The following is a 61,641-nucleotide window of genomic DNA, read 5'->3' as shown; positions in this document are numbered from 1 at the left end:
GCGCTAAAAGCCTTAGTAGCAACGGTTATCGTAAGCCTACTCGAAGATCTCGCCTATTAAGGCTCGAGAGATATAGAGTCGCTCGCGCCCTAAAGATTAGTTACGGAAATATAAGAGGCCGTCCCTCTCGAAGAATCGAATGCCTAGCGGACTATTAAACTTATTATCTGCGAATAGGTCCGGATTTTTGCCACCCTTATACCGAACTAGCGTTTTCGTTACTAAAGGCATATTAGCTCCCTCCGAATAGAGACGCTCTAAAGCATTCCGCGCCTACGCTTATCGAACTAGTCGCAAAACCCTAGACTAATGTTCGTCGTTATCGTACGCTCGGTTTAACCGACGTCGGAAATCCGGATCTAGCTCTACTAATATCGTATAGAAGTAGGCCACTTCCTCTAGATCGGCCGAGGAGGGCGTAGCGTCGGCATAGTAAAAGAGCGGGTCTAAGTTCTCCTCGTCCGGCGTTAGCTTAGGCGACTCCGTATCCCCTAGAAGTCGACTAAGGGCGTCCGGAACTAGGTATATCCGCCCTAGACGGTAAACTATATTAACTCGATATTAGGAAAGGAACATCGATGCTCTTACTAATTTTAGGTTCTGCTTGCCTATATCGGTAGTCGTAGTTATCGATACCGAGTTAGTAAGACCGACCGCGGTATAGTAGTCTATAAAGATAGTTGTCGGCCTCGATAAAGCATGCATTAAATAGCCTACCTTCTTTACTATCTATACGATTCCCGAGTACTCGAGCTCTGTCGGCTAATATCGTATCTCCGCCTAAGTTAGGCCTCGGCTTAAGAACAAAATAGGCTAAACCTTGTAGTAAGGAAACAACTGCGCCTTTCCCTTAGATAGAATAGGGTCTAGGTCCCTATCGATATAGTAGAGCACCGCGCTATAGCTAAACTCTTTTAAGGAATCTATATTAGCGTATAAGCGACGGTTAGGGTCGAAATAGTATAGGAAGGAGGGCTCGTAGAACATCGATTGCAATAAGCGAAACGCTTTTACTAGCTCGTTACGGTGCTAATCGTTCTTACCTAGCGTCGTAACGGCGACGTGCCGGCGACGACTATTACCGGTAACTAGCGCCCCTTTTAGCAAGCGTGTTTTCTCCGCCTATAGAGGCGCCGCTATCTACGCGTAGTATAGGATATATTGCCGCAACCAATTAGTTAGACCGAGATAATGCTCTAGCTTCTATACGTTCTCCGGGAACTAAAGTAAGGTAATCGCTGCGATTTTCTCCTTACTCGTAGCTAGACCGAGGCCGCTAACGTACTAACCTAAAAGGGTCGCAAAGGGGAAGCCTAAGAAAGTCTTCTTCGGACTAATACTAATCCTTACGGCGTCTAATCTCTAGAAGACCGCTTCTAGATAATCGAGATACTTAGGCAACGTCCTCGAAAACACTACGATATCGTCGATATAAGCCCGCGCAAAGCTGCGACAGTCGCGAAGGATCTAATCTAGCTTCCGCTATACGAATTAGACACTGTTCGAATATCCTATAATAGCGACCTTATACTATTCCTAGCTACGATAAGTATTAATCGTTAATTTATAACAATCCTCCGGCTTTACGCCCTATTAGTAGAAGAAGGTTAGGCAGTCTATAGTGCTAATATACTAGCACCCTACTAACTGTGCGAAGAGGTCCGCCTAGAGCGGTATCTAATAGCTATCGGGGATCGTTACCTTATTTAAGGCGCGTATATCGACTACCGCCCGCGGCTTATTAATTATGCTACCTTTACCGTTAGCAACGCGCTTCTATACGACAAACACTAGGAAGCCGAAAGGCGTAGGCTCGGTTGTGTACTGTATCTTCCCCTAGCGGTATAGGTCGTTATATATCTTGTCTACTACTTTACGATCCCTCTTACCTAGGTTAATTATACGGGGGGGCGGTAGCAGATCTAGGTAATTTGGCACGGTTGGGATAGGCATATAATCGTGCTCAGGAATATCAACGACCGTCTAGCGATTAGTAAAGAGCTCCGGGTACCGCTCGACTGTAGTAGCAATTTAGTCTGCTTAGTTATCGTCACCGTAGATCGTTACGCCTAACGCGTACCGGTGTTCCCGCTATGCATTTAGCATATCCCGCGTAGCCGTAAAAGCGTTAGGACTCAATCCTACTAGTCCGTAGTCGGCTACGTCGATATAGTAGGCCCTAGTAATAGTCCTATTACTTAACGAACCGAGCAGCTATCCGGCTCGAATCGTTACTAGAGTAGTCGCATCGTTACGAATATATATATAAGAAAAATTAGCGTCTACGACCTAATTATACGCCGTTACTAAAGGCGGAGCTTGTAACGACAATCCCTATATATTGCTAGTTAGCTAGACTAAGAAACCGGCGTTAAGAATGAAATCCCGGCCCTTAGGGAGGTTACCGCCGTACTTGACTAGCGCGAGGGCGACCGTACGCGGCGCTAATATTACATCCTCCGCTAGCCTTACGGGGCGCTAAACCGACTTCCCTTTCTTGCGCTTAACGGCTACTTTAAAGCGGGCGTTGTCCTAACTAGCTACGGTAACCGTCTATACGGGAACATCGATCTTTATTCCCTCTAGAGCAATCGTATCTATACCGACTAGGATTTTTGCCTTTAGTTTAGGAACCAGGTAAACCTTACGAGTTATTCGCACTAGGGAGACTGCACCGTCCGTTTTCGCTACCGGGACAAACATATCTAATACAACGTATTCCCTAGAGCGATACGCGCTAGCGATGCCGCCGATTTCGATCGGTTCGCGTAGCTTGCGTACCTCTACGTCCGGGCGATAGCTTAAAACGAAGTCTTTTTCCGCAATAGTAAGCGTATAGCTAGTATCTAGGCAGACCTATATAGATGTACCGGATAGTAACAACCGAAGGGGGAAAGTTATATATTGCCAATTCCGGAACGCGTAATCTTACTAAGCTAACGGAGGCGCCTTCGACTGAATTACTTCCGGGTTTGCCGATACGCGTTCGATAATAGTAGAAGGCGTCGTCGCCCCTGCGTACTCCTTGCGAACATACTAGTATAGAAGGTTACCTAACTTAAATCGCCGCCTATAGACCTTGCAAGCGTGCTTCGTAGAGGCAAATAGTTAGATCGCCGCTAGCAGGGACGCTTTAGCCTATAGTACCGAGTTTAACGCTAATAGCGAGCGATTGCCTACGCCCGCAAAGTAAGCTCCTAAGCCCGGATCGGAGTCGTAAGGGTCGGTAAAGTAGTCGGCGTCTTCTCTAGCGTTACTAAAATAGCTATAATTATCCGCGTCGGTCCTCCTATTATCCTCCTAACTATCCTCCCGATAGCCGTCGTCGGCTTAGTTAGTATTATTTACGGTATCGCCTGCTCTCTTACTATTATCGGCAAAGTTAGCCTACTTACGAGCTCGATCGTTACGCTTTCTATCCTATCGATTAAATAGGCGCGAATCGACTCGCTTTAGGTCTTTTAGGAGGAAGGTAGAGCTACTGCCCTTCGGCGGTCCTTTACTATTTCCTGCCGGCGGCAGGCGATTCTGCTAAGAGGCGTTAGGTAGGCGATTCTGCTAATAGGCGTTAGTAAGGCGTAGTAGGTTCGGTCGGTCGATATCGCGGTTCCGGTAGTTAGGGGACGCTCTTACTAGAGCGAAGCTCGCTAGGGCATAAGAGGCGTTCCCTTCGTATCGGTTCTACTAGGCAGCCTTACTAGCGCGGCTATTGTTCCTAGTCGTAGCGTCTAGGCGACGATTAGACGAGGACGAAAGTATATGCTCTTAGATTAATGCCTGCTTCTCGTAGTACGTAACCTACTTATCGACCTTTGTACGACGATTTAGCTCGTCTATATTTAATTAGAGGCGCGGGTCTATTCGACGGTAAGCTTCTAAGAGCCGGTTCGATTTCCGTACGCCGGCATCCTTAGCGAGTCGCACCGTCTTAACAATAAAGTCCGTTACTAAACGCCCTAAAGCGATATCCTACCGGTCGTAGCGTTACTTATTAAGGAGATCTATCGCCTTTATCGGAGGGACCTTCTATTTCTTACTAAGACAACGTTCCTAGCGCTTTAGACCGTATCCGCCGCGGAGCTTTACTCGGTTGCGGCTAGAAAGGTAACTATAATACTAACTAAGCGCTACCCCTCGAAAGCAAAGGGAGAGGTTAAGACGAACCGTCTCTCGCCCTACAATATAAGTATAATCCTTAGCCGCTTCGATAAAAGTATATACCGAACGGTATATTATCTTGTTCCCGACTAAGGCGTAGTCTCCCTCGCCGTAATCCGTAACGCTAAGTAGAGGATCGAAGAACCTAAGATATACTAGATCGAACCGTAGCCGCTAGGGGCGGGCATAGTGCCTCTAGACATAACTCGCTTTAGAAACTAGCGCTTCCGCGACGTAGTCCCGATAATGCTAACGGTGTCTACGACGGCGGGCGTGTCTATAATAACTAGTATCTAAGGAGCTATTGTTATCCGACGAGGATTAATCGGAGTCGTCCGAATCCTTACTATTAGATAAAGATCTATCCTCGCTCGGATTATCCCTATAGCGACGGTGTTTCCGGCGTTGCTTCTTGCCTTCCTATAGTAGACCCTATAAGTCTAATAGCGGAAAGGGCAAAGGCTAACCCTACGTCGGCTTACGAGAGGAATTACCCGGATCGAAGTTACTAGGTAGCAGTAGTAGAGGATCGTTAGGAGGATTTCTAAGTAGATTGCTAGGAGGATTACTAGGCGGATTGCTAGGCGGATCGCCTAGCGCAAACCCGCCCCGACGCAAGCGGCTATACCTACGGGCATTTATATATACGTCTGCCCTCTACTAGTAATCGTATTAACCCGGGTTCGGCTAGGGCGGACTTAGCTTACGCGTAGCCGATAGCGGTGAAATCGCCTGTTCTATTAGAAAGTTTAATACGACTTCGTTAAGATAGACTCCTCTCCGTCTAGCTAATTCGCGAAGATAATTACGACGCTAACGGTTTTGCTATACGGCGATGTTCGCCCTATCGATCTCCTCGGTTATCTACGAGGCATCTACTAGGGTACGATATTAGAAACGACTACGCGGCTCGTTAGCCTACGGGTCGGCGAGGCCGTCGTTTATTAGAGGCAATTAGCCGCGACCGATATCCTAGAACGGCGACGTCGACAGATCGGAAGGCCCGGTTAACGGTTCCTTAGAGGAAGTCTTAGGCAGAGGCCCCCTTAGCTTCTAAGGATTCTCGTCCGCCGGGTATCGTAGCTTAAGTAGCCTCCGTAAGAAAACCGATTCAAGCGAGCTATTAGGCGAACCGGGACGCTATTCCGGCGGTACGGTTGTTTCTACCGTAGTAATAGGCGAAACCGTAGGCCGCGGTAGGACTTGAGGCGGTCGGGCTAGTAGGCGCTGCTCTGCTATAGGTAGTAGATAGATCTCTAGGTAGAATTAACGGTAATAGCGTAAATCGCGCACCGTTAGGAGCGCGGTTTTAAGCTCCTTAACCGATTTAGTTAGGATTCCTTTATCTACTACCTACTGTCCTAGGAAGTTATAACCGTTAAGGGCGTCTAGGTAGAGTTCCTCGATTTTGGCCTATAGAGGCGGCGGATTTCCTACGAGCGGGTAATAATATAGAACGTATAAGGCAAGCAAGTCGATTCGGCCGTACTTTGCCCTAAGCTAGGTCGCGAAGTTCTCGCTATAATCGACGTAGTTCTAAATATAGGAATAGATGCGTAGGATATAGGGCTCTATATCTAGTAATCCGAGATTATAGTACTAGGGCAGCGGTTAAACCGCTAGCTTAGCTGATTTCGAGGCTTCTACCGGAGTTAGAAGCGAGTCCGAAGGAGCTACGGCAAGCGGGTAAACTATTAGTAAGAGGGTAGAGGCGAGATAGTCTCTAAACGGAGGACAACAATAGAGAACCGACTAAAGGTAGAGGAGCGTAGCTTATCGGGCAGGTCCCTCTAGGGAAAGCGGCTACCCCTAGACCTAGGTATAGTAGGCAATTGCTACTAAAGGTAGAAACTACTACTACTGTCTCCTCGGGGTACTAACAGGATCGCCGATAAGGCGCTCGCGCGTCGGTAGGGTATAGTGCAGAAGGGTAGTAAATCGAATAGGTACCGTCGTAACGGGTAGGAGTTAAATCGTAGTAATCGGCGGAAGATCGGTAGGACCCGTAGCTAATCGCGTCGATTCTCGTCGTAGCCGTAACGACCGGGGTCGATTCGGGTAGAGGACTAGTAGTTAGTATAGAAGCTAACTAAGTATTAAGCGAAGCTACTAAGTTGCTAGGTATACGGTTATAGTACGAAGGTATCGTAACGGTTGTGCGGTACAAAAGTTAATGCCTTCTCTAAGGTGCCGCGAGGCAAGCTATCTATATAATAGTCCTACTATTAGTAGCAATAGCGACCGCAGCGGTCGATAGTAACCGCTGCCTGCTATCGTACATGCAATAGTGTTATATCGTAACACTTCTCGTCGTTCTCGATAACTACCTACTATGTTTTACGTTAAGGCTAAGAATGTTAGGACTAAAGAGGTTATACGTAATTAGTATATAACCGGGCTCGAGTGAAGCTAGGGTCTTGATGCCTTAGGTAGGGCTTAGCGCTTAGCAATAGGCTAACTTGCCTACCTTCCTCCCTCTCCTCCTAGCTCCTTATCGAATACTACTTCTACCTACTACTACCCTATCTACCTGCTAATATAACCCTTCTTATACAGTATTCGATCTACCCTTTAAGGGTAGCAGCTAGATAGTCCTTATTTTAAGCTTTTAGCGGTGTAGCTACGAACAAGACTAATCTAACTATATTACGCCCGAAGAACGGGACCTATACGTACTTTTCTATCGAAACAACCGTACCAATTATTAAGCAAGGCCTTCTATACGGCCTATTACACTAAGTTAATCGTACTAGACTAATATCTACTAATTCCGCTATATCCGCATCTTAGGGGCTAACAATACATTATTAGTGTTACCCCCTATTACAATAGCCGGCTTATTACGAAGCAATAACAACCGTGCTGCCGCTAGCAGCGCTAGCAACGACAACGCTAGTAGCATAGTGCCTACTAAAGTGCCTACTAGAGCACCTACTAAAGTGCCTCCTACTAAGGAGCCTACCGGAGAACCTGCTAAAGAAGAACCTGTAATTCTAGGTAATAATCCGGAATTGCCTGTTAGCGACATTCTTAATAACATTGTTAATCGACGATATAGCTAACTAGCCTTTAGCCCTCAACTATTAGGGAGACTTTAAGAAGCTACTTAAAACAGGCTTACTGCCCTACGTTAAGAATAACAGCTAAGAGATAACCTTCTCGAGCTCCGTCGCCTTTAGGAAGCCCTAACAACTACTGCTAAACTAATAGTAGGACCTTCCTTATTATTAGTCTAGAAGAAGGATGCTAAACTCAAGGACTATACCGTATTTAATAGCTCTAGTCGGAAGCAATATAACGACTATATTCGCGACTATAAGCTTAACTAGCGAAACGTACTAAGGGCTCTTCTAGACGACTATTTATTGGTTGTCTACGCTATACAGTACATTAATAGCGACCTAAAGCGTACCTAGGATAACTATTTCGATTCCCTCGATAATTAAACCGCTGTTTAGTAGCAGACCTACAAAACTATTATGCTAGATACCCTTAGAAACCCTATACTAAGGCAACAACATGCTTAGGACCTATATCTTCGAGCTAAACAGAAGACTAATTAATCGGCTCGCTTATTCGAGGCCTATTTAAAAACCCTTAAAGACGACCTTCCGCCTAAGACTAATTCTATATAGATCTCCGAGATACGCCTAAAACTCAGATAGGAGCTTATCCTCGAATTAGACCGTCGCCGTGTGTTTGAATAAGCTAATCTAATACGTATTCAATTCATAGTCGAAGTAGAGACAGCCGAACGGGCTGTTTAGCTCTAATAACGACTAGAATCGAGGATCCGACTAACTAGTACTAACCGTAGCAACCGTAGTAGCCGCGGAGGAAACCAAGGTTCCTACTATAACAACAATGCTAACAATAGGAACAGTAACGACCGTAGAAGAGGCCGTAGCCGACGGCTATATAGAGGAGGCCGCGATAGGGGCCGTAGAAGGGGCTCGTATCCCTATAATACTAACCGCTCGGCTAATAATAGCAACAACAGCTACGGCAGTCTACTAACCGGATTAAAGTACTTTAATTGTAATAGCACTAGCTATCTACTAGGCCAATACGACAAACCTAAGGATTAGGCCCGAATTGACCGTGCTTCCGCTAAACACCGAAAGCACCTCTTAGCGGCTAACGCTACCCCTATAGGCCAATCTTCGAAAAAAGAATAAGCGCCGCACTAACTGTTAGCCTTGTGCGGCGTAAGACTATCGACATTATACTAGCTATAACACGCTCCTACCTTATATAGGATACGAAGGGCACTAGCTATTAAACTAAGGTTATGCTAGATCTAGGAAATTCAGTTAGTGCCCTTATTAGCTATCGCCTAGCTAAGCAATTAGACCTTCGACAACTGCCTAGGACTGACCTACTAACCCTTGCTTGGTTTAATGACGCTCGGCACTTAACCTATAGGGCCTACTATGTCCCTATAGCTCTAAAGGACGACCTCGGAAATAAACGCCTACTAGACTTCACTGCCTACGTAGTAGATATAGACAACCTACATAGGGGAGCTACTATTGTTATTAGCAACCCTGTTCTCAAACACTATGCTATAGTTATAGACTTAGGTAGTCAACAATAGCGATTTAGAATCGCTAGGAGAGAGGACATTAAACACATCGATATTAGCGAGTGTCCTAATAATATTAGGGTCCTGTTTATTAGCAACCTAACACTAGCCTCCGCCTTAGCTAATCTAACTGCCGACCTGCTCGGTAGTAATAACGATAAGCCTATGCCCCCTAATAGCATAGACCCTAATTAGCTTACTCGTATACTAGAGCCTATTCGAGAGACCTACATTAATGTGTTCAAACACTACTTAGCATCGACATTGCCTATGTTTAAAGAGACGGATTATAAGATTAATATTATAGAGGGCAAAGAGGTTCCTTTTGGTCCCCTCTACAACCTTAGTAAACGAGAGCTTGCTATGTTGCGTAAGTATCTAGAGGAAAACCTAGCTAATAGTCGCATTCGATATAGTAACAGCCCTGCTAGTGTACCAATCCTGTTTGTTCTAAAGAAGGATAGTAGCCTGCGGTTATGCGTTAATTACCGTAGACTTAATGCTGTTACTATTAAAGACCGCTATCTACTTCCGCTTATTAATAAGACCCTCGATCGCCTTTCTAGGGCCTACTTCTATACTATACTAGACATTAAGGATGCGTACTATCGTATCTGTATTCGCAAGGGCGATAAGTAGAAGACAGCCTTTCGCACTCGTTATAGCTATTTCGAGTACTTAGTTATACTATTTAGGCTAGCTAATGCCCCTACTACATTCTAGTCCTGTATTAATCGGGCCCTTTCGGGCCTATTAGACTATCTCTGTATAGTTTACCTAGATAACATCCTAGTCTATACACATTTACCTAATATTGCAGAACACTAGGCCGTAGTACGTAAGGTCCTCGACCGCCTACAAGCCTATAGACTATATTGCAAACCTTCTAAATGCACCTTTGCTGCTAAAGAGGTGTTATTCCTTAGCTTCCTCGTATTAACCGAGGGTGTTAAGGCTAATCCTAATCGGATCAAAACAATTACTAAATAGCCTGTTCCTACGTCTATTAAGGAGCTTTAATCGTTCCTCGGCTTCGCTAATTTCTACCGCCGCTTTATTAAGGGCTATTCACGGCATGTAATGCCCCTAACTAAGCTTACTAAAACCAAGGCTAACCCGTCTAGAGAATTCAAATAGACTAACAAGACACAAGCCGCTTTTGACGGTCTAAAGAAGCGATTTACTAAAGTCCCCTTACTATACTATTTTGTACTAAGCAAGCAGATCCGTATTAAGACTAACGCTTTATAGTTCGCTATATCGGCTATTATGTTATAGCAATCAGATGAGGACTATTACTAGCACCTAATTGCCTTCTTTTTACGAAAGATAATCGATATAGAGCGTCGCTACGAGACCTACGAGCAAGAGCTCCTAGCTATTGTCGAGGCCTTTAAGTATTAGAGGCACTATCTCGATAGTGTATAGCACACTATTTAGGTCTATACAGACTATAACAACCTCCGTAGCATCACTAAGGTTACTAGGGTTATAGGTCGATAGGCTAGATAGGCCGTCTACCTCGCTAGGTTTGATTTTAATATATTATATCGGCTAGGCGTAAGCAACCCTGCTAATAGCCTATCGAGGCGACCTAATTACGACAGCGAGACCTAACACATTAATTCTTTGTTTCTAACCCTGTAGCATAAGATTACTATAGCCCGTATTGTTAATAAGCAAGCGTAGGATAAGCGGACTTCCGGACCCCGCGGCGGCAACAAATACTATAGCGGAGTTGTCGTTCTTCTAGTGTACGTTAAGAAGGACGTAGATCGCTCGAGCTACGATAACTCGATTAAAGATATTGCTATCTATAGCGACAGTACTATAGAAGAGGTTGTAGTAGTTCCGGCTACTAGTACTATTAGATACATATAATGCGTACCTCGTTTAATAGCGAGGGTGCTATTAAATAACCTTATAAATAGGGATAGTTAATCGTTTATAGATAAGCTGTTACGTGCTTAGCAGAGGGACGCCTTTGCTATCGAGCGTATTAATAGGCTTGTAAGTAGGCGAACGACTCGATCTAGTAAGAGTAATTAGTCGATCGACGACAAAGGTTACTTAAAGTTTAAGGGCAGATACTATGTCCCCGCTAAACAATCGATTAGACAAGAGCTTTTAAAGAGGCACTATAATAGTAAGCTCGCTAGTTACTATAGCATAGAGAGGTCGCACGAGCTACTATCGCGCACATACTACTAGCTAAATAGTAAACGGCATATAAAGGAGTATATACAGACCTATGTAGTATACTAGCGAGTTAAAGCACCGAAGCACTTGCTATTCGGCGAGTTATCTTCGCTCCCTGTTCTAAAGAAGCCATTTACTAAGCTAATAATAGACTTTATTATAGGCCTTCTACCTACTAGGCGCAGGGGCAGCAAGGACGTATATAATACTATCCTTATTATAGTAGATCGATTTACTAAAGGCGCTCGATACATCCTAGCGCGGAAAGACTAGACTACTATTAATATAGTAGAGGCGCTATAGAGTAACATCTTCTATACCTATTAGGGAACCCCTAAGGGGATAGTCTCCGATAGGGGCTCGACATTTACATCTTACTATTAGAGCGAGATTTGCTTACAGCTAAGACTAAAGCATCGGCTATTAATAGCCTTCTATCTATAGACTAACGGTTAAACAGAGAGGCAGAATGCTACCCTATAGCAGTACCTACGTAGTTACATTAACGAGAACCCTAACGACTAGGTTAACCTCCTATAACTAGCTAAATTCGTATACAATAATAGTGTCCACTTATCGACTAAGGTGTTACTATACATAGCTATAATAGGCTAGAACGCTGCTATACTACAAGACCTACTATCGCTCGAGGCCGAGCGTAAGGAAAGGGAAGCGCGTTAAGTACTAGAGACACTAGCGGCGATAGAACGTGTCTAGAAGATACGAGAAATCTATGCTAAGATAGCTAAGAAGCTGACAAAGGCTTAAGAGTATTAAAAGGTCTACTACGATAAGCGCTATATACCGATAACCTTCAAACAAGGCGATATAGTTATACTTAGTACGAAAAACCTCCGTATCCGCAAATACCTATTACCTAATAGCAAAACAAGGCCTAAGCTCGCACTAAGATACATTAGCCTATTCCGCATTCGAGAGGCTAAGGGCATACAGGCCTATTAGTTGTAGCTTCTACCTTATTACACCATCTATAATACCTTCTATATATCCCTCCTTAAACTATACTACTAGCGCGAAGGCGATGAAGCGCCTGCTAAGTTAGAAGAAGTCTTAGCTAATAGTGAAGAACTATAGTCTATAGAGCGCATACTAAAGCATCGGACTAGATAAGGCAAGAAGGAGTACCTCCTAAGATAGTAAGGCTATTTACTAGAATAGGACTTATAGGAGGCTGAAGACTCTTTTAAGGATATAACTGAGTTGTTAGACGAGTATTAGACTAGTATAAAGGACAAGAAGAAGGCTAAGAGGCTATAATGTTACTATTAGGGCCTAGGAATAATGCTACCCCCGGGGTGCTATTAGCTAACTAATTAGAGGCGAGCAGTTGTTAGTAACAAAGGATAATAAGACTATACTAGGCGCGCTACGACGCGTAAACTAATTGCCTACTCTTTTAAGAACTCTACCTCTTTACTAACGCGCCCTATAGGTCCCCCTCTTATTCCCTTATTCTATCGAGGCCTCGCGGCCTAGACAATCGGCGAGGACGGCGCGGCCGACGCGGCTATATTAGTAACAGTGTTACGGAGTGTATACTGTTTAAGAAAGGAAGGATACCGCTATATTAGTAACGGTATTGCCGAGTTGTTATTAGTTAAAGAAGGAAATTGAAAGAAGGTAAAGTTAGCGCTAAGACGACTAGCGCCGCTATTGTTAACATTACTTGCTATTATCGCTACGCCTATAGACACAACCTTACCTACACTACGAGCCTAAGGCACCTTTAATTAAAACTTTAATCAAAACTTTGAGGCTAAGTCAAAATATTAAGGCTTAAAAGGATTAAGTGGCTTAATAGACTAACTAACTAAGGGCAAAACTATAGAGCTAAGCTAGCCGGGGTCGATCTTGCGGACAATAGGTTACTCCTCGATCTATCTAACCCTTTAAGCGAGGCGAACCTCTACTACTATACTTATAATAGCCTTCACCTATAGAAACTAGAAGAACTAAGTTTTTTGAAAAGATATGATTAGTTAACACTTAAAGGCTGCTAAACCTGACTAATTAGGGCTAGTAAAACCACGATAGTAAATAATAGTCCTCGTAATAACAAGAATAGTAACCCTCGGAAGCGGACAAACCCTCGGAAGCGGACATTGCTAGGTCTTTTAGGAGTAGACGCAAAGAACTCGGTACGACATTACTTAGAACGGAGGTAGGGCTACAATACCTCGTACGTCTACCTGTTATAGCAGGGAAGACGCGCTCGTATTGTAATTAGTCGAAGGCCCTTAATTCTTATAGATATATATTACTTTATAGTTTATTATATATAGAGATATGTTACGGTTACTCGCGACAGATCGTTAAGTGACTTCTTATTACGTGCAAGCCGAGGCTTCTTTAGAGAGGCTAATATAAGCGGGAGGCAGAGACAGAATAATTAGTACAAAGGTAATTCTAATTAGTAAGTAGGTAACATAAGTTGAACGCCTCGAGCTATAAGGGCATTCCGGCGTTCCTAAATACAAAGGAGATATCTTGTCTATAGTCGTAAGCGACGTAAGCGACGCTATCGCTCTCGACCGCTCCTATCGCTCCTAGTAAGATAGAGCGACAGCTTAGCCTACTAGTCTTAGCGTCGCTCTAAGATTATATAAGGACTCTAACCAATTAGATCCGTAACACTATCCCCCTCCTTAAGCGGAATAGTCCCTTATTCCGGGACTTTCTAATTCCAACTTCTTTATTATACTAAAGTCATCTAAGGATTTGTCTTCTCGCTAGCGTAAGGAAAATATCGCAAATAATATCCTCGCCGACTGCCTCGAAATGCCGATCCGCTACTTTTATTACGAATAGGCCGGTAAACCCTACAAAGTCGATCTTCGTTCCGGTCGCTGCTCCGAGTACGCCCTATACGGCTAGTCCTATAATATACAAGTTACTCGTATAGAGCATAAAAAAATTCGGAAGGCGCGCCTAAAGATAGCTAAAGATCTCGAAGCGGCCGAAGAGGAGGAGGACCTCCTTACGTAGAAGCTTTTCGAGCATCGCGTAAAGGTCCGTCGCTTACGTAAGTCGCTGCGTATAAAGGAGGATCGGGAGATACAAGCTCTTAAGGTAGAGGAAGCCTCTATTTAATAGGCGGAGGAGCTCGAAAGAGAGCTAGGCTCTTCGCCTATAGAGCCGATAATATTCTCGTTACCTACTAACGAGCCGTTTCCCCTAGATAGCCGATTATAGATGTCGCCTTATAACTAGAGTCGTCTAGATAGGATATCCTAGCCTGTCTCTAAAATCCCTAGTAGGAGTGCCGAGAATCTAGTGTCCTAAAGGTATATATTTTCAATGTTTCCTATCTATTTTATCTTCTAGCTAGTTAGTCTAGTAGTATAATTCTTAGCTATAAAAGACATAGTTACTAGGTACGCTATTAGAGTCCCCGCTCCTCGAGCTACACTACCCTAGGTCGTTAAGAACTCTAAGGCGCTATAATCGATAGGGTCTAAGAGGTCGTAGGTTTAATTCCTATACTAGTTATTTCTTTTTTGTCCGGTTTTGATATTTTTTAATTATCTACTAACAGTTCTGCAGGTTTTCTTTTATTTCCTAGGTGTTTTCTAAATGTAGGTATCCTTTCCATTTAATAAGGTATTTCTAACCTTGCTAATCTAGGATTTCCTCGACTTCAAACTCATTTTCTTCCTTAGGTTAGAAGTGAAATGTTTCTTAATACGGTGTTTCGGCGTCTACAGGTTCTAGTGTAGAAATATAGAATACTAGGTGGATTTTCGCGTCGTCCGGTAGTTTGAGTCGGTAATTAACTAGTCCTTTAGGCTTATTAATCAAAAATGGCCCGACTTTAACGTAGTCTAGTTTCTTAGTCGATCTCCGGGTTTTTAGATTCTTTGTTAGGAGGTAGACCTTATCCCCCTTTTTTAGCTAAGGTGCTATTTTTCGTTTAGCATTATATAGTCCCGTAATCTTTTCTTAAGACTCGGCAATTGCCCTTTACAATTCTTTATATACCTGCTTTAAGTCTTCTAAAGCGACTATCGCTTTATCCGCGTATAGATGCTATAAATACTGTTCCCCGAACAGCTATAGATGTTTCCTAAAATTAGCGAAGAATAGTATCTCTTTCGTAGTCTCAGATTGTTAGTTGTTTAGTGCAAGTTGTGCTATAGGTAATAGCGATACCTAATTGTTTTATGCGTAATTAACGTAGTGCCGTAAGTATACCTCTAAGGCCTGATTCTTAACTTCCGTTTAGCCGTCTATCTATAGATAGTATGCCGTTAATAGCTTGTACTTAATTCTAAGTGTCGCTATAAGCGTCTTCTAGTAGTTTGAGGTAAAGAGCTTGTCTCTATCCGTAATATAGGTCTTTGGAAATCCGTAGTATCGTACAAGTCTATCTAGTACAAGGTATCCGAGTTGCTCTACCGTACTTGCTTCGTTAGTAGGAATAAAGTGTGCATATTTCGTAAGCCTATCGACTATAACAAGTATTATATCGTAGCTATATCCTATAACCGGATCCTTAGACTTCGGTAGTTTCGTAATAAAGTCTATTGTAACTTCGTCCTATAGTTTATCTAGTAGCGTCCTAAATTGGATATGTCTATATCTAGCGTATCTATTAGCCTTGTTACGCTAATATTGTAGACATTTCTTAATATATTCTAGAACTCGTTGTCGCATATATAGGAATCCGAAGCTTCGCTTAACTAGTTCTATTGTTTTTGAAACTCTAGGGTGTCTATTTTCTGGTCCGTCGTAGTGTTGTCGTATACACTCCGTAACTCGTTCCTTAGGTACTTAGTATTTCCTATATTCGATTAGAAACTGTTCTTCTATATCCTAAAGAACTCGTATAATATAGTTGAATTCTTTTGTATTAGTACTAAGGCTTCCGTCTTAGTTTGCTTTTAATATCTGCTGCTATACTAGTTCGTAACCCTCTATATAGTCGCTACGGCGGCTTAGTGCGTCGGCTCGTCCGTTCTCGCGTCCTAGGGTATAGCGGATTTCGAACTTGTACTGTCCTAGTAGCTCCGACTAGCGGGCCTATCTTCGGGTTAGTACTTTAGTCGTAGTGAAGTAAGTTAGATTCTTATAATTAGAAAGAATCGTAAGACTTGGTACTCCTTCCGCGTATACTCGCTAGTATTGTAGTAATACAACTATTGCAAGTAGCTCCTTATTATAGATATCGTAGTTCTGTTCCGCGGGTAACATCTTTCTCGAGTAATAGGCTACCGGGTATCGCTTCCCGTTATGCTCCTATATAAGGTATGCTCCTATAGCCCTATCCGACGCGTCTGTTTCTATCTAGACCGCCTTACTCCTATCGAATAATCGTAGCGTTAGCGTAGAAACGCATTGCTTCTTTAGCTGCCTAAACGCTTCGTCTTCCTTCGTACTCTAGTTCTATTTCTTGTCTTTCTTTATAAGCTCCGTAAGGGGTGCCGCTGTCTTAGAGTAGCCCTCGATGAATTTTCTATTATAGTTAGCTAATCCTAGGAATGATTGCACGTCTTTAACGCATATAGGCGTTAGCTATTCCTATATTGACTTAGTTTTTTCTAGATCGATCCTAATTCCTATAGTGCTAATAATAAATCCTAGGAATTTGACTTCCTTCTTATAGAATTCGCATTTCTTAGGTGCAGTCTTAAATCCTACTTAGGTAAATCGTTTAAAGACGTCCTACACTATTCGTATATAGTCCGCGAGAGCTCCCTTAGTATAGACTAAGATATCGTCTATATATGCGATAACGTATACGTCTAGAAGGTCTCGGAGGACTTCGTTTACAAGGTCTTAATATAACGCTAGGGCATTTATAAGTCCTATAGGCATAACTAAGAATTCGTAAAGCCTATATCTTGTTCGGAATACTATTATCTATTCGTATCTAGCTACTATACGTATTGCGTAAAACGCATCGCGTAGGTTAATCTTCGTATACTAGTCTAATCTAGTTAATCGGTCTTGCATTTCTTCGATGTTCGGTAGTAGGTACCGATTCTTAATTGTAATGTCGTTAAGTCGTCTAAAATCGACTACTAGCCGTCCTTCGTCTAATCCGGCTTTCGGAACGAACATTACTAGTAAGGCTGCCGAGGATATCGACTTCCGTATCTAGCCTTTTTCTAATTTCTCTTTTAGCTACTTGTCTAGGGTTTTAAGCTCTTTCTTAGACATTGCGTATAAGGGTCCCTATAGAGGCTCTTTCCTAGGCTGTAAGTGTATCTTATAATCCTATAGTTGATGTTTAGGTAAGGCTACCTTACCTCTCTCCTCTTTAAAGAGTCGCTTCTACTTACTATACTCTTTAGGAATGTCTAGGTCCGAGATTCTAGTTTTATTCTTCGATAGCGTATAACTTCTATCCTTCCCGTAATTATTATTATAACCCTCCTAACCTAACGGTAGTGTCGATCCGGGTTGAATACGGTTCTCCGTAATTCCTATCGACGCAAACGTCTTACGAGTCGCCCTACGTTTATTAATCTCATCTGCCTACGAACGCTGCCGCTATATAGGTTAAATGCCGATTATATAGTCGCATTCCTTAAATGTAAGTACTCCTTTTCTCTAGTCTACGACTAGGTTATACTTTCTTAACTAAGGTATGCCTAATATAATGTTATAACTAGCTATATTAGTAATATCTAAGACAATCTCCTCGAAGTGCTATTAGATAGCTAGTAGTAACGGTATCGTTTCTCGTTCTATACTAGGTAGCGGTAACCTATCTACTGCTATAAGTTTATACGCTCCTTCTCTTCTGCTTTAGGTTGCGATCCCTCGGCTTTTAACGAATAATTCGGAGGCAAAGTTCCCGCTCGCTCCGGAATCTATTAATATACTCGTCGGGTACCCGTTAACGATAACTTTTGTACGGAAGACTACTATTAATGCTTAAGCGCTTTCGGTATTAAGGAACTCTCTTAGAACGCTCTAATCTAGAGAGTTAGTCCGTTTCCCGACTAATTAGTAGCCTAACGTTGTTCTAACTAGTTACGGATCCGTAGTCCTGTCGTTCGTGCTTCTTCGGTATATAATTTTTCCTCGAGGGTATCGTTGTATACATCCCGTCCCTACGCTACTATAGCCTTTCGGTATTGCTAATTTAATCGCTAGACCGTCTAACGTATATCTTAAGTAATAATCGTCCTTTCGTCGGGTAGGACGTATCCGTAGGGCGTAATTATACTTCCTATCGGTACTCGCTCCGTAATGAAGTTATAGTACGTATAGTCTATAGGTATCCGGGGGTAATTCTAGAATTTTGCCCGTAAGCTTATCTAGAAATAATTAAATTAGATAGGATCGACCTTCCGTTATCCGTTAACCTTTAGAAACATTTCCTCGTATTTGCGTACTAGATATAAGGCGATTGTTCGCGCTGCTATAGGTATATCTATTGTAAACGTAAGGATCGTATCGTCGTTAATCCCGAATTCGTCTTTACTTTCTTTATTTATAGTTTCTTCCTCGGTATCTAGACTTCCTTCTAAATCTTCTTACTGTTCCTCCTCTTGCTAAGAGGACTCCGGTACTTCTAGGATAGCTCCTAACTCCTCCCCGGGAGGGAATAAAGCTTCCGGATCTCGGTTTTCTTTATCGTCGGTATCTAAGCAAGATTTATTAATCGTTTCTTCTTCTAACTAGGATTTCGCATCTTCTCGTACGAGTCGCCTAATCTAAGGGAAGAATCCTACTTCTACTTTAGTAGAATAATGAATTTAGTATTAGTCGTTATAACAGAATCTCTAGTAAAGGGTTCTATATATAGGTTCTTATCGTCGTACTATTATATAGATTTGTCGTAGCTCTTTCTTTACGACCTCTATATAGGTCCTCGGCGCGTTATTAATAGAGTATAGCTCTACTACTATTCGGTAGCCTTCTCTACCCGAGTCCTTTCGTTGTATTATATTAAACTGTTCGCGTCGCACTATATTCTTGCCGCGGTAGTTCTGTGCTATATAGCCTTCCTTGCTATACGTATAGCAAGTCAATCTTCCTACTTTCTTAGGCGAACTCTTGCCTTTTCTTCCTTTAATTGCTCGACCCTTCTAGGTAGCGTCTAGCTCTATTAGTTACGTACCGTAGTAGTTGTTCCCCTTTAGTTTATCGTAGGTACTATAGTTTCGTCTATTATCGTATCTAGGAGTATAACTAGCTTTTCTAGAAGTCTTAGAATCGTAACGTCGTTCTAAAGCTCGTTCGTAGAGCCTATCGTCGAGATCGATCGTAACCTTAACTAATGTTCCTATATTATCTATTTTTCTACCGTCGCGTATAAGCTCGTCTTTAACGTTATCCTTAAGACCTCGCCGATACATTATTATAAGAGCTTCGTCGTCCTAATCCGTAAGTTAGGCGTATTCCTAAAATTTAGCGGCGTAATCGGCATATAACCCCTTCTAAGTTAAATGTTAGATAACCCTAACTACGGTAGCAACTTCGTTAGAAGATCTAAAGACCTTCTTTATCGTACGCTTGAGATTTTCGTAGCTTGCGAAGATTCTATCCGAATTATCGGTCCCGTTGCTATCTAGATAGGTCCTAAGAAATAGTTTAATCTAATGCTAAGCCCTACCTCGCATAAACGTCGTTGCGAAGACTAGCTTTAAGTTATCTTAAACCTAGTTAAATATGAAATACATATCTATCTAGCTAACCTAGGTATCGAACTTGTCTCGGTCGCTGTAATAAAAGTCTAGCTTTCCGATCTTAAGAGAATCGTTTCCGGTATAGGTTCCTAGTGCATTGCTAGCACTAGAGGTAGTACGTCGAGTACTGCCTATCTCGCTAGGGGCGGGAGTTCCCCTTCCGACTTGTAATAAGGCACTTATCCTAAGGGCGTTTAAAGTGTTACGGTTACTCGCGACAGATCGTTAAGTGACTTCTTATTACGTGCAAGCCGAGGCTTCTTTAGAGAGGCTAATATAAGCGGGAGGCAGAGACAGAATAATTAGTACAAAGGTAATTCCAATTAGTAAGTAGGTAATATAAGTTAAACGCCTCGAGCTATAAGGGCATTCCGGCGTTCCTAAATACAAAGGAGATATCTTGTCTGTAGTCGTAAGCGACGTGAGCGACGCTATCGCTCTCGACCGCTCCTATCGCTCCTAGTAAGATAGAGCGATAGCTTAGCCTACTAGTCTTAGCGTCGCTCTAAGATTATATAAGGACTCTAACTAATTAGATCCGTAACAAGATAGCGTAGTTAGAGTTGTACATTGTATTGTTTAGAGGTGAGGTTTGATATAGTTATATAATCGGTGGTTGTGCGTTTAATTTAGCGCGGACTAAGCGGCTTATTAGACCTACTAAGTTAGTAGTAATAGAGGTTGAGACTAGAACAAAGACCGGCTACGAGGGCGCGGCCTTTAGAAGGGAAGCGTATATTAGGACCAAAGAGGTTATACGTAATTAGCATATAACCGGGCTCGAGTAAAGCTAGGGTCTTAATGCCTTAGGTAGGGCTTGGCGCTTAGCAATAGGCTAACTTGCCTGCCTTCCTCCCTCTCCTCCTAGCTCCTTATCGAATACTACTTGTACCTACTACCACCCTATCTACCTGCTAATATAACCCTTCTTATAAAGAATGCTAAGACCTCTCGATCTTTATACGATCTCTAAAAAATACTTCCTCGATAGCGTAATAGTAATTTTCTCGATCTTTTCTCCTATCTTCTACCTGTCTTTTATTTATCTTTTATTTATCTTTTATTTACCTTTTATTTATCTTTTATTTATCTTTTATTTATCTTTTATTTATCTTTTATTTATCTTTTATTTATCTTTTATTTATCTTTTATTTATCTTTTATTTATCTTTTATTTATCTTTTATTTATCTTTTATTTATCTTTTGCTTATCTTTTATTTATCTTTTGCTTATCTTTTATTTATCTTTTACTTATTTTTTGTTTATCTTTTATTTATCTTTTGTTTATCTTTTATTTATCTTCTATTTATCTTTTACTTATCTTTTATTTATCTTTTATTAATTTTCTATTTATTTTCTATTTATCTTTTATTTACTTTTTATTTATCTTCGATATATCTTCTACTTATCTTCTACTTATCTTCTACTTATCTTCTACTTATCTTCTACTTATCTTCTACTTATCTTCTACTTATCTTCTACTTATCTTCTACTTATCTTCTACTTATCTTCTACTTATCTTCTACTTATCTTCTACTTATCTTCTACTTATCTTCTACTTATCTTCTACTTATCTTCTACTTATCTTCTACTTATCCTTTCTTTAACTTTTAGTTAACTTTTAGTTAACTTTTAGTTAACTTTTATTTATCTTTTGCCTATCTCCTAGCTATCTTTTCTTTATCTTGTCTTTGTTTTGTATTTGTCTTTTCTTTATCCTTCTTCCCCCTTATCTTGCGACTTATGGTCCTAGCAGAACATTCATGGATGAATCCGGTATGGAGAGGAGATCAGGAGTCATGGCTAGCGACAGAGGCAGTTGTGGGCAAATGCTACTTCATCCATGCAGCTGCCTATCATCATCCCCGCGACGGGACTCGCTCCATCATGCGCTTCACTGCCGTAGTGAGCTCCTTGAAGCCAATTCTGTCACCAGATCCAAATCCGCCAATGTTGTGCTTCTTCGTCAAATTCCCAGCAAGATTCTGATGCTGAGGGCCCAATCCTCTCAGGAACAAAAAGCACAGTACATCTTCCGGAAACGTCCCATTTCCCCCCATCTTGCGCTTGTACGCCTCCGCATTCGACTGATTCAGAGCAGCCGCAGGCCTCCTACTCTCATGCGAATGCGCCAGCGCATTGTACTCGTCGACTTTGAGTTGCAGCGTGAAAATATAATTATCCAGGTTGTTATTGCAGCTGGCCAGCGTTATGCCGCTGATTTCGTTGAAGCGGACGTAGGCTTGATCACTACCTCTCGGCATGCACATGTCCTCCAGCGCTGTCCATATCTCGTGGGCGGTGTGCAATAGGCGGACCCGATTCCAGAGACCAGGACTGAGCGTTTCGCGGAAGCCAAGCTTGAGCATGTCATTGCGGCGTCTGAAGATGGCCAGCTGCTTGACATACTCATTGTGCTCCTCAACAGGAATTTCGCTGGCGTCAGGAGGCGATGCGATTTTCGTGGGCTCCTTCAGATCACCTCGCAGCACATCCGCGCAGTTCTCCTTGATTGCAGCAGATTCAAATGCATCCCGATACATGCGCCAATCATTACCGATGACAAATTGTCGTGGTATTGAAGCCTTGTAGCTTTCACCGCTGCCGCACGTAGATGAGGCAAGGCTTTGCACAGAGCTGTGCTCGAGTGTCAGCCGCTGAGGCTTGACGTGTTCCTGCTGGAAGGCTGCTAATGCCGCAAAGACCTGCTGCGCCTGCGACGCTGAAGCTGCATTCTGCGACTGATTCAATGGCGTATTGCCCAGGTCAATCATGGTAGGCTGCTCACTGTCGATCTGCATCGAATCTGCGCCAGCGCTCGTCTGTTGGTGATTGTTGTTGTTATTCCGTGGCGCATTGTTCTGCACGGGCTGCGGCACTCGAGGATGAGGGTCGTGGTCGTAATGACATGCAGTCTTAGTTCGTGCGCATGTGCCACAGACCGGGCGCACGCTGTCGCATCTCGATTTCTTCGAACGGCAAGACGAGCATGCTGACGGAAAACCAGTCTTGCCGGGCGTGATGGGAATCTGAGGGGGCTGCTTTTCCGTGCTGTCACCGTGGTGTGCGCAAGTACCATATTTGAGCCACTTCTGCTTCATATTGGCAACATCCGTCCTCTGAAATAATCCCTCCGGATTCGTGCGCTGCAGAAACTTGAGCACATCTGTAGTCTTGGTGCCAATCGCAAATAAACCATCCACAGCCTTTTCTACTCCTCCCGCACGCGCCCTCCGCCTGTGCCCGGCCAGCTGCATGGCGTCGACAGCTGGGTGATTGTGATGTGTCTTCCTGTGACGGATCTGCCAGTTCCCCGAAGGGTCGTGCGGGTTCACAGATACGGCAGCGAGGGACATGGGACACCCAATACGATTGCTTTTGCGGTTGATGCGTACACGATCCTTCTGAGGCGTCTTGGAGCTGCTGACCTTGCCGTGCTTGCTGCAATGGAAGTAGCGCTTGTACAGCTGACCCTTGGCGTTCTTTTTGCTGGCGCGCCGCACAAGCTCGTAGCCATGCTCTTTGCTCCACGCGTGAATGGCATCCTCGAGCTCTACTTCATTCCGATACTCTGCTTCTGGCGGGGGCGGAAGCTGAAAGACCGGCTCATCCGGGTCAACATCGCCATCATCGTCGTCGTCGTCATCGTCGTTATCATTCGCGTCGCCGTTCGCGTTGCCGTTCGCATTTGATTGACTCTCGTTTTCTGGCCGTAACACGTTCATGAGATTCTCTTCATAGTGGATTGGCGGCGAGTTGGGCTCGGGCGGGGGAGCGCCAGGCCCATTGCCTGGTGTTTCGGGGACAGGCGAGGGAGCATCGCCGAAGATGCCGTTGTGCTGCTGTCGCTGCTGCTGCGCGGTGGATCTCGAGTTTCCGGTGTGGCCCTGCGGCAGGCTTTGAAAGTACTGTGGTTGCTGCTGCTGTTGTTGCTGCAGCTGCTGCGGAACCTGGTTGGCGTATGGATACGGCGCGGTCTGGTAGCCGAAGGGCTGTTGGTGCGGCGGGAAGGGAGGATCTGGGCGCTGCGGTCAGAAGACTCGAGATGGCGGAGGCGGAAGAGTTGAGTTCACTTCACTCACAAGGCTGATTGTGCCGGTTCATCCTGGCTCGAATTCGATCTGGCGCGTCGAGCCAGAGTCTAATAATGCTTGGTGGTCTGGCTGGTGTGGTCGTTATACGCGTCTATCGGGAAACCTTGAAGGAGGTGCATCGTCCCGTCATGTCATCGCCTTGAATATTTTGAAGAGACGTCCGTCAAACATTACGGGGCACCTTGATCATCCATCTCACCTCACCTCACCTCACCTCACCTCACCTCACCTCACCTCACCTCACCTCACCTCACCTCACCTCGCCTCACCTCACGGCTGATTGTTATCGTCATCCAGAGACTTTTTGTCATCTTCAGTCTCTCGATACTCCCTGTCGACTGCGAGGATCGCCACTGCCACACGCCAGACGGATCCCTGAGAAGGTCTGGAGAGCACGCATCAACCTCCTGCTCCAAGTGTCGCTCAGATAATCCAAAATTGCAAGACCCACGGTCGGATGCCGCTGGTGGTCGACTACGACACCTGCCAGCTCCCATGCCGTCAGGTATGCGAGGACAACAGCCCGGCAGACGCCATTGCAACCCTTCCTTGGGGGCAGTAGTCTTTTAGATGAGCTGAAGAGAAGTGGAATTACTTAAGCAGATATCAATCAACAGCGCTTACTCTTCAGCGCATTCCAAGCTGAGAGAGCAATAAGAACCCCACAATCTCCTAATGCCGCCTTTATATCAATTCTACGTCAACAAAGCCGAAGCATGGTCGAATCATGACAATGGAACGACAAAAAAGGGCTGGCACTGAGTCTGGTTCGGCTGTGGGGACCTGATTCACACTTGAGCAACAACCAGATCTGGCCAGCACCACTGCTCAGAGGCCGCGGGCCCACAACACACCGACCACGATGTCGAACTCATTCAGCAAATGATCGACAGCAAGCTCATCAGCCTTCAAGATGTCTTACGTCAACATGCGCTCTTCCATGAAGCTACTGCCGGCTCTGGTGCTCCTCCTGCGTCTGACCATCTGGTCTCAGCCGATTGTGGTGTCGATGCGCCTTCACGAACTTCAAATATGGCTGGTCGATCCACGGTCAATGCTGAGCACCATGCTGCACCAGCCGATCACCACGAAGCCATGACTGAGCATGCGGCCACGGCCGATCACCAAGAAGCCATGACTGAGCATGCGGCCACGGCCGATCACCAAGAAGCCATGACTGAGCAGGCGGCCACGGCCGATCACCAAGAAGCCATGACTGAGCATGCGGCCACGGCCGATCACCACGAAGCCATGACTGAGCATGCGGCCACGGCCGATCACCACGAAGCCATGACTGAACATGCGGCCACGGCCGATCATCACGAAGCCAGGACTGAGCATGCGGCCACGGCCGATCAAGGCAATGCACACCCAAGCAGCCTTCGGTCACCTGTCTCCAGGCAAAAGGAGAACCTCCCTGTCGTCGGTCGCCGCTTGAAGGCTAACGCGCTCATTACTCGGTATGAACAACGTGGCAACAATCGCTCTCTGGCGCCAACCTTCAAACAGCCGACACTTTTCCATTACGGCGCGCATCGGATGCCAGGAAGCTCTTCGTTCCAAGAGATCACATCTCTGTCACCAAGTCTTGGTCACCATGCTGCATCAGCAGATCCTCCTCCAGGCCCACCAAATTTTGGTCACCATGCTGCACCAGCAGACATGTCGCCGTACCGTGGACCATTCACGATCTCGACGCTGGTTGCACATTTTGCCCCACCACCACGTCCGATCATCGACAGTGTCTGGACTCCTGCGATATTCCCAGCCAATCCTGGTAACTCTAATGATCGGAATGTTGTCCTTGATGGAGGTTGGAGAGATGAACTGCGTACCTTCTTGGATTTCAACAACCATGGCAGTACTACCGAAATCTTGCCTACGTTGAGCGATTGGTTCCTACAGGCACGCCGCCGCCGCAACGTTAAGGATATTGCCAATCTCCCTGTTCGACAACAAGCTGAACTCCTAGTGCCTATGTCTGATCTCCGGGACACCTGGATCATATGGGAGGCGCATTCAAGAGACCCAAATCGCCTTAGTTGGGGCAACGCCAACAATGGTCCAAGACCCGATACACTCTGCCATGATGCCGTCTTGCGTTTCGGATGCAGCTCCTTCCACCGCGCTCCATTGCATCCTATCAGGAATGTCACAAAATTCGCTCGTGCCTTCACCAAGGGAGGTGTCATGTACCCACGACCTAAGCCTCTTCGAGATGGATACATCCCTTGCGGCTTGGCCCATCCGTTCTCTGGCTCCCCAGAGCCATGCTCAGATCCATCTTGCGGCTCAGCCGATCCATCCAGCTCCCAACTTCCATATTGCGGCTCGGCCGATCATGCTGTCACGCCTGGCGACTGGTATGATGTGCCTGGGGACATCCAATTGCCATTCGACTTCGAGAAGTATGACATGCACCGCCAACCTAAAGTGCCTGGTGGTCTTTCGCGTGCCAAGAGCTGCGTCTCTACTCTCCCGGATGTCTTTTACGACTGGAAGTTCCGTGCCTGGCTGGCCGACCGCGTGTTCTTCTTGTTGCGCCAGATCTGTCCTCATCTCAAGCCATGGAAATACCATCAGTCAATCTGCGATACCAATCCAGAGGTCCTCGCCGATCCTAATCATGTCCTGCGCCGCTGCATTCCGGTCTAGTGGTCCAGTCCTGCACGCGATCGCAATGTCGATGTCGATGACCCCGACATCAACATTGGCTACTTCGACTTTGACGCATACTGCGACCCTCACGGGCTGGAGCGTGCGTCCCTCAGCTGGCCAATGTTTGCACAACTCGGATGCGGTCTCATTTCCCATCAGGACTGGGTACACATCGCTATACTCCGCTATGGCCGTCGGGATCTCATTGACGGCGCCCGTAAGATGCTCCTCGTCGCCAGTCACATGTGCGGTCGTCGACTCTGTCTCGGTCTGTTCTGTGTCCATTGGGAGAGCCAGTCGTTCAACAATGAGCGTTCGCGCTGCCACAAGCGGCCAAACTATGTCCGTCGGTCCTATTGATGCTCAGATGCCCACCACATTATTCGACGTGCCCGGTGACACGGATACTTCACCTCACCATCCAACCTAGTCAGCTGCATCGCCTTGTCATTGGTCTCTGGGCCACCATACAGTCGCAAGATCAATGCATCGTTCTTGGGCTATCGGTATTGGATCACAGAAGGCAGTGGCACAAGACCACAGAGAGAAATATTGGGGTAAACATATTTCATGCGGAAGACCATAGGTGGTTTGGGAATGTATTAGCACTATGAGGCTACGTTCATCTACAATCTGATAAAGGCGTCCTCTCTGTCTGCTTCACATATCAAGAGCTTGCGCGCTCCAAAGTGGTTGAAGCTGAGTGGCGAGAATACGTACGGCAGCGTACAAACCCTGAAGACCATTGGAGGCGAGATGGTTTTCCTCCATCAGGTGCGTGTTGTCTTGCTCGAGCTGGTAGATTGCGCCATATTTCTCATCGGCAGGCAGGTCTGTCATTTGTGCACGGATGAGATTCATGTCGCCGGGGATGAGATGACGCTGTCGTGATTGCAGCCACTTGGGAAGATTGGTGTTGCGGGTAAGAGTGCCATGAGTAGATTTTCTTGCACGATTCACAAGCACGGAACAGCGACGATAAAGACGTTGCCACGACGCAATTGCCATACCATCAGTGCTGGTGAACCTGCCGCTCCAGCGAACCACTGATCGGTAACGTCCGCAATGAATTGGTCGATCATGAGCAGCAGAGGCTATGCGTTCGTGTGGAACTCTGCAAGCACCGGGGAGATGGAGTTTGGCTACCTGAGGAATCGATTTACATCTCGATCAACCACATTGGTGGACTATTCTATGTGGTGATGTCAGCACCTCAAGGAGACTATGACCTGCTTCAGCGTCGCCTGCCTGCAGTCACAGGCCGCGCACCAACACCGCCAGACTTTTCGCTGGGGTATCTACACCGCAAGCTCAGATATGAAAACCAGACCGAGTTCATCCAGCTGGCTCAAAACTTCCACGATTACGACATTCCAGTCTCGATGCTTGTGATCGACTATCATTCGTGGGCACGATCTGTGGCCTGACGTTCCGGTAAGTATATCAAAGGGTGCAATGCATAACTACGCCGAATGACAGAAGCTGCGGTCGCCGTATCAAACACATCACGCTGGTCTCAGCCTTGGCTTTGAGAGCCGACAAGCTTTTCTTTTGATACAGTGGCTGACACTCGTGCTTTTCGCTTCTAGGGCATGGTGCAGAAAGTGAAAGAGCTGACCGGTGCTGAAATTATGGCATCCCTCTGGCCGAGTGTGGAAGATGCTAGCTCACACATTCGCAACTACGACGCAACAATCCCCAAAGCTCGCGAATATCTTTAGTCATTGCTCAAAGCCAACTACTTCGACCAAGGCATCAAGAATTTCTGCATCGACCAAGCAGATGGCCGCAACTTGGGCGAAGCATACAGCAATAATGGCATGTCGGATTTTGTCCACTCACCACCCTACCCAATCTCAGACGTGCTCTATTACGCCGGCACTCAGACCTCTGCTGGTAAGCTCTACCCATGGGAACATCAGCAAGCGATCGAAAACGGCCTTCGTAACGCCACGGGCACGAAAATGGGCGAGCCGTGGCAATATCTATCACTTTCTCGCTCGGGCTACATCGGTTCGCAAAGATTCTGCTCGATGATCTGGTCAGGAGACACGACCTCGGTATGGGAGACGCTCGCAGCTCAAGTCGCTTCTGGGCTCTCAGCTGCCGCTACTGGCTGGAGTTGGTGGACACTCGATCTCGGAGGCTTTCAGGGCGATCCGACAATTGACTGGAGCAGCAATGTTGATGAAGAAGCCTATCGAGAACTGTACGTTCGATGGCTGCAATGGGGCACATTCTTGCCATTTATGCGTAACGTAAGTTTTCTCTCTCACCAAACCTTCGCCAGCTGATTGAAGTTGCCCACCTAGCACGGCGCTCGCTCTTGTCATGTCCAAAACGCATACACTTGCAACATCGAACCTAGGAAATATGGAGAGCACAATCTCCCAATTATCAAGTCCTACATCAATCTCCGCTACCAACTCAAGCCTTACGTCAAAGCTCTGTTCGACCAGTTTAGCTTGACAGGGCGCATGATTATGAGGCCTCTGTGCATGGATTTCTCAGTCTCGGATCCGAACATTCTCCTCTACTCGGCGAACAACTCCAACTACACTACTCAGCAGTACATGTTTGGACCAAGTGTGTTGGTCACGCCTGTCACGTTGCCCAATATGACGGAATGGACTGTCTATTTGCCTAAAACAAAGGCGGAGGCTGCCATCCCGACTGGCCATGGCGGCTTCAATGCTACGGCAACAACGAAGCCTTGGACGTACTGGTGGACCCATGAGTTGTTTGCTGGTGGACGGGAGGTGACCGTACCTGCGCCTTTGGAGCACATCCCGGTCTTCTTCCTGGGAAATAGAGAGCAGATCATGAGTGGCGATGTGTTCTGACCAGCCCAATGTGAGGGCAGATTGCATGTCGGACTCCAGCTGATCGAGCTTGGGCACAGATTAGATCAGGCCTTTGCGATGTCGATGTATAGTTGCTGTATGCATGCTGGCGATGTCCATCGCCTCACGTCTTCACAGCCTTCGGACTCCCAGCACCTTTCATGATATCGTCGATCGGATAACTCTCAAGCGCTCTCTGCTCGTCTTCTTCCGACCATTCCCTCGGAAGTACTGCGAAGACCAGATAGCTCGTATGCGTCTTCATTTCCGGCTCACTTCTATGCACCAATCTTCCTTCCTTGTACAGCTTCCTCTCATCGGCCTCTTTCTTAATCCTCTCCAGGCGCTCCGCTTTGCTCTCCCTTTGACCCTCCTTACTCTTCTGCCTACCCTCGCTGCTGTTCTGGCTGTGCTCTTTCCTGGTCTGGCTGTCAGTATGATGCAAAGCGTGGAAGTGTGCCAGTTTGTTTTCGACCTCCCTTAACCTCTCGACGCTTTCATTCACATGCGCAGCCGCTGCGTTGACGCCTCTCAACCCTTCTTCCTTCAGACCTACTCTTTCTCGGCGAACATCGATGCGTTTGTGCTGGACCTCGACCATACTGATATCAGCCCAAGCAGCTTTGCGCAGATGCGAGACCGTGGCGATGACTTGTTCGATACATGGCGAGAAGGTGCATAATTGAGTTGGAGTGTCAGGGTCGAGAGGCGAGTTGGGACCTGCGCGAGTGAGGTGTCTGAGCGCCATCCAAGGTGCGGGCAGATCGAGGAATATGGCGTTCGCGCTCGGAGAGGAGCCATCAGCGAGGAGAAAGGCGTCGTTGCAGACGTCGCGATGCGTCAAGTGCACGATGCCGTCTAAGCCATGATCCGTAATCTCGGCTCGGAGCGTCTGCACTCTCGGCTCGTGGAACTCGTAGCTGCACACTCTGCCCGTCTTCTGAGAGCGCGTGGAAGGGTAGCCAGAGAAGACGGCGCGAGCAGCGGCATGAGTGAAGCTGCCACTTCCCGCTCCGGCTTCGATGAGCGTGCTTCCGGGCCGAACGCGGAGTCGCTGCAAGATGTAGCTGTAGTCGGGTGTGTAGACGACTTGCGTTCGATGGTCCAGCGACGACGTCCACGATTCCGGCGTGGGCTGCAGGAGGTGTAAAAATCCCGAGCCGGCGTCGATCGGAGCCTTTACTGCCAACTGCGCATCTCTCGCACCGACCTTCTCCTGCTTGCGCTTCTTGGCCGGTGATTCTCCGTCCTGCGCGCGCTCCTGCTCCATCAACTTCCTCTTCCTTCCCGTTGTGTCTTCGGTCACCGCAGCAGCAGCAGCAGCAGCGGCAGCACTCTCCTCCTCCGCCGACGCCTTCTTGCCCTTCCGACCCCTCGTGCCCGTGTCAACTTTGCTCGCTCTCACCTGGCTCCCCCATTGCGAACCTATGAGTGTAGAGTGAGGGAAACTGCCAAACCTGGTGTTGGTCACTGCTCCTTCCGCGTAGCCATCATCGGCCGAGGATTGAAGCATTACGGGAAGCAGGCTATCGCGCTTCAGATGCAATATTGCCAACGAGCCCGCGTCAGCCGTAGGCGGTGTGTAGAGGAATGGCGAGGGTCGCAACATGGTGACGACGCCGAGGCGAGGGGAGGTGGTGCGCTCACTGCTCACGCGCAGACGGCTAGCTTTTTCGTGTGTTCACTTGATCCTTATCGACAAGGAAGCTTGGGCCTGCTGCTGCCCGTGCGCACCCATTCTCCGCAATCCGCAACATGGGCAATGAACCGTTCACCGCTGCGACAGTGAAGCACACAACCAGCGCATTTCCCGCGAGCTACACCACGCCGAAGCCGAAGCGAGACGGGACGGGAGCTCTTCACATGCTCACGCGGCGGCGCGGGAGTGAGAGAGATGTGCTTGTATGTCCCAGAAATTTAGCGTACCATTCTTTTGGGCGAGCGCCACCAAAGTTTGCAGGCAGGTTCCCAATATGGCGGTATAACCTGCTTCGGATTATGACGGCCTTAGCTAAGGTGACGATTGGGGTTAAGAAGGAGGGTGTTCTTAGCACTACGGCTTGCCTAATTAGTCGCTGTTGCTATCGCTATATTAACTACCTTATTACTGTCGCTATATTAAGTACCTTGCTATCGCTATATTAAGTACCTTACTATCGCTATATTAAGCACCTTGCTGTCGCTATATTAAGCACCTTGCTATCGCTATATTATCTCTGCCTCTTGCTACTATCGCTATATCTATTAGAAGTCCTTCTCTTGCCCTATATCTTACGTATAGCGTCGTCGTTGTCTATCTAGTTAAACTAAGAAGCTGCTAATGCCTCTAATCTAAGGTCTATAACTCGTAACGGCCGCTAAGGCGTTATAAGGTCGACAAAGGACGTATTCGCCGCTCTAGGCGTATCGGCGCCTATTAAATCTACCTCTTTAACTAAGTTTATATCTATAGGCTATACCGACTATATATCTAGTAACGACGCGCAGTTGCGTTTGTAAGGTAATAGACGGAAGGCTAGCGGCGGCCCGAAGTAAGGGCGTATTAGTAACGATAACGGAGCGCGATTAATACGCTATTAAGGTCGCTATCGCGGCGGCCGCGCTATAGCTAGCGCTCGGAAGGAGGTTGTTATTGTCGGTCGAGTTAGAGTCGTCGGTTGCGCTAGAGGGTATAAGGTCTACTACCGCGGCCGCTTACCTATAAAAGTAACCTCGGGGGCGCCGCTCTCGTAATAGTTAGTAATTAAGTAGTTAGTAAGGCTATATAACGTGTCCTTAACCTTACGAAGGAAGCCGCGTATATAGCTGTCGCGTACTACTAGATCGACTATCTTGTCGTCGCGGATACGATAGAAGTGCTAAGAAAGGCCTTCTATAGCCTCGTTATAGTATAACCTTAAATTACGAAGATATAGGTTACCTATAGTCTATAGCTTCCGCGTATCTTTATAGCCTTCTAGCTATAGTTAGTTGCCGTCTCGCTGCTTCTAATATAGACTTATCTTCGTAGAATTAAAGCCGGTATATTAGTTAACGTATGCCTATTGTTGCTAGAGTATAAAGGGCGTAACAAATAGGTAGAACCTAAGGATATAGTAACAAGGCAAGTAGGTTTGAAACTATAGAAGGCAATTACAATAGGCAGGTTGTCTATTATTATATATTACTATTCCGGGGTATATTAGCAGTCCTTTAGCCTTACATTCGTTTGCAATAGACAGTTGCTTTCTAATAAGGTCCTAAGCCGCTAGAGGTTATAATCTTTCGAAGAAAGGCATCTATTTAATCTTCTAGTAGTTAGTAGATTTTCCGACCCTATATAGTTAGAGGTCTGCCTTATATAATGTTCGAGCGTTAGTCGTTATTAGCTCTACTATAGTGCTATACATAGAAAGCTAGACTATGTCCTTCTTCTTATTATATTTAATAGCGTTATAATAGCCCTTAAGAGGCGACGTTGTCCGGACCTATATAAGAAGAGGGCTATATAGCCGTGCCTAAGTTGCCTACAAATAGGACTTCTTACGCTAGTTATTAAGAAGGTAATCTACCTATTTAGTCGTCGCATTAGCTTCTCGAAGTTTAGTTGCTATATCGTCGATAGTCTCGACGACTTTAGCATTACTCCGAGCGTAATAAATAGCGTAAGAGAATAGCCGCTAGACCTATAGATACTGCTTCTTAGAGAAGTAACGTAGGAAGGTCTCCTTTGCGTATCGTTAATATAGAAATATCGTAATCTCTTCTTCTTAGAAGGCTAGTCGAATAGTACGTTGTTCTTAAGCTAAGTCGTTAGTTATAGCTACTATAGGCTTCTAGCTAGGTGCCTATCTCTTTAAGACCTAAAGCCTAGCCTCGATTAGCTTAGCTCGCTAGCTTTGTAATAATATATGCCCCCCTAGTATCTAGGACCCGAAGGCATTACGGATATAGACTATAAACAGGTAGAAGTTATTATCGGACGTTTTGTAGGTCGCATCGAAGAGAAATAACTATATATAGACAGTTAGTCGTTGCTATAGAAACTTAGGTATTAGGAACTTACATCCCCTCTAATACCGCTATTTAGTATCTCTCGCTACTAACTAGCGGTCTATATAACACCTTTATAATAGAAGGCATCTATACGGACGGACAAAGCCTTATAGGAAAGTCCTGCGCCTATTACGTCGTCTATAAGAGGCCCGAGATGCTTATTAAGGCTATCTAGCTATAGTCGAATATTACCCTTCTTAGCTAGGGACACCCTCTTAAGATTCTTCTTCGTAGACTACTTTATAACACCCTTTTTTGCACAGTGCGCTCTAATAATAGCAAGACGACCTGCATTAATACCCTCCTTTAATAGGTAGAAGATATAAGCTATATTATAGTTATGCTAATCTATTAGGTGTTCGATAACAACCTAGAGGCCGTTACTAGAAGCTCTTACGTCCTATAGCGCAGTTAGCTTCTAACGCTTCTAACTAACTTAATCTACTATATTAACCTTACTATATAGTCTATCGTATAACTATAGATATTATCGCCCTCTATAGTAGAATTACGACTTCTACGCGCGATCTTGTATCCGTAAGGAACCTCCGCGCCTTTATTAAATAGCGTAATTACCGCGATTAAGGCATTATACGGCAACTCGTTATATTCTATCTTTCGAATACCCTCCGAGTCTATACGACTACGATTAAAGTTACGCCGATAACGATAATAGTAGATCGTCCGCTTTATTAGCCTATCCTTCGACTAATTAAGAGGCTTCTCTTCCTATATATTAGAGACGAATAGCTATACCTAATCGTATTTAGCGGCCTTTATAAAAGAGCCTTCGGTCGATAGATTAAATAGCAAAAAGCGCAGTTAATAAGTTATAGAAATAGGGATAAGATAAGCTATATTAAAGACTAAAGAGCTATAAGTATTATAGTAACAAAGAGCTATAAGCTATAAGTATTGTAGTAATAATAGAGCCTATAACACCTCCTATAACACCTCCTATATAGGCCCTATACTATTAGGTTTCGACGATATAAGGTTATAGACCCCTGCGTCTGCGGAATGCCTGTTTTAGCTAGCAATATCGACACTTCTTAGATACGGTTATCTACGAAGGAATGCCTCGGAAATTAAATGTGGCGCTGATCGGCCTGCAGCTAAAATACTCTGACATCCAAGTATAATTAGTGAGAGATGAGGCGGGGATCGGCGATGAGATCTTGCTCCTCCGAAGCTCCAATGCAGGCGCGGGCGTCCGTCACGCGGGAGGCGCATCCATTGTGCTGCACCGCGCTACCGACTCAACGTAGGAAGGACGTCAAAGGCGCTTGTTGCTGCTCTCGTTCCTGCACCGCCGGTCCGCCTGCCTTCTCGGTGCCAGCGCGATGGGCGGCAGCTGCAGCTGCAGGTACACGTAGCCATTCGAGGAAGATCAACACCACGCCCACTCCCACTCCACTCCACTCCACTCCATCTCTCTCTCACAGCACAACTCCCACCTCGCCAGCTTTACGAGGCAGCCATCTTGCACATTGTCACTCATTGTACATATCGGGCATTGTAAGATACCATACTCTACCCCACGAGCCTCACCACCGCAGTTTCTGCACCGAAGCATCTCACCACGCTGCATCATCCGCAGCCTCCACGCTCCCTCCACTCTGCCCAGCCAGCAGAGAAGCCACGCCTCCAGACGGCAGCGATACACGCTCTGCGCCGTGCGCATAGCTGAGCGGACGCTCGCGAGCAGCCCCGTCACCGCCATCGCGATCATGAGTCCGCAGCAGATCAGCAACCACACCGCGTACCTGCTTCCTCTGAAGGACGATGGCTCCCCGGACCTGCCAGGCTCTCCGCCCTACATCTACCTCGCCCCACCGACGAAGCCCGCCTACTGCGTCCGCTTCCAGATCGAAGGCACGAGCTCCATATGTCGCGAAGGCAGTCTCTGGGTGAACATCCCGCCCAAGGGAGAGAGCTTCGATCGCAAGACCTTCCACCAGTACAAACTCAATCCGAGCTTCAGCAAGTCCATCGACATCGATATCCCAATCCACTGTGCCGGTGCCTTTGAGTTCTACTGCACCTACACTCCGCTCCCACCTTTCACCACGGCCGACGTTGCCACGCCGCAGCCGACTCGCACGGAAACCTTCTACATCGATGTCTCGCCGTCGCTGCACGCCGACGATGCTCCGCTCCCGCTCGATGCCATCTCCATCATATCCGTCCTGTCCAAGTTCATGGGCAAGTTCCCCACCGACTTCTACCGCCATCTGCGTGGTATCAGCGAAAGAGGCTACAACATGGTCCATTTCACGCCTCTCATGGAGCGTGGAGACAGCAACTCGCCATATTCCATCTACGATCAGCACAAATTTGATCCTCACATTTTCACCAATGGCGAGAAGGACATCGTCGATCTCGTGTCGAACATGGAACACCAGTACGGCCTTCTTAGTCTGACGGACGTGGTCTGGAACCATACCGCAAACAACAGCAAGTGGCTCGAGGAGCACCCGGAGTCGGGCTATAATATCAATACAGCCCCGCATCTGCGACCTGCCTACGAGCTCGACAGTGCTCTCTTGCAGTACTCCTCTCGACTGAAGTCTCTCGGTCTGCCAACCCATCTCACTGGAACCGACGATCTCCTCAAGATCATGGACGGCATCAAGATTCACGTCATCGGCGCCATCAAGCTGTGGGAGTTCTACGTTTGCGATGTCGACAAGAATACCACCCAAATCGTGTCTGCGTGGACCGATAACGATGTCGACTGGAATGTCGACGTGCCCGAGAACATCGCGGATTGGTCATTGAAGGACAAGGCCAACTGGCTCCGCGAGAAGTGTTGTCTGGGCACAGATCGTATGGGCGAGCGCTTCCGCAGGAAAGTTGTTCCTCAGCGAGGTGCTGCCCTTCTGGCCAAGCTCTTTGGCAAGTACAATATCCACGGCAACGGTGCCGGCGATGAGCGGACAGCTTACGGCACGATCCACGCGTTCCTCAACGAGCTCAACCTCGACTGGTACAAGGAATACGATGCCGACGTTGCAGCCCTCATGGAGCAGATCTTCAACCGCACCAAGTATATCAGACTTGATGACAACGGGCCAAAGATTGGCGACATCACACTCGAGAATCCTCTCATTGAGTCCTACTTCACCCGCCTGCCATACAACGACACCACTGCCAAGCACGACCCAGACTCGCTTGCCCTGGCGAACAATGGTTGGGTCTGGGCTGCCGATGTGATGCGTGACAACGCAGGCCCCAAGTCCAAGGTCTACCTTCGCCGTGAGCTCATTGTCTGGGGTGATTGCGTCAAGCTGCGATACGGCTCTGGCCCACAGGACAGTCCTTTCTTGTGGCAATTCATGACCGAGTACACGCAGCTCATGGCCAAGTACTTCCACGGCTTCCGCATCGACAACTGCCACTCGACGCCGCTTCACGTCGCCTCGCACATGCTCGACGCTGCTCGTCACGTCCGATCAAACCTCGTGGTTGCCGCAGAGCTGTTCAGTGGTGATGAGAAGATGGACTTTCTCTACTGTCAGAAGCTTGGCATCAGTTTCCTCATTCGAGAAGCCATGCAAGTCTGGTCGACCGCCGAGATGTCCCGACTTGTGCACATCAACTGCGGAAGACCTATTGGATCGTTCGAAGTTGATGACATCTCTAGCACGGACAAGCCATCATCATCCAACGGCAGCCTGACTAATGGCAGCGCTCCACATGGACGTGAAATCATTCACAAGATCGTGCCCTCCAAGATTCACGCTCTCCTCATGGATTGCACTCACGACAACGAGACTCCTGTCCAGCGTCGCGATGGTCGCGACACTCTTCCCAACTCGGCCCTTGTCGCCATGTGCGCTTCTGCTTCTGGGTCTGTCTTCGGCATGGATGAGCTGTACCCACAACTCATCGAGCTCGTCCACGAGAAGCGTCAATACACTTCTCCCTACAGCAATCTCCAACAAGGCCAGGCCATGAAGATTGGACCGAGCGAGGGTACTGGTGGCGTCAAGCGCTTGATGAACCAACTCCACGTCATCATGGGCAAGGACAAGTACGATGAGTGTTTCGTGCATCACGACGGCGAATACATAACAGTGCACCGTGTGCATCCGAAGTCTCGGAAAGGCTACTATCTCATCGCCCACACGGCCTTCCCAGGCTACGGCAATGACAAGGCTGGTTTCCCATCGCAGTGGCTTACTGGGACCAAGGCGAGGCTTTTGGGAGCCTGGAACCTTGAGTGCGACCAAACCTGGGAAGCGAAGCAGGCCGCCATCAATGACAAGGTGCTGCGTGGTATTCCCAGCAAGACCAAGGATCTCCGAGGTGTGACTGTTGAGCAACGCGGCGGTGATACTGTCATTACTGTGCCCGACCACTTCCCACCGGGCTCTATCGCGGTCTTTGAGACTTGGATCCCTGGTGCTGAGCATAGCGAAGGCCTCGACAAATACCTGACGTCCGGCGCACGCCAAGCGTTTGAGAAGTGCAGCCTCAACGACATCAATGCGATCATGTACCGCGCCGATTCCGAAGAGCGTACCATGTCTGGTGGAGCTGACGGCGTGTACTCGATCCCCGGCATAGGGAGCCTGGTATACTGTGGTCTGCAAGGCTGGTGGTCAGTCCTGCGCGAGGTCGTCGACCACAACGACCTTGGCCATCCCATCTGCAATCATCTTCGCGAAGGTCAATGGGCGCTGGACTACATCGTCAATCGACTCGACAAGCTCGCACAACGCAAAGATGGAATCTACAGGGGCGTTACTCCCGTCGCTGAGTGGCTTCGTTCACGCTTTGATGCCATCCGCAATGTGCCGAGCTTCCTCTTGCCGCGCTGCTTTGCTTTGGTCGTCCGCACCGCGAAGAAGGCAGCACACGAACGTGCGATCGAGCAGATGCATCCCATCGTACAGCACGGTCAGCGTTTCCTCAAATCCTTGGCAATGGTCTCCTGCCAGGTCCAAGGCTACATGGACAATGCCAAGCTTTGGCCAGACAAGTTGGATCCATCTCTCGCTGCTGGCTTGCCCCACTTCGCTCAAAACTGGGCGCGCTGCTGGGGACGTGACACCATGATCGCCATGCGAGGTCTTCTCACGTGTACTAGCCGTTACGAAGAAGCCAAGGAGCATCTTTTCTGCTTCGGCAGCTTGGTCAAGCACGGCATGATTCCTAATCTGCTCAACTCCGGCACTCTTCCCCGGTACAACAGCAGAGACTCCGTCTGGTTCTTCCTGCAGAACATTCAAGACTATGTCGCCATGGCTCCAGAAGGTCTCAACTTCCTCCAAGAACCCGTGCGGCGTCGCTTCCTGCCGTACGATGATACCTGGTTCTCATGGCACGACCCACGCGCCTACTCGCGGTCCAGCACTACCGAGGAGATCATCCAAGAAATCCTCCAGCGTCACGCCAGCGGCCTGCACTTCCGCGAGTACAACGCCGGCCCAGAGCTTGACAGTCAGATGAAGTGGGAAGGCTTCAACATTGACATCGACGTTGATTGGAAGAATGGCATCATTTATGGTGGCAACGAATGGAATGCCGGAACCTGGATGGACAAGATGGGTGACTCCGTCAAAGCCGGCAACAAAGGACATCCAGGCACTTGCCGTGATGGTGCACCAGTGGAAATAACCGGTCTGCTGTACAGCGCCTTGCACTGGGTTGATGGCCTGCACAAGGCTGGCAAGTTCAAGTTCGATGGCGTCAAGACTCCCGAAGGCAAGCAAATCACATATGGCCAGTGGGCCTCGTTGATTCAAAACAGCTTCGAGCACCACTACTATATTCCTGCGGACGACAGCCAGTGGCATCAATACGATGTCAATCCAGCTATTGTCAATCGTCGCGGCATCTACAAAGACATCCACCGCTGTAGCAAGGAGTATCGAGACTACCAGCTGCGACCGAACTTCCCCATCGCGATGACTGTCGCCCCCGATCTTTTCGACCCCAAGCACGCTCTCGGTGCGCTCGAGTTGGCCGACAAATACCTCCGCGGTCCGATCGGCATGGCCACGCTCGACCCGGCTGATCATGAATACCATCCCGACTACATCAACTCTGATGACTCCGACAATTACCAGACAGCGCATGGTCGCAACTACCATCAAGGCCCGGAGTGGTGCTGGCCTACTGGGTTCTTCCTCCGTGCCTTGTTGCACTTTGACCTGAAGCGTCGTAAGACCAAGGAGGAGCGTATCGAGGCCTTCCAGCAAGTGACGCAGCGCCTCAAAGGTTGCAAGGACCAAATTCACAACAGCCCATGGAGAGGTCTCACTGAGCTTACCAATCGCAATGGATCTTTCTGCGCTGACTCGGTAAGCTGAAGATACCCTGTCAGAGTGTGGGCTCTGATGCTAACATAATTGATAGTGCCCAACCCAAGCCTGGTCCGCTGGATGCATAATAGACCTCTACGACGACGCCAGCAAGCTTGGCGGTACCGACTTGCAATAGACGAGAGGATACACAGGACACTGATTCGACACGACCGAAACGACATCACGACGATAAGATGGTAGAACCGTTCATGGCAAAAGTTTTCACTTGCACGCAAGTGGCGATTCTGTTTCCTGTTTTCTGGTAGTACGAATGGAGGAAGAAAAGGAGAAAGAAGAAGCAAGGCGCGGGATATCGCAGGATGAGGAGTGAGGATACATTGCATGGAAGTGGAGACTGCGTTGTCCTGCCTAGAACCACCTGTGGTGATGAGTGATACCTACTGGCCAGATAACCTACACTAATAGACTGTTGCTTTCCTACCACCATCCATGAAGCTACTTCGCATCGCCGCCGGCAGACTCCGGCAGAAGGTCCTCTTACGGTCACAGTCAGTGGAGTATATGAGTCCCGTTGACTCCGATCTCCCGCGCTACCTTCGTGTTAAGTCACAGCAACATTGGAAGCTGCTGTGAATAGCCCGGCTTTAGCACACCAAACGAGCGAAGTTTCATTCAGGCAGCAGAGGAAGAACGTGAGGAGAGGAGAGTACAAGCAGGGAGGACGATATTCACCCTGAAGTTTATCGGTAAGCACAACTTTTTATTGCTGCAGTATTCTCGCAAATTGCTTGTGACTCAAGCATATCTATTCTCAACCAGAAGGCCCAAATCATAGAAGACTCGCTCGCTCAAATGACGCTCGTCCTCGATACTATTAATTGTGTCAAAGCAACGCCTTCTCCGCAGAATGCTCATATCTCAACCGCACCAGTCTTCCGTCGACACGCGCTCGAGTCATATCCAAGATCCGAATGCAAGCTACTCGGGCAATTGAAAGCAAATGGGAATCATCCTCAACTTATGCTCGTCTTCTGTACTAATGCTTCTTCGGAGAGCGTCCATGGGGTGAAGGCACCAATCTCTCCATGAAATGCTCAGATCATATCCGGAAATCGGAGTTAAAGGCTTCCCGGAAAGACACGCTTCAGTGGCCCTCGTCGTCCTCGATCTGATATGATTTTGTCTCCGCCAATCCTCATTCCATGGCCTGGAGACTGACTTTCAAAGCCTTCCGGATGAGCTTGTTGCGGTCATTCGCCTGCCGCTTCTGCTTGGCGCTAGCACCCTTGTCCCACGAGATGAACTCCACCAGCTCGATCACACCGCTTTCCTCCAGCGACTTCTCCGGCTTGAGCTTACGGAGAGCGCGAAGCATCGGAACCAACTCGGCGACAAGCTCATCCTGCTTCCACGCGAGCTTCCGAATGTATAGCTTCTGCAGAGCCATGTTCTCGCCAGATTTTCGTGCTTGCTTGGCGGCTTCCTTGAAGCGCTTGGTGATCTGTGCAAGACTGTCGTGGTCGGCCAGCTCGATCAACTTGATGTTGAGCATGTATGGTAAGGTGCTTCGAGGCTGGAGCGCATTGGTGTATGGGCATTGGGTGGGTCCGAAGAAGAAGTCCATGTGGTTGACGGGGGCCTTGCCGATCCAGAACACTAAGGAGTTGGCGCCGTAGAAGATCTTGGCCGCTTCGATGGAAATGGCTTTGTTGCATCTGAGGAGTTGGACGGGGAAGCCAGGCATGCGTGGGAGGGACTTGATGGAGGGGTGGTTTCGGATGCCGCCTTGAGCTGAGTATAGCTGGCACTTATTCGCTTTGGTGGGGTCGTTGACTGCTAGAATTGGGTTCGTATCAACCAAGGCGAAATGGTAGATCTTGTTGCGGATTTCTGGAGGGAAGGCTTCGAAAGAAACATCGACAGTCTCTTCGTCTGCTTCGGAGTCGTCGTCTGACTCAGAGTCGAGAGGTGAAATTTCAGTGTCGCCATCATACGCCGACTCTCCTTCTTCAGAGGAGCTCTCACCTCCGATTGCGTCCGAGTCCCAGACACAGTTCGACCAATCTCGATTCTCGAACGCAATGCCTTCCTCGCTGCCCACCGAATCGGTAAGATATTCTTCCAGGTCCTCGTCGTCATCGGCCTCGGTAAGATATTGCTCCAGGTCTTCATCGTCATTGGTCTCTGTCTCAGGAGCTCGTGCCTGCACGTCAGTCTTCCTAGGTGCCTTCGGCTGATCTGTTAGTGCTGAGTACTTGGAGATGAAGTAATTGGATCCGAGGACTTACACCACGAATCAGGCGGGTATCGTTGGATGTGTGTGTCTGTGCCAACTGGAAACCCGACGCAGTGTCGTAATCTTCGTCCGTGTCCTCGAGATTGATCATTTGTTCCATTAGGTATGGAGTGTCTTGAGACATTTTCGTCTGGATTGGGTATAGCTAGCTGTTTCGGTGCTATAGGTGGACGTCTGGCCTTGAATCTAGAGACAAGTGAAAGTGGAAGGCGAAGTCACGAGCGTGAACTTGGTCCGAGTAGCGCAGTCGGCGAAGGCGCCTTAGCACGTAGATCAGCTGGCGCAAGATTGAAATGATCGCAATCGCTGGTGCAGCAGATGGTCAGGCAAGCGAGCTGTCAAATGTAGTGCCGCTGTATGATCTGGATGATTGTAAGAGGCGGAGATCGGGTTGATGTCCGAAGGTCTGATTGTGTCGTAGTCGTGAGTTGGTTGATGTCGAAGAATGAGTGTGGACGCGAAGAAGGGCTCCTTTTTGTGTGCTCGCCTGCTTCACTGAACAGCTCGTGCTCACTTTCATGTGAAATCACATGCAGACTGCGTCACTGCCCACAGGCCTACTCACTCTCTCGCTCAGTTGCAAGCACACTCATCGCCACGTCACTATCTGGCCCGCTTTCAGGAGGTTCGGCTCCACGAATGGTTCTAGGCATTCGTTTGCCCTCATCCCAAGTCAGGCTCTAGGATATATACTGACGCTGATGCCGCGCATGTCACTGTCATTGATTGGAGCTGCGTGTATACCTTTGCTGTAGCAGTTGTTGCATCGCGGTCACGAATACTCGTTCGGGGGAATAGAGATGAAGATGTCTACACTCTCATTATTGTATGAAGCGATTGAGGGAGATGCGAGCTCGACGCTTTGACAGCCTTGTTTGCTGGAGAAAGACATTTGCGGCTTGATTGCGAGGAGAAAGTCCACGAAGTCGCGAGGGAGGTTGGACGTGCCAAGACATCCGGGTCGGCAGTTGCCGGCGGGGCGGGCTGCGGGCGCAAGATTTTACCATCTCCTCTGCGACGGCAAACACGGTGGAATCCACGACTGCTTTGTCCACGCGAGCCACGACGACACACACGACTCCGACCCGGGCAGCCTGACTGAGCTCAGGCCGTGACGAAGGAAGTGACATCCCGCCCCGCCCCGCCCTGCCCCGCTCCGCCCCGCCGCGCCCCGCCGCCGACATGCCTCGGGGACGCGACGAGTGCTGGCTGGAGGTCAAGCGCAACCTCGACGAGGACTCGGGCAAACGCCACCCTCGTGTCACGTGCAAGCATTGCATGACCGAATGGACGTCCAACGAGAAGGCGCGAGTGATCGAGCATCTGCAACGCTGCGCCGAACTGCCCGAGCTGCTGTGGCGCACGTATCAACCACACCGCCTCGACCCGACTCTGCCCTCTGCCGCCGAGCTGCAGCAGCAACAGCGCGCCCGCACGCGAGGCATCGGGTCGATGTCCGCCAACGAGCAGGACATCGCCACCAGTGCCTGTGCCCAGTGGATTCACTCGTCGGGCCTCAATCCGAACATCACCGAGCATCCCGCCTTCAGGGCCTTCCTGCGCACCCTTCGTCCTGCCTTCAAAGTGCCCAGCAGACACCAGCTCACCCACGCGCTGGTCGATGCTCCCCTGATGTTCATTGCCTACTTGGCAGACCCGCAAGAACGCCATCGCCGCCCTGCCATTCTCGACAGCAACGAGGAGACCCAGTCCCGCTCCCTGCAAGCCTTCCTCCTCAAGTATGCCAACAATCACGCCCCCAAGGCCTCGTCGCTGCTTGCCATGCTGTCGTTGCTCCGAGTCAAGCAGGGTCCGTTCGCCAACAATATGGTCTGGATGGCCAGCGAGCAGATGACTCCAATCCAATGGTGGCAGAACTTCTGGACCGAAGAGCACCCTGACCTGGCTGAGCTCTGCATGATCGCCCTCGCCATTGCGCCTCCTGGTGACACCATTGAGCGGAACTGGTCACCTCACAGCTTCGTCCATATCCTCAAGCGTAACAACTTGAGCCCGGATCTTGTCAATCGCCTTGTCGTCACCTTTTGGAACTTGAGAATCCAGCATGGCTGGGTAGATGATTCGGTAAGTGGAGTGTTTCCGGCTAGTGCTGGGCGATTCTCGTTGCCACCGCTCACTGCCGGTGTCGAGGCTGCTGGTGCTTGATGTGTCTTACTGACTCTTTCCAGGTCAACGTGACCACCGCCGACGCTCCTCACGAACCAGACGCAGAGTTCACTCCCGACCACATGGAAGGATTCATGCCCTCCGCGAACGTCAGTATGCTCCAAGGCTGATGCAGAATCGATCTTCACTTGAGTATCTGGGCTGCACAACAGCTGCCACGTCGAAGACAGGGACTGCGGCCTTGGTATGACTTTCCCCAAGACGCATCGGCGATATCTGTTTTGGGATTGGCATGAGAGAGGTGCAGGCGTGCATGTCAGCATGATCAGCAGCATCCATGATTATGTGGTATTGTGTCAGCTGCATGTCTAGACCGACACACCCACTCCATCCTTAATCGGGCTGTGTAGATTGTGCAAAGTCTAGCGAAAAGAGCAGGTAGTCGATGGGAGTAATGTCTGCCTTTATCCTTCCCCGCTTCGAGCTGCGGCGAGGGAGCGGGCGCTTCGGCGAAATTGGCACGGCCAGGGCAAGCGCATCACAAATCGCACTGCACTCGCACGACACACGATACTGGTTCAGAGGGCACGGAGGCGTTGGTGCAACATACATTGAAATGGACGAGAATCGGTGCAGCATGTTCAGCTTTGTCTCAGCCATCTTTTGCGTCTTTCTTTCATTCTTATCAGCAGCCAATGCCCTGAAAAACGATACCAGCCATGGCGGCAAGGCGATCATTATTGACACAGACATCATGGGCGACGTCGATGATGTGGGAGCGTTAGCAGTAGCCAATGTGCTTCACAATTGCGGAACGGCCGACTTGAGAGCCGTGATGATCAACCCCAATTCCTCTTATGGCTCTCTCGCCACTTCTGTACATTCACGCTCACGAACACGTAAATATCCAAATGTCTAACGACATTGTCAGGCAATCAACGCTTACCTCGGCCATGGCGACATACCTATTGCAGCAGTACGCCCGCTTACAAACGACTCCTTTTTCGACTCCTACGCATACACCACCAACGAATATGCTTCCAAAATCGCAATGACGTGTCCGTCAAGAATCAGAGGCAGCTGAAGCTGGCTGATGGAGTGAGCAATTCGAGCGTAGCACGGATGCTGGAGCAGTTCTACGTCCACGATCCAATTGACAAGAGCTGTTTGGGTTGAAGTAATATCAGCTTTGCTCAGTCTATATACGAACACTACACACCATTACATTTTAAGCCAAGCATCTCACAAGACTCGCCCAGCAGTGGAAGCCTGACTGCGATCCTTAGTCTGCACCTTCTTCAGCCCTTTGCCAAGCTGGATTTGTTCGAGGAGACCACTACGATCAGGTAGACCGGCTGGCGGGCCTGAACTTGGAGGCATGCTTGGTGGTGGAGGAGGTCCAGGAGGCGGCGGTGCGCCAAGAGGTTCGTCGAAAGACCCAGGCATAGGCGGAGGTGGCGGCGGTGCACTTGGCGTGCTGTTTGTAGGCGGAGGACTGGCGATGCGGCCTGCATTGGCCGGCGATCCTGGTCCCGAGACTGGACTGTCCATTGCAGACAAGGGTCGTGGAGGAGCCATCGTGCCGAACAGGATTGACGCAAGCTGCTTCGCACTTCCGCCTTGCGGCTTATCGTCGTCGTCACTTTCATCATCGCTTGAATCGAGCACAGACCAGTCATCCTCGTCAGCTGGCTTTGATCTTGTCCTGCTTGGCGCCGCAGACGGTTCAGGAAGTGCTTGCTGTTTGGCAAGGTCTTGCTGAGTGAGACGATGGAACGGATTCGTGTCCTTCTTCTCAGGAGCTTCTGGCGACGTGAAGTTGGATGTAGAGGCCGCTGACTGGTTCATGCTCTTGAAAAACGGATTCTTCGATTCGGATGGCGGGCTGGACACGGCCGGCGGACTTGTCGCGGTCTCAGGCATCGGTGGCGGAGGTGGTGGCGCTGATGTCTCTGGGAGCGGAGGAGCTGGCGGCGGCTCATTAATCTTCGGCAATTCTGTACTCTGTGTTGGCGTGCTTTCGGCAGGCATGTTCCGTTCGACTTCATCATCGCTGGAGTCGTCATCGTCCATGCTCTCGAGCTGGAGGCGAAGTTGCCTTTCGCGTTCTTTGGCAGCCTCAATCTCAGCTCTTTGGGTTGCAAGACGAGCTTCTTTTTCAGCATGCTCGCGCTTCGCTGCCTCTCGAGCCTTCTTCTCTTCGGCTTTCTTGGCTTTTCCGGCTTTGACTTGTTCTTCGAGAGCTCGAAGTGAAGCTTCAGCTTCTTGACGTTGTTGTTGAAGTTCACGTTCTTGACGTGCCTCCTCGCCCCTATGACACTGTTAGCACAAAGCTTGACTATGCGTATTATATTCACATACTCCATTTGCTCGGTTTCCTTCGCCAATGCAGCTTCCTGCTCTCGCAAAGCTTGCTCCTTGATCTGAGTCTCAGCGGGTTTGACCTCAGCTTTGTGCTGTGTATCACTTTGAAGACTTTCACTCCTGTTCTTGCGTGGGGCTGGAGGTGGAGGCTTTGGTTTGCCTGCGGTAGCAGCTGGCGAGGGTGGCGCGATCGATTCGCCATCAATTCTTGCCCTTCTCTCCTGCTCGCGTCTTGCGTCCTCTTCTTCAGCTTGTCGCAACTTGGCTTCCCGCTCCTTTCGTTCTCGCTCAGCTCGTTGTGTTGCAGTCTCACCACCACTCTTAGACGGCGCCTTGATTCCCAGTGCAGCCAGACGCTCAGCCATGCGCTGCTCCGCTTGCTGCTTGATGAATGCCGCCCGTTCTTCCGCAGTTCGGTAGCTTGAGTATGAGGATCCGGTCGTTGCTGGAGATGAAGCAGCGGGCGCTCTGCTCGATGCTGGACTTCCGGTGCCAGTGACGGGTGTGCTGGTCCAGCTCGAATCGTCCTCAACGGGAGGCTTTGCGCGAGGCTGAGGCCTTTCTTCATTGCGCACACGAGCTGCACGCGAGCTGCGCTGTAGATCAAAGATGAAGTCCTTGACCTCATCCTCCACACCAAGCCCATCTTCCCATCTTCGTCTTTCGTGCTCATCAGAGGCACTTTCAGCTCCTTCCTTGAGACTTGATTCCAAACCCTTGCTGTATTCTGTCACACTCTCTTCCACGTCCCGGACCATCTTCTCATTGTCCTCGCGCTCGCGTGTGACGCGTTTGCTTTCCTCCTCAAGGCGCTGAGCTGCAGCAGTACCATCATCGCCAACGTCTATCTTCCTGCCGGTAAGAGCTGCAGATCGCTGCTGCATCATCGCCTTAGCTCTTGCCTTGAGACGATCACTTTCGGTGACGGCGCCTCCTGGACCAGTACCAACAATTGCTTGCGCAGATGACGGGTTGGCCTTGGCATCTTTCAGCCTGAAAAGTTCCAGCTGAGCGTCTGCGATCGCACGCTCGCAGCGTCTGACGTGGCTGGCCAGCTCGGGTAGGCGATCTTGCATGGTCCGCAGCTGTCTTTGCAACGCTCGCCTCTCGGCGTCGGAGTCACCAGTCTTGAACGCACTATTCGGATGACCATCGATGTCCTCTTGTATCCGCCTGATCCGCCTGAAGAGCTCTTCTGCCTCTTTCCTGTCCTTGCGATCCAAGGCATCCTCCTCGTCTGCTTTACCCTCATCCTCGAAATCCATAGCGTCTAGTAACACTTGCTTCTCGCGAATAGTCTTCTTCAGCTGGTCGATGCTCATCTCATCGGCGGTATTAACGCTGCTCGTGTCACTGAGTGCTGGCGAACCAGACCTAGCATGATCACCAACTCTACGCCTGGCAGAGGAGCGGTATCCGACATCATCATCGTTGTTCTTGAAGACTGTCGCATCTTTTCGCGAGCCCGGTGCACCGTTCGCCTTGAACGAGTGACCCTTCAAGTAGCTCACGCCGGTCCTCTGAGGCTGCAAGAAAGCACCGGACGACTTGCGCTCATCGGCCTCGCCTCTCAGAAGTCCTTTCATAGCATCTATGCTGTTGTTGATATTGCGCGTTGAAGGTGGGATGAGCTCAGGTGGGAGCTGGTTCGGGATCGGATAGCCATTCAGCTTTCGATAGATCAAGTGCATCGCGACAGCGAATTCGTCCAGGTTCAGGCGGCCCTTATTGTGAGGATCGGAAAGTGTCCAGATGCGTTCTAAGTCAGGCTTCTCCAGACCCGATTGACCAAAGATCTCAATAGCCTGATTGCCTGTGATGTAGCCTTTACCGAAACCATCCCAGGCCTTGAACATCTCGTCGTAGATCTTCTTTTCGTCCTTGGTGACAGCCCACGGCACGGTCGCGTTACCGCGAAGACCTTGCGTGGTGAAGCCAGATTCTCTGCCAGGTTGAGGCATCATCTGCTGCTGCATAGCTTGAAGATTTGGAAGCCCAGAAGCTGGCGCGTTGACCAGACCCCACTGACCAGGTCGACCGGTGGGCTGAGCATTAAGAGGGGCGGCCATCGGGTAGCCGGTCTGCTGCGGCGACAGTCCTGAGCTCGGTCCAAATCCTGCAGGCATCGGTGGCATCGGTGGGCGAGGCCCAGTATATCCTTGGGCTTGTTGAAATCCGGTGGCTTGAGTCTGAAGCCCAGTCTGCATTGGCTGTTGGAAGGTCTGCTGTGGCTGCTGGAAGCCAGTCGGTTGAGGCAGGAGTCCTTGAAAGGCTCCAGTAGGCTGCGCGGTGAGAGTGCTCAAGAGCTGAGTATTGCTCGGGTTCTGTGCTTGAGGTTGCTGGATCTTGGGAGGCTCGTTGAAGTTGGGCGCATTGGACGATGGCGCTGATGCGGACGAGCTGTCTTCAACTGCAAATGAGATGATGTCTACCATGCTCGACACCTCATTGCGCACTTTCTCAGGCAGAGACGGTGGCAAAGCTTTCCCAGTCAACTTCAGGTTGCAGAGGTACATTGCCAGTGCGAACTCTGGGAAGAGTAGCTGCCCTGATTTTGTGGTATCCGACAGTGTCCATACCTGCGCCAAGCTGTTCCCATCCAGCTTACTTCTCAACAGCAAGTCCTTTGCCTTCTCTCCGCTCAGCGCCTGCTCACCGCTAGTCGCGCTCTTGAACAGCTGCTCAAACTTTGCCTGGTCTGCTGCCGTGATGAAGCTTAAGCGAATATTAGGGATCTTGCTGCCTCCAGACTTGGCGGGTGTTGACGGCGCGGGCTGTGGAGCTGGCGAGCGGAAGGAGTTAGCCATATCACTGCTGTTCATGCCGGTCGGTTGCGCCTGCATTGGCTGTTGGAATGCCGTCTGCTGTGGTTGCTGGAACCCCGTCGGCTGAGGCTGCTGAACATTGAGTTGTGGTGCCTGCTGCTGCTGCTGCTGAGGTTGCTGGAAGCCAGTGAGCTGGGGCTGTTGGAAAGCCGGGTATTGCTGTTGCTGCTGTCCATACTGCTGCTGAGGCTGTTGCTGGCCCGGAAAGCCCGTCGCTTGCGGTTGCAATCCTCCAGCAGGATATCCAGTATACTGCTGCTGCAATGGCGCTTGGCCGAATGCCGGCTGCTGCGCGCCATACTGCGGTTGCTGCTGGAAACCCTGCTGCGCGCCATACTGAGGTTGTTGGCGGGCGCTGTTGGCGCCGCCGAGGTAGGAAGAAGAGCCAGAAAACATTGCCGCGACGCCGGGCTATGCGAGATGATAATACATGGAGGTGTTGTGCAGCATTAGATGCACTCAGAGGGAAGGAGCCATGACGCTGGAGGTAGGCTCAGGTAGCGTGGATCGTGGATCCCTGCAAGCGCCTCGCGTCGCCAAGAAGTGACGTTGAGGCCGCAGTCAACCTTCAACTTCAGCTCCTGATTCTGATTCTGCTGTCAGTGTGTAGCATTGCGGTATCCGCGGCTTGGTGGAGTCACACGCCGCTTACTTTGTAAGCGGTCCACACCTATCTGCAAAATAGCCTTGGCAACCAACACCTATCTGCAATAGCATATGTAGACTATTTTATTTAATTATTTAATACTATTACAATGCCATTAGGAAAGCGGAAGTCGAAGAAACACGTACGGAAGGCCGTCTATAAATCCACGGCTACAAACCTTACTAAAGATGCTCGAGTAGCTGCTTAGATAGCGGCAATTCGCGAGTTTGAATATACATACTACCGCCTAGTTAACCTACGACGATAGTGTAACGAATACTACTATAACGATATCTATTATCGATTATATCGACGATATAATAGCAATACGAGCCGTACCGACCGTAAATCGTCGCATTCTCGCCTCTCCGAAGCCTAATCTATCGCCCTTGTCGAGTACTATAGATCTCGAGAATTAATAGACCTATCGCTGCTAACGTTACTTATTCGCGCTACGGCTAAGTTAATATTAAAGCGGTTACTTCCGGAAGGTAAAATACTAGCACTATTAAGTAGTAAGTAGCATAAGAGGTAGATAAAGAAGTATAATATTAAAGAGATTAAAAGGAAGCCTATCGAGTTAGCAAGGAAGGAAGTATACGACCCTTAGTTTATCGGCTCGTAGTTTAACAAGCTATACGAGTTAATATAGGTCTATAAGATTAGCCTTAAGAACTGCTAGAATATAGATAAGACAGGTTTCCGGATTAGCATTAGAGGCGCCGAATAGGTGGTTATAATAGATCTAAAGAGGCGGTTATAGGCGGCAACTAATACTAATAGGAAGCATATAACCTCGGTAGAAGCAGTAAATGCCTACGGAGCCTTTATTAAGCCAATGCTACTAGCACAAGGCAAGGTCCTTCTTAAACACTAGTTTAACAAGTTGCTAGCATACTATCTTGTTAGTATAACAGATAGTAGCTATTTAAACGACGAGTTTGCCTTCTACTAGATTAAGCACTTCGAGAGGTTAATAAGGCCTGCTAATAAAGGCTAATATCGGCTTCTAATAATAGACAACTTTAGAAGCTACGAGTTCTTTAAGTTTATTAACTTCGCTCGGAAACACCGCATTCTAATCTTCACCCTTCTACTATATACCTTATACTTCCTATAGCTACTAGATATAGTCTTATTCTAGGTCTATAAGCACTACTACCGCTAGGCAGTGATACAATACACTAGGCTCGGCATAGGCGAATTTAGGGTAACTCAGTTTATAGACGCTATTAACACTATCCGGCGGAAGACTTTTAAAAGCGACAATATTCGCTCGGCCTTCCGGAAGACTAGAATTGCCCCTATAAGCGCTTAACGAGCGCTCGACTTCCTCCGAGACGAGTACGGCACGTATATAGTCGCCTATATAAAGCGTAAAATTGACGAGAAGGCGGACCTCTTAGTATAGGACCTAGACAGGCTCTACGAGGCCTACGAAACAGGCAAGCTATTCGAGGTCTTACACCTACTAGATTTGCCGCCTCTAGTAGATATAAGCCTATTTAATCTAGCCTTAACTATCCGCACTATAAAGCGATAGGTTAATGCACTCAACGAGCGATTAAACAGGTATAGACCGCTATCGTTACTAATACAAGGTCTTCTCGAAGGCGTAACGTCTTCGGTGCTATTCTATGCTAATACTAGAGTACAAGCCCTTTACGACCTCTTAGAGATAGAGATAGCTGCTAAGGCACGCAAGGCACGGAAAGCTAATACCGGCAAATAGTAGAAGATTGGAATAGCCTATGCTTATAAGGTCTAGTCGCGGATAGCTTACCGCGAGTTGTTAGCTATTAAGAAGGCTCAGAAGTTAGTTAATAGCAAGGCGGCGAAGACAAGGAAGCAGTAGAAGGTCTATTATAAGCGCTAGCGGAAGACAATCGGTACTATAGTAACTAGAAGAGGCCGCAATAAGGATAAGAAGAAGCCCCTTCTTAGGCGTACCTTATAGTTACTACTTAAGCCATTTCCACCGTTGCTTCTAGGTAGTATCTATAAGACCGGACCGCTTACTAGTTGTTGTAAACAAGGTCCGATTAAGAAGGTCTTCTAACCTAAGAGGCGCGAGTTAAGGCTAGTCAAATATAGCGCTAGTGCTAGCCGCTATTTGCCTAACAACTTAGAAGATAAGGCTCTATTGAAAGTATTCAAATTGGCTAATTTAATAGGTAGCAACGAGTCTATTAGTAATCTATATCCTTACTTCGCTACTGCTATACCTTCGAAGCTACTACGCCGGAAGAAGGCCGCTCGGTTTAGACTAGTAGATACGTTGCCATTAGACTAACGAGTATTGCTAGAAGATAGCAATTAGGCTTAGTTATCTATAAAGGACAAGGGTATAGAAGAAGCTACTTTTAATAGAAGTTGTCGCTATAGCTAGTAGTTGTCCTTCTTCGAGAACAACGACTCGCTAATTAGTATAGAAGTAGACGACCGAGCGCTGTCTAATAAGGAAGACTTATTAGACTCGCAGCACTATAGGTCCTTATTTCTATTAAGAATAAGGCTAAAGGACCTTGCCTTGCTTGCTAAGGAGACATAGAGGCAACGCACGGCCGAAGACCTTGTTAAAGAAGAGTCTAATAGCGACAATGAGGTGTTGTATACATAGTCTATAGGTCTTAGCTCTTAGTCGCAGCTATACGAGATAGAAGGGGAGATAGGGTTAGGTTAGGTACTAGATCTATTACTCGAGGAGGATACGGAGCTGCCGGAAGTATTAGATAATAATTGATAGGCCTTATAACTACGTTATTTGATGCTTCTTAATATATAGATACACTACTAGAACGAGCTAATCTCTCGTATTAGTATAGGAAGTAGAAAGTGGTAGATTTATACCTGCTACGCCCGCTAAAGCCGTATATACCGACTTTCTACGCATCTACTAAATACTAGCTATATCAACACTATATAGATATATACGATATACAGTCTCAATCTACTTACTCCGGGCTTTTATATAATATAAAAATCACATGTATACGATATATAGTTGTCTTATAAATAGGGGGTAAAGGGTCGACTCGGTAGGCTATAAAGCCGACCTAAAAGCGACTTTATGCTACTATATAATAACACCCTTACTATATACAATTATAGAACGCTCTAGCACCGTTAGAATAACCTAGAATCGGGTAGATACCAAGATAACTATGTAAAATAACTGCCTGCACGATCTATAGGCATTTTGTAGATAGGTATTGGTTCTAGGGCTAGTTTTGCAGATAGGTATAGACTGCTTACGGAGTGAGCGGCGTTTGCCTCCAATTTAGCTACGGATAGACTTGCCGCTAACAGCCGGGCGGCACCACAGGTCAGCGAGCAATGAATGTATCACGACTGATATTGTAATAGAATGCAGGAGCTCGGCTCGTGCCTTAGTCGCACTACATCCTGTAGCACGATAACTGGCCCTATCTCGAGACTAGACTAGAGATAGGATTATTTAAGGGTGTAGTATTTTAGTATGTGTGTGTATATATATATAGCATAGTGGCATAGTATATAGCTAAGGTATAGCGTATAGCTAATTAGCGTTTAGATAATAGAGATCCTATCTCTAATCTAGGCCGTTTCTATCGCAATTTGGCTATTTATATAGATTTTCCCCTCTTAAAGAAGCACTCGTCGAGGAATACAAATTAATATATAATATATAGTAGAGGCCCTAGATAATATAATTATCTAGGCCCGCCCGGCAGTACCTTTTCGAATTACGGTCTAAATAGTGCGTATTCTTGTCGTCGCGGTACGGAGTAGCCTTCTATATAGCCGAGCGTATTTGGTTTTTAGATTATATTCGATTTTCCTAAACCGGGGCTATCGTATACGGAATAAAAAATAGTAATTAGTATATATAAAGTATTTATCTAGGTCGCTACTATAGCGGATTTTCGAATTTCGGTCTAGGTATTGCGTATTCTTTCCTCGAAAAAAAATTCGGGTCGCTTTATCCATATACGCGTACCAAAACCCCGATAGAAGCGGATTAGACTAGTAATAAAGGGTATTGTATAGTCTGTGCGGGAGTTTATTTCTATAGTAGCTTGTAGTGGCTAAGTACAGATATACTATATATTACGCACAGCGCAGTGGATTACTTACGTAATACTGCCTTGCTAGCTGTTCAATATAGCTTCGATTAATCGCCTATCTTCTCCTATTCTATAGTCTAAAAAATACAGTGTGAAAATCCTTCTCCTACTAAGACGTTACGTGCTATTATATGACTAAGCTAACGCGTTATACACCCCCTTAGCTTGTACAAAAGGGGCTTGCTTTCCATTTTTTAGGCAAGGTAGTTAATGCTTCTTTATATGCAAACAAAAGAAAAATTAATCCTTTCGACTTCTTATATAGTGCTTTATTAAAACAACAAAAAAATGATTCAAATCTATACCGTATATAAGAGAGTCTTATTTTATACCCCGATTACCCTAGAAGGATATCGTTATATAATCCGGACTGTATATGCACCTTTACATATAGTCCCTATTACTAGGAACTGTTGTCTTCCTACGTAGTCTAAGTACAGACCGATACTATTAAGCCTTATCTAAGTACTCGTATCGTATAGTAAAGTTAGTTTAATTGAATTGAACTGAGCCCTTTACACTATTACTATCGGTTATCAGATCAATCGCATAGGTAGCGTCTATTTAATTAGACGGAAGGATTAAGTAAGGTATACATTAGTTAAACAGATTTAATGAATTAGGATAGGTAACTTAACTAAGGACGCCACCCTTAGCTAAGACTACTGCACCATTATTACTAGCACTAATACAATCGCCGTAGACTTGTTATTAGTTAGTAGAAGTAACGTTCGAAGTAATAATATAGGCGACAATAACGTATTAGGAAGTAAGGTTGAACCTGCTAGCCTAATTAGTCGTCGCTATCGTATTAGACACTTTTGTTAGCGCCAATCGATAGAGGTATGTTTAATCGACTTAGTTATAGTTAGTAGAAAAGGGGAGGGCGCCTACTACGTATTGTATAGAGTTGTCTTCGTATTGTTAAGAAGGAAGGGGTTGTTAGAGGAAGAGTTGCTTCCTTATATATCCCTAGGTATTAGTGCTAGTTTAGTTAGCCTTAGCTATTTAATAAACCTCTTCTAGTTCTGCGGGCTATAGAGCTTGGTTAGTCTATCGGCTAGCATGTCCTATGTTGCTAAATACTCGCAGTGTATGCGGCCTGATTTATGTTCTTAGCGTAGCTAATATTAATAAATATCTATATACCTAAGCTTAGTGTCTAGCTTGCTAGCATCCGCCTTAATAATGCGTAGGGTCTATATGTTGTCATAATATAGTATAGGAAGGCTATCTAAGGTGAGGCTAATATTGTCGAAGAAGCGCTTCTACTAGATCAGTTCTAAGCCTGCATATAAGGCAGCTAGTAGCTTAGCCTTAGTTATAGATTTAGTGATAGTTGACTGTCGTGCTGCTTTCCAATCGACTAGTCCGTTAAACAGGCTAAATAACCATCCTTCTAACGACTGTCTAGTGCCTTTATAGTTACTATATAAGGCATTAGAAGCCCCGTAAAATTTATAAAGCTGTTAGCTTGAATGAGCGGTAATTGCTAGTCTATTAGCGTTGTATTCTAGGCATAGGTGCTTTGTATATAGCAGGTATTTAATACACCAATTAGCTGCTGCTATATCCTTAGGTCGTAGGTTCTAAAGAGCCTTAGATAGCAAGGACACTACCTTAGCAATGTCCGGCCTAGTTTGAACTGCTATAAAGTTAAGTGACCCTACGCGACTTTAGTATACTAGCACTGCTAATAAGTCTGTATATCGAGTCTTGGTGGTTTTCTCGTACGGCTCGTATCTAGTTAGCAATAGTGCCTCTGCTCGCCTGCTAGCCTTAGGATCAATTCTGTAACGCTAACCTGTCTTCTCTGTGTATGTCTTCTATAACAACTATAGTTTTTTGTTCTGCCTGTTACGTGTAACTTTAATACCGAGAAACTATAATAGCTTGCCTAGGTTATTGAGCTTATATTCCTTTATTAGCTTCTGCTTAAGGTCTATTGCTTTCTACCTATATTAGCGATAGTATAATAGCACTATGTTATCTATATAAAAGAAGATAAACACGTGCTTGTCTAGGTTAGTGTATAGGCAGTCTACGTTATCGATAGGTTATATACCGAGCTTGTTTTCGAGGGTAGTAGTAAAGTGATTGTACTATAACCTTAGTAACTCCTAAAGACTATATAGTGCCTATAGCAACTGCAACACCTTTCCTTTCTGTTTAAAGCTATCTAGCGGCTTCAAGTACAGTATATATAGTAGGCTAGCATTTAGGAAGGCATTAACAGCGTCTATTTGTTTAGCCTCTAGGTTAAAGGTAGCGGTAATTGCCATTAGGGCACGGAATACCCTCGCTGCTAGTATAGAAGCATATGTATCTAGGTGTATACTCTTCTATAGATCACCCCTTGCATACACTCTTGCATTGAATTTTACAAGCCTTCCTTTAGCATCTCCTTTGTACTTAAACACCTATATAAGTAGTAGTAGGCTATAAGTATGTTTATCTATTAGCTACTCGATATCTACCTACTTGAATATATTAGTATTAAGTGCCTTATTAAACTCTACCGTAGCCGCGTGTATCTAATGCTCTTTAAATCGGCTCTTTAGCACCTATCGCTAGTTGCGTAGTTCTTTTAGCAAGTCTGAAACTTTCGGTATAAGGGATGAATCGTTTTCGTTACAAGGAAGAGGTAGTAGATTACTATCGGCGCTATCGGTAGTACTACTATATATTGACCTAGCTTCGTGCTCTACTGCTATATATAGGTTGCTAAATAGAAGGAGGTTTCTCGCTTGTTCTCGGTCGCTAATATAGTAACGGCCGGCTCGGTAGATAGCCGCTACTCGCTATCGTTTGTTTAGGTTGTTAACTCGATAATACGGACCTCCTGTGTTTAGTAAGTAACGATAAGATACATTAGCGGCTTTAATTAGCATTAGCAATTTAGCTAGCTTAGCACGTAGCAAGTTGAAGTCTATATTATCTACATAACCTAGTGCGTCTATATTATTAGTAGGGGCTTTATTACTAGCATCGTTCTTAGGTTGTAGTTGCTAATTAATAGTTAGTTCTACTAATCTATCTAGTATATTATTACGCGGTTGTGCTGTTTCGCGTAGATTAATTGGAAAGTCTTGTCTCTATAGCACTTGTTTAGGCTAAATCTTAGCTAGTGCCGGTGCTAGTAGTTCTTAAGGTAGGTCTTGTACAATAGGCTCATCTGCTAGCTCTGCAGGGTTAACTATTATAAGTCGACTAGGTCCTATTAGTATATCTACCCCCTTAGCTCTAAACCTAACGAGGTCTGGAGGTATGTCGTATACTTCTCGAAGCTCGTTAAATTGATGCTCCGAAGCGGGTGCTTATGCTTCTTCGAGATTACTGAACTAAGTTAGCTCTTAGTTAGTTAGGTTAACTCTAAGATTATTATCGTATCTATTATAGAACAGGGTTTTATCAAAGACAATATCTCTTATCCGTAGGACTATTATACGTAATAGTACCCAAATCCTGTAGATTAAATAGCCTTCGTAACTATATAGGTATCTAATATAAGTGCGAGAAGCTACCTTTATAGTCCTTAGTAGGATGTCCTTTCGTTTTTCCGTACTATAGATTAGTAGATAGGCTCGTGTACTAAACTGATATATATAGGCTATATTAGGTTTGTATCCTGTTCTAATCTCAAATAGTGTCCTTATTGTATAGTCGGCAGAGCGTAACCTTAGTAAACGGTTGATTAAGAAGGTTGCTATATAAACTCCTTTATATAGCGACTACCTAGGAAAATGGCAGCAAACAATTAGAGACGAAGGGAAGACAGTTAAGAAGGAAGGGAGGACGAATAGAAAGCACTATATACTAGGGCAGAGGAGGTGCTAAAGGCGGAAGATAGAAGAACCCCTAAGAGGGTATATAGGATAATAATCTTAGAACTCCTTAGAGGACTAAAAGCAATCTACAACTAGGCAAGCTACGTAATTATAAAGGTAGCTAATACAGTCGCAGCAAAGATTACGAAGAAACAATAGGAGACAAGCCTAAACTACCGCACCTAGGCAGTAGTAGCTAGTTAGGAGGCGCTAAAACCCCCGAGGACAGTAGTTAGAGTCTATATTACGGACCTATAGGAGCAAAAGGAAATCTAAGGACTTATAGGGAAAGAGATTGTAGAAAGAATTGCAGTTAAAGAGGTAATTAGGGCTAGGAACGAAGGGAAAGGGGTAATCAAGCTATTTACAGTATAAGAGCAGGATAAAAAGAAGCTAGAAACACAAAAAGAATAGACAACTAAGATAGGGAAAACAGCAAAGGTCTCCTAACAGCAATTCATAATTATAGCCTATAGTATAATAAGACGCTTTAAGGAAGAACAGGATATTAAGAGCCTACAGAGACAAAACCAAGCTATATACCTAGGCCTAAAGATTATAAAAGTAGTATAGATTAAAAGGAAAATCGAAGAGACTAAGAAGCAGTCTTCCCTAATTATCTAGGTAGGGAGTATAGAGCAAGCTAATATAGTGCTAGACTAGGGGTTGTTCTAGGACTTTAAAAGATTAGAAACAGAGATATACAGAAGCAACTATAGGATAATGCAGTGCTTTAAATGTCAATACTATAGATACTTAGCAGCTAAGTGTATAAAGACAACTAATACCTGCTCCTATTATATAGGGGATTACTAGGTTAAAGAATATAAAGTATATAAGGGAGAAGCAAGATGTACATACTATACTAAAAGACACCCCTCTTAGGCGAAGGAATGCCTAATAAGAATATAGGCAGCTAGGAAGGCAAAGGAAGCCAGAATCAATATACTAAAAAGATATATAACAAGCTAGGGCAGCTAGGTGCAGAAGTAACCTAGCTAAGTGCTATAAAAGAGGTCTAGATAAGATAATAGGTTTACATTCAGGGCCTTACTAGCACAAGAGAGTCACTAGCAACTAGGGAGACTAAGATACCTTAATATTGCAGGAAAGGAAGCAGGGCAGACAAAGCTTAGTTAAATGTTGGTTTAAAGTAAGGGAAGACTAAAGGAAAACTTATAGGGAAATGATATAGATGAAACCTAATAAACATTGCAACATTACTAAACATTATACAGTACAATATTAATAAGAGCAAAGACAAGGTATAGAGGAGCTTCCTTTAAGCACTAAACCTAAAAGAACATTACATTATTGCAATCTAAGAGCCCTAGCTCAACCTATATATAAAGAGACTAGCAATAGTTAAAGACCTAAGATACTACCTAATTATCTACAACTAGGGAGCCCTAAGGACATATATCTATATTAGTAAGGAGATAGATACAGAAACCTAGCAGGCTATACTATAGGAGGATAGGGACCTAATATTAGTTCAAGTAGAGACATCCTAAGGTACACTCCAAATCCACTATATATACAACCTACTACTAGACTTAAGAAGCAGCACCTAACTAAAAACCCTAGAAAGACTACCTAGAGTTATCTAGGGGAATACCTACCAAATCCTACTTAGGGATTTCAACCTCTACTACCCCCTCTAGGGCTTAGACTTTACCCTAGCTTACTACTTCCTAGTAGGAAGACTAATTGATATATTAGAGAGGGAAGGAATAGAAATTGTTACCCTAAAGGGACTAATTACTTAGGAGGCAAGAGGAAGCAGTAGTACACTAGACCTATACTTTGTATTATATTAGATTAGGAACAGGATTACAAGATACAGGGTTAACTAGGAACTAGAAGAATCATTAGACTACTTCCCGGTACAGATTGAGCTAAATGTCTAAGCTAATTAGGAAAGGGAACTAGAGGAGAAGCTTAACTAGAAAGGTGCCTAATAGGGCAGGATTAGGGAGGAACTAGAAAGGGACCTAAAACTAGAGGAACTCTTAATAAAGCACCTACTAAGGCTAGAGGATATTAATAAGGCAGTAGAAGAACTAATAGGAATCCTAAAACAGGTAGCTAGAAAGTATACCCTAGCAAAGAAACATTTACTATACTAGTAACTATACTAGACTAGCGAGTATATAAGGAAAGTTAAAGTAGTAAGGAAGGCTAGGAGGCAGTAGACACAAACCCACATCTAGGAAGTATAGGACAACTATAATAAAGCCTACTAGGAAAAGAAGATCTAGATTAAGAAAGACAAGATATAAGAATAGAGATCTATAATAGGAATAATTACAAAGAAACTAGAGGAGATATAGAGGATAGCTAAATAGGCAAGGAGACCTAAACAGGATAAGGATATGCTACTACAATTCCCGGACATTATAGACTAATAAGGACAAATATAGACTATAATAGAAGGGAAAGCAAGAGCCCTAGGCTAATACTTCTTCTATAGAAAAGTACAAGCAGACCTATTAGATATAAAGGAGAAAGAACAAGAGACTCTACTACTAGGCATACTAAGAGACACCTAGGTTAAACCCGAAACTATTGAAAGGATCCTAAAGAAAATTCTAGGCAACAAGGTACTAGGAAAAGACAAGATCTATAACAAACTTCTAAAAGCATATAGGAAGGGGCTAGCCCTAGCACTAGCCAATATCTTTTCACAAAGCCTAGCACTAGGACACTATCTAAGACTATTTAGGAAGTCCCTAACAGTAGTGCTAAGGAAGCCCTAGAAGGAAGACTATATATAGCTTAAGGCCTATAGACTAATAGCCCTACTTAACATAATAGGCAAGGTACTAGAAAAAATTGTCGCTAAAAGGCTAACAACCTTTACCGAGGAAAGGAACATCCTTCCTAAAGGCTAGATAGGAGGAAGAAAGAAGAGGTTAATACTAATAGCTATAGAACTAATTATAGAATAGATTAAGCATATCTAGCACTATAGTTAAAACTAGGTAGTAACCCTCCTCTCCCTTAACATCTTAGGAGCCTTTAACAATGTCTCCTATAAAAGGCTCCTATATATACTCAAACAGAAAGCTATACTAAACTAGATAGTCCAATTTATCTAGTCCTTCCTATAGGAAAGATTAATATAGCTTATTCTAGGCAAATTCAAATCAGACCTAATACTAACTAAAAAGGGAATCCCCTAAGGATTAATACTCTCCCTAATCCTCTTCCTTATCTTCGTAGTAGACCTACTCCTACTCCTAGAATCAAAAAACATATTAGCATTAGGGTTTATAGACGATACAAACATCCTAGCCTAGTCTAAGACAACAGAAACTAACTATAAGATCCTAGAAGAGAAGCACTAGGAGTATAAAAAATAGGCAAGGAAGTATAGAGCAAAATTCGCCCTAGAAAAGTACTAGCTTATCTACTTTAGTAAGGCTAAATTAACCTACAATATAAAGCAATCAATCACTATCTAAGGCTTTAAAACCTAACTATTAGCAGAGCTTAGGGTACTAGGGATCTAGCTAGATCCAAAACTAAATTAGGGACTATAAGTAAAGAATAGACCCCGCAGTGGTTCGGTTTGCGAACCACAGAACGTATATGGTTTGGTTTCTTAGCGGTACCCCTCCGGTTTGGTTCCGGTTTGGTTTTTTACCCCGCTAGTCTGAGCCGGTTTCCGAGGAAATCCGACCAAACTGCGACGACATGCGACGACATGCGACGACCTCGGATCGGGTCCGGGGGCCCTATATTGCATTTGCATCTGTGTTTCAGGCTGTTTGGACGTGTTCCGGCGTGTTTTGGGTCGGGTTTTTGTCTGTGGCCGGCACGTGGCCGGCAAACCGGTCCGTGCACCGGTTTCTTGGCAAACCAAACCAAACCAAACCAGAATTTCGGCTTAGCAAACCAAACCAAACCAACCCGGACCACTGCGGGGTCTAGTAAAGAA

The 61,641-nt window shown here is 46.7% G+C and overlaps 10 protein-coding genes across 10 annotated transcripts; 5 read left to right on the top strand and 5 right to left on the bottom strand.

The window, feature by feature from the left end:
- Nucleotides 1-21,343: 21,343 nt before the first annotated feature.
- On the bottom strand, nt 21,344-23,706 carry MYCFIDRAFT_177406 (uncharacterized protein; the record flags this gene model as incomplete). The annotated part of the gene is made up of 3 exons (XM_007931202.1): nt 21,344-21,434; nt 21,475-23,620; nt 23,685-23,706. The coding sequence occupies 3 exons, from the start codon at nt 23,704-23,706 to the stop codon at nt 21,344-21,346; spliced, it is 2,259 nt and encodes a 752-aa protein (XP_007929393.1).
- A 43-nt stretch (nt 23,707-23,749) lies between these two features.
- On the top strand, nt 23,750-24,342 carry MYCFIDRAFT_177405 (uncharacterized protein; the record flags this gene model as incomplete). Its single annotated transcript, XM_007931201.1, has 5 exons — nt 23,750-23,826; nt 23,851-24,112; nt 24,142-24,201; nt 24,227-24,281; nt 24,314-24,342. The coding sequence occupies 5 exons, from the start codon at nt 23,750-23,752 to the stop codon at nt 24,340-24,342; spliced, it is 483 nt and encodes a 160-aa protein (XP_007929392.1).
- Nucleotides 24,343-24,371: 29 nt separating this feature from the next.
- On the top strand, nt 24,372-29,240 carry MYCFIDRAFT_177404 (glycoside hydrolase family 31 protein; the record flags this gene model as incomplete). Its single annotated transcript, XM_007931200.1, has 18 exons — nt 24,372-24,415; nt 24,447-24,463; nt 24,496-26,324; nt 26,352-26,599; nt 26,646-26,749; nt 26,785-26,911; nt 26,941-26,953; nt 26,997-27,215; nt 27,252-27,282; nt 27,318-27,369; nt 27,394-27,536; nt 27,564-27,772; nt 27,834-27,926; nt 27,956-28,006; nt 28,076-28,612; nt 28,645-28,682; nt 28,723-29,180; nt 29,218-29,240. The coding sequence occupies 18 exons, from the start codon at nt 24,372-24,374 to the stop codon at nt 29,238-29,240; spliced, it is 4,236 nt and encodes a 1,411-aa protein (XP_007929391.1).
- An 81-nt stretch (nt 29,241-29,321) lies between these two features.
- MYCFIDRAFT_141424 (uncharacterized protein) lies at nt 29,322-30,806 on the bottom strand (the record flags this gene model as incomplete). Its single annotated transcript, XM_007931199.1, has 3 exons — nt 29,322-29,521; nt 29,576-30,396; nt 30,472-30,806. The coding sequence occupies 3 exons, from the start codon at nt 30,804-30,806 to the stop codon at nt 29,322-29,324; spliced, it is 1,356 nt and encodes a 451-aa protein (XP_007929390.1).
- A 4,156-nt stretch (nt 30,807-34,962) lies between these two features.
- MYCFIDRAFT_56808 (glycoside hydrolase family 13 protein) lies at nt 34,963-39,989 on the top strand (the record flags this gene model as incomplete). Its single annotated transcript, XM_007930676.1, has 2 exons — nt 34,963-39,543; nt 39,599-39,989. 2 exons carry the CDS (start codon nt 34,963-34,965, stop codon nt 39,680-39,682), a joined length of 4,665 nt encoding a protein of 1,554 aa, XP_007928867.1. The 3' UTR covers nt 39,683-39,989.
- Nucleotides 39,990-40,651: 662 nt separating this feature from the next.
- On the bottom strand, nt 40,652-41,927 carry MYCFIDRAFT_177401 (uncharacterized protein; the record flags this gene model as incomplete). Its single annotated transcript, XM_007931198.1, has 3 exons — nt 40,652-40,690; nt 40,727-41,761; nt 41,796-41,927. 3 exons carry the CDS (start codon nt 41,925-41,927, stop codon nt 40,652-40,654), a joined length of 1,206 nt encoding a protein of 401 aa, XP_007929389.1.
- Nucleotides 41,928-42,076: 149 nt separating this feature from the next.
- On the bottom strand, nt 42,077-42,933 carry MYCFIDRAFT_177400 (uncharacterized protein; the record flags this gene model as incomplete). Its single annotated transcript, XM_007931197.1, has 8 exons — nt 42,077-42,274; nt 42,300-42,316; nt 42,350-42,371; nt 42,403-42,465; nt 42,501-42,552; nt 42,580-42,681; nt 42,726-42,848; nt 42,878-42,933. 8 exons carry the CDS (start codon nt 42,931-42,933, stop codon nt 42,077-42,079), a joined length of 633 nt encoding a protein of 210 aa, XP_007929388.1.
- A 52-nt stretch (nt 42,934-42,985) lies between these two features.
- On the top strand, nt 42,986-45,106 carry MYCFIDRAFT_198682 (uncharacterized protein; the record flags this gene model as incomplete). Its single annotated transcript, XM_007931196.1, has 4 exons — nt 42,986-43,888; nt 43,993-44,079; nt 44,862-44,906; nt 44,999-45,106. The coding sequence occupies 4 exons, from the start codon at nt 42,986-42,988 to the stop codon at nt 45,104-45,106; spliced, it is 1,143 nt and encodes a 380-aa protein (XP_007929387.1).
- MYCFIDRAFT_166785 (uncharacterized protein) lies at nt 45,100-49,547 on the bottom strand. Its single transcript, XM_007931195.1, has 2 exons — nt 46,375-49,547; nt 45,100-46,231 (listed from the first exon to the last, which is right to left on the bottom strand). The coding sequence occupies exons 1-2, from the start codon at nt 49,513-49,515 to the stop codon at nt 45,173-45,175; spliced, it is 4,200 nt and encodes a 1,399-aa protein (XP_007929386.1). The 5' UTR covers nt 49,516-49,547; the 3' UTR covers nt 45,100-45,172.
- MYCFIDRAFT_177397 (uncharacterized protein) lies at nt 49,540-49,833 on the top strand (the record flags this gene model as incomplete). Its single annotated transcript, XM_007931194.1, has 3 exons — nt 49,540-49,560; nt 49,611-49,755; nt 49,805-49,833. The coding sequence occupies 3 exons, from the start codon at nt 49,540-49,542 to the stop codon at nt 49,831-49,833; spliced, it is 195 nt and encodes a 64-aa protein (XP_007929385.1).
- Between the last annotated feature and the right edge of the window lie 11,808 nt (nt 49,834-61,641).

Source organism: Pseudocercospora fijiensis (assembly GCF_000340215.1).
Source record: "Pseudocercospora fijiensis CIRAD86 unplaced genomic scaffold MYCFIscaffold_7, whole genome shotgun sequence".
NCBI lineage: Eukaryota > Fungi > Ascomycota > Dothideomycetes > Mycosphaerellales > Mycosphaerellaceae > Pseudocercospora > Pseudocercospora fijiensis.
Note: the sequence above shows the minus strand (reverse complement) of the source record. Positions and strands in the feature narration are given on the sequence as shown.

What these genes read in the sequence shown, in the direction of transcription:
- MYCFIDRAFT_166785 (XM_007931195.1), bottom strand. Translation starts at nt 49,515, where the DNA reads ATGTTTTCTGGCTCTTCTTCCTACCTCGGCGGCGCCAACAGCGCCCGC. An exon ending in ATACACAGCACAAAGCTGAG is followed by an intron (nt 46,232 to 46,374) that starts GTCAAACCCGCT and finishes AGGGGCGAGGAG; the next exon opens with GCACGTCAAGAACGTGAACT.